Below are 64,656 nucleotides of genomic sequence, written 5' to 3' on the forward strand. Positions count from 1 at the left end.
AGACTTAGGAAGTGTTTCCCCATAGGAAACAATGGGAATGCGTTAGGAGCGGAACGCTGCTTTTTTGCAGGTGTTAGGTTTTTTTTCAGCTCAAACTGCCCCATTGTTTCCTATGGGGGAATCGTGCACGAGCACGTTTTTGAAGCTGGCCGCGTCTGTAAGCACCGCTGGTATTGAGAGTTGCAGTGGCGGTAAATTATGCTCTACGCTCCCTTTTTGGAGCCTAACGCAGCCTTTCTGTAAACTCTAAATACCAGCGGTATTTAAAAGGTGCGGGGGAAAAAAAGCCAGCGTTAGCTACGCGGGTCGTTACCGACAAAACTCTAAATCTAGCTGTGTGTTTTTTCTCTGTGTTCTGAGAGAGAATGTGTCTGAAATCAAGCTGTAGTAAGTTAGAGGGCAATTGAAGCAGTTGAGTGTAAAAGTCTGTGTTTTTTCTCTGTGTTCTGAATTTATTGCTTTATAGTGCACAGTCACATCTCACTCACATCCCCTTGACAGCACATTTTTCTCCCAGCAACTAATAGAATCATCTACATTCACGTATACTCACACATACCAAATATGACCATCATGTTTTATATTTTTACATTCTCCTATTCAGGTTATTCACCAGTTCTTTATTCTATTAGCAAAGTTTCAATCATTCACATTAAGACTTTATTTTAGAAAAGTGAGGCTAATACAATTCCTTAGCTTATTTATTTACAATGACATTTAATATTATCATTTGTCTCATTGCTTTCACCTTATTAAAGGTACAGTCAAGTCCAAAATAAACTTTCATGATTCAAATAGGGCATGTAATTTTAAACAACTTTCCAATATACTTTTATCACCAATGTTGCTTTGTTCTCTTGGTATTCTTAATTGAAACTAAACCTAGGTAGGCTCATATGCTAATTTCTTAGACCTTGAAGGCCGCCTCTAATCTGAATGCATTTTGAAAGTTTTTTTTATCACTAAAGGGCATTAGTTCATGTGTGTCATATAGATAAAAGTGAGCTCACACATGGGAAGTTATCTAGGAGTCAGCACTGATTGGCTAAAATGCAAGTCTATGAAAAGAACTGAAATAAGGGGGCAGTTTGCAGAGGCATAGATACAAGGTAATTTCAGAGGTAAAATGTGTATTATTATAACTATTGGTTTTGCAAATCTGGGGAATGGGTAATATCATTTTAAGCAACAAAAATTCTGGTGTTGATTTTCCGTTTTAATCCTCATTTTTGTTATAAATTAGAAAATAATAAAGATTTGCAATCTGTTTTGCTCCCAACAGGGGCACCTTGAATTAACTAAGCATTTCAGAATAACGATTCCGATAATGACCCAATCAGAATTAGGTATAATATAGTAACAAATTTCTATAGGCCCAATGCAGAGGTGGGGACTGTTATATTAATATCTTTTGATTCACAGGCAATATAGATCCTATACAAACTACAATTCCCATCATCATATTGGGCCCAACAGTCATTTGACATATTACACACGAGAGTGGACCAATCATAGCCCTTTTGAGCTGGGAGTCCAACCGGCGGTCACGTGATTACAAAACTAAACCACACAGGTGGATCTCAGGAACTAACATTCGAATGGATTAAGAATTAATTATGTAATGTTTAGTTTTGGGGGTTGTGTGTTATATATATCTGTTTTTTTACCAGCATTGTTTAGATGGAATGGCTTTGGGTCACTATGCTATTAACCACAGCTGCATGAGTTACCATGACAATGGTTCCTTATATGGTAGGCTGACCATACGTCCCGTTTTGAAAGGGACAGTACCATTATTTTATGTTTCTTCCCCTGTCCCGTCGTTTCTTTAATTTTGTCCCGTTTTGAGGGTTATCAGACCTTGCGGCTAGCGCAAGTGTCATTTTTTAGCACACACATCACTTACTAAAATCATCGTGATCATTGAAAGCAAGTGACAGCAGGTCAGTACTCAGTTGTGAGCTGTCAGACTGAGCTGAGGAGATAGACTGGTCATGAAAGGGAAGTTAGAAATACTAGCTAGTGCCTAGTAAAGACAGGAGTCGGACTAGATCTGTCATCATCTGATGTGATGATCATCTGCCTCTGCCATTATCCGAATTAGCGGCTGACCATCACCAGAGAGATAATTCTTGCCATCTTCTTGTGTCACAGTGTGAACATACAAACATAGTGATCAAGTAGATCAACTGTCCAAGTTCTGCAAAAATTGTGCATGGCCAAGGTAAGACCAGTGTCTGTGCCTGTCAATCAATTTAATTGTCATTAATTATGCTTACTAAATTGCTTACTATTTCAACCTTTCACACTCTTTTCTTACTGCTTACAATTGACTCTTATGTAAACTGCAAAATAAAACAAAATAAAAAAAAGTAATTTTTCATGTTGTTTAGAACTAAACTATGATGGTAATTTATTTATTTTTTATTTTGCAGTTTACTTATTACGCTGCTGCAGTGCTGGTTCTACAGACTTTATAAGTAACGGTTATCATTATCAAGTAACTATTTCCACATTTTTCTCAGTTCTTCCACCATGTAACAATGATTTTGGGCAACTCAGCTAAGGATAATTGTTGGCTCAATAGTTTATATTCATGTCATAAAAGTTAACTTTTGTTAAAATCTTACTTTTTTCCTATGAATAAAGAATATTAACCCCATCCAATTTTTGACATCTCAATGTCCCGTTTTTGTCTAAAGGAAATATGGTCAGCCTATTATATGGTCAATAATTAGAGAGACACTGCATTGTTTTAGTATGCCTGATGAAACGGACCTGCATGTCTGAGAAACGCATTGCATGTCTGCATGTCTGAGAAATGCATTGCATGTCTTACTAACATGACAGAATAAAAGGTTTTAATTTTTATTTAGTGCAGCTTCCTCTCTAAAACCTCAGATTGATTCAGACTCATAGGGAATATTTTAAACCCTTACAACTAAGTGGATCCCAGACTGTCTACCAAGCACAAGAGGCCAGTCAACCCTGCACTGAGAGGGATCCTGATTGCCTGTGAAGCCCAGGTGGCCAGTCAGCTGGAGACTGTTGAGATCCAGCTTCCTCTATTAGCACTTATCCATAGTGCTTTATTCATTATGAGTACCATTTTGGGAATTTTTATTCTGATCAATATGTGTTGAAACTTTCTTCACCATGAGGCACCTTTCTTCTTTCATTTCCAGAGAGCCCTTTGTCAGACCAACCAGCATGAGGAGGAGCTAACTTGTGGTGTTTATATTTATACAGCATATAGTCTGTTGGACTTTTAAGACTTTTTGTTCACAACATTTTTTTTTTATAATTTTGAAAAAAATTTTATTTCATTTTATATATTGTGATTTGTTTTATGTCCTGTAATGGGTCAAGTATATGGCATGCCTAGTCGAATAGCACCTTAGATTTGTTTTTAAACCATATTTTATGGTTTACTGCGTCCCAAAAGACACATGAGATCAAGACATCCCCAATAGCTTTGATAGGCTTTAGGAGAAAATTGAAACCATTCATCACTCTGATGCAGCTATTTTTGCGGACATTAAAAAATAAATCTTAGATCTGAGTACTAGAGTGAAGTATTTAGAAGAGACAATCTTGTGGAAGATGTTCAAATAACAAAAAGCAGGTTTCTCAACAACAACAAATTGTGTCTGAACTGATGGACATGCTGGAAGATATGGAAAATAGAAGCCGCCATTGTAATATCCGACTCAAAGGTATTCCTGAAACCATTAAAGCTGACAACCTGCTTTCTTATTTACAACAACTCTTTACTACAATCATGGGAGAAAATTTAATAAGACAAACTACTTTTAAGTTTCAAAGGAACATGATTCAATTCTACCAGGACTTAAGTACTAGAACTCTGCAAACCTGCAGTGTACCTCTAACATCATTACTTTGTAAACAACAAATCCAATACAGATGGGTATTCCCCTTTGTTCTGCATATTAATAAAGACAATACAATCAACACTATAAGAGAAAAACACAAGATTCCAGATGCCTGTAGAGCACTTGGTATGGACACTCCAGATCTATCAACATTCACACAGACATAAGAGCCCTCAGGATCTCGCTTGATAAAGCTAAAATCACAGAAATCAAGATAGGCTTAAGTATCAAATAAAAGACAAAAGAACATATGAGAAACTCATTCTCAAGGAGATTCTTTTTGAATACTCATGGTGGCCCATTTATCAAGCTCCGGGTGGAGCTTGTAGGCCAGAAACAACTGTTATGAAGGTGCAGTCTAAAGACCGCTGCTCCATAACCCTGTCCGCCTGCTCTGAGCAGGCGGACAGACATCACCGAAAATCAAGCCGATCAAATACGATTGGCTCTATATTAAGATTATTTGATCTTGATCTCTAATACCAGCTCCAACAGATGGATGCATACTACCCTGCTTCTAAACATTAAGTTATATATGTATGTATTGAGGCACTGCAAGATTCCCTTTAAAATATAATGTTCTCTTAGGTTCTTTATTTCCCTTAAATAGTTACTGTTGGGTTAATGATTTACTCTTTTACAGGCAATTAAAATGTTAGTACTTGGAAGGGGATGTTGGGATACCGTTACGATTCGACTCTCTTATCCTAATAAGATATCACTTCCCCATAGGTACCACAGTTAATAGCATCATGGGAATTGACATTTCCATTCTGAAGATTACCCAAATAAAGTTAATTATATTTAAGGTGCTTAAGATTTTTCTTATTTCATTTTTTTCTTATTCTTATGAATATGTTGATTATCTGTTTCAGTCTATTTCTTTCTTTACTTATTTTTTACTTCTAATGATGCCTACCCCATTGGACGATAGACATATCTAGGTGATCATTATGTGGCTGGATTCCTAAAGGTAATCTTTCAATAATCAGGAATTCAGGAGCAGAGTTGGTTCTTGTATTTGTATTGCAAACACTGTAGATGGTTATGTACCCCTCATTTTATTAGGCCAAGACAATGACTGCTCCTAATATTATTTTACTGTCCCACAATGTGAGGGGCCTAAACTCTGATGTAAAATGGAGGAAGGCCATGAATCAATACAACAAACTATGGGCTAAAATAATATGCTTACAGGAAACACAGTTTGAGAAAAATCATATCCCTGAATACTGGTCTAGGCAATTCCCCACTCACTTTCATGCCACTACAGACAAAGAAAAGATGGTTACAGAAACAATTCCAGCAAGGGAGCTGGATAGGATACTACTCAGAATAGCACTCTACCCTCATATGTATGGGCTTAGTATATATAGGTTTTAAAATATATAAACTTTAGTAGTTTTATTTAAAATGGGTAACACAATAAAAACAGTTGCACCAAGTTAACCCCTTAATGACCAGACCATTTTTCAATTTTCTTACCCTTAATGACAAAGGCTATTTTTACATTTCTGCTGTGTTTGTGTTTAGCTGTAATTTTCCTCTTATTCATTTACTTTACCCACACATATTATATACAGTTTTTCTCGCCATTAAATGGAATTTCTAAAGATACCATTATTTTCATCATATCTTATAATTTCCTATAAAAAAATTATAAAATATGAGGAAAAAATGGAAAAAAAACACACTTTTTCTAACTTTGACCCCCAAAATCTGTTACACATCTACAATCACCAAAAAACACCCATGCTAAATAGTTTCTAAATTTTGTCCTGAGTTTAGAAATACCCAATGTTTACATGTTGTTTACTTTTTTTGCAAATTATAGGGCAATAAATACAAGTAGCACTTTGCTATTTCCAAACCACTTTTTTTCAAAATTAGTGCTAGTTACATTGGAACCCTGATATCTGTCAGGAAAACCTGAATAACCCTTGACATGTATATATTTTTTTTTAGAAGACATCCCAAAGTATTGATCTAGGTCCATTTTGGTATATTTCATGCCACCATTTAACCGCCAAATGCGATCAAATAAAAAAAAAAGTTAACATTTTCACAAATTTTGTCACAAACTTTAGGTTTCCCACTGAAATTATTTACAAACAGCTTCTGCAATTAAGGCACAAATGGTTGTAAATGCTTCTTTGAGATCCCCTTTGTTCAGAAATAGCAGACTTATATGGCTTTGGGGTTGCTTTTTGGTAATTAGAAGGCCGCTAAATGGCGCTGTGCACCACACGTGTTTTATGCCCAGCAGTGAAGGGGTTAATTAGGGAGCTTGTAGGGTTAATTTTAGCTTTAGTGTAGTGTAGTAGACAACCCGAAGTATTGATCTAGGCCCATTTTGATATATTTCATGCCACCATTTCACCGCCAAAAGCGAGCAAATTATAAAAAAAAATTCATTTTTCACAATTTTAGGCTTCTCACTGAAAGTATTTACAAACAGCTTGTGCTATTATGGCACAAATTGTTGTAAAGGCTTCTTTGGGATCCCCTTTGTTCAGAAATAGCAGACTTATATGGCTTTGACATTGCTTTTTGGTAATTAGAAGGCCGCTAAATGCTGCTGCGCACCACACGTAAATTATGCCCAGCAGTGAAGGGGTTAATTAGGTAGGTTGTAGGGAGCTTGCAGGGTTAATTTTAGCTTTAGGGTAGAGATCAGCCTCCCACCTGACACATCCCACCCCCTGATCCCTCCCAAACAGCTCTCTTCCCTCCCCCACCCCACAATTGTCCCCGCCATCTTAAGTACTGGCAGAAAGTCTGCCAGTACTAAATAAAAGGAGTTTTTTTTTTTTTTATAAAAAAATTAAATATTTTAGCTGTGATGGACTCCTGCCTTAGCCCCAACCTCCATGATCCCCCCCCCCCAGCTCTCTAACCCTCTCCCCTATCTAATTGCCGCCATCTTGGGTACTGGCAGCTGTCTGCCAGTACCCAATTTGCCCCAAAAACAAAAGTATTTTTTCCTCTTTTGCAATTTTTTATGTTTTTTGTAGTGTAGCAGCCCCCCACAATACCCCTATCCCCCTCCCAGATCCTTTTATATTACGTTTTTTTTAAAATCTTTTTTCCCCCCCTCTTCCCTCCTCATTGGTGTCAGTGGCCAGCTAATGCGCGCGCACGCGCACACACACACGCGCACGCGCGCCCCCCGCACGCTCCCGGCACCCGGCGTGCACATTGCACTTCTAGGAACCGGATGCCGGGTAGCGATGGGCCGCCCACCCGCCTCCCTGTTACGCTCCCACCCACCAACGAACCGGCACCATCGCTAATGGTGCAGAGAGGGCCACAGAGTGGCTCTCTCTGCATCGGAGTCTTCTAAAAAGGTATTGCAGGATGCCTCAATATGGAGGCATCACTGCAATACCCTCAGAGCTGCTGGAAGCGATTGCGATCGCTTCCAGCACTCTGTTAGACAACTGACGTACCAGGTACGTCTATTGTCATTAACTGGTTGTTTTTGCATGACGTACCTGGTACGTCAGTTGTCATTAAGGGGTTAAAGAGGATTCCAAACAATTGTGATACATATAGTAGAGAATTACAAATACATATTTCAACTTATTGTTGTTGATAATAAGGGGATTAGTGGCAAATCTTAACAGTAAAGGTATATATATTATCTGTTGTGGACTGTGATCCCTGAAAAGGAGAAACAAATCTACCATTTAGCATACTCATGAATGTATTCCCTAATTGTGATGACACCATATATTTACTTGTAATAACAATCGATTCCCAGAAGAGCACCTACTCAAAAGGTCCGCTTATATATTAGTACCACTATACATTGTACAATAAAATATTGCACCAATTGGTATTGGGGCTAAATGTAGTTCCTTATAGATTATTAATAATTTACATTAGTGTTTAGTGAAATTGAGGGTAGTTAGTGTGCCCCTGCATCACGCTGAAATGCTATTCTCCACAGATTAAGGATGTATATTGGCCGTTATGTATACAGCCTATTATTGAGTCTGAAATGAAGCGTGCATATATAAAAATGTCAACATAGACGTTACCGTATATTCAAAATATTGAGATACTATGTAACCATAAACAGGCAGCTAACTATGTATAAATTGCCACCAAAAAACAATTAAGTTGCATACCATATGCACGGATCGTGAAATTCTAAACAACTTCCACATGAGCATACTACTCTTAGTATATATGGCCACTATTGTTTATCTAATAAGATGTCACCTGAAATATTGTTATGTCTGAGTACAATATCATGTGCATTTGTTCGTAATTTGCATCTATATACAAGTTGCTTATGAATAGTTTGTGTGTGCCCTTAAGTCACGCTTCAGAGATTTCCTCCTCAGGTTAAAGATACGTATTGGCCGTGATATATACAGATCTATGTGCAGTCTGAGATAAAGCTTATGTTTCTAACCGGTAACACAAGTGTTGCCAATTATCTAACATATCAAGTTATTGTATAAACATAATGCTAACCATTAATATTGTGTCAATTCACATTAATTATGAGGAAGTTACATGTGCCTAAATATTGGATTGTGAACAACCTCCACAAACTTGTAGTACTTGGGAAAGAAGTTAACAATAAAGCTCGCCACGGAGCACTTTGATGAACTATGTGTTAATACATGGATCTCCTAGATCAGCTAAATTAAATACGCCCTCATGCACCCCTATGAGTTATATCACTGGGAATAGATCATACAAAATTGTATTGCTGTGTGCTCTGGGACACAATTTAATCCTACTGTGTGTCACAAGTTAAATAAGTTACATATGCCGGTATGAATTAAACCTCAGCATTGAACCTTTGTTTACCCAGATGCAGGAATGCACCGTATTAGGTAGATTGTACTCAGGAACTGCTGTGTGTCAACTCCTATGCGGTATAATCTTCTTAGAATTCTCACATATACTAATATTGGATAATCAGAACAACAGATCTCCTAAGGAGATACCACTTTCCCCATAATAGTATGTTATATGAAATACCACTTAGACAGGTGCAACATTTAAAAACTACAGGACACCCAATAGTCCTGGCATTCCTCCCTTTTGTACATCTAAATAAAGTGTTTTCTCAAAATAATAAGAATGATGCCATTGCCCATTTTCTAAAGAAAAGATGGTTGTCTATATTGTTTCATTCATCTTTGAACTTCCTACCATCAGAAAAGTTAATAAATAAGGAGGACATATTAATGGGGGGGCAGAGTGAGCAGCCGACCATGATGGCCGCATTGCATTGAGGCTCCGTATACAGACCGGGTGTCTTAATTACCTACAACACTAATGTATATTTAAAACAATCATTGGAAGTGAAGAGCTTAGCCTACAGATCCTATACTCAAGTTGAAGCAACTCTCTGTGTATGCTGGGTGGCTGCGCCGACACCGTAACAGGGTGACAGGATTGAGGCCTACAACGGCTGTGTCGCATATGAAATAATAAGGGCGACCAAGCAGTTACCTCTGCACCTGGATGCGAGAGGTAACTGTCACAAGCTGAGACCAACATCGGCTACCAAACACGACTACTACGGCAGCACGTCTTCCTCCCTGCTATAACGGCTAACCGGTAAGGCATAATTAACACAGACACACTGCACTAAATACTCGCCTGTTTGCAAATAATTTTTAATATAAAGGTGAACTTCCTTTGGCAACATTAACTTTAAAGAAGGCTATATATGAGAAGTAACGCTCACATTACCAACTCAAGCAAAAACAAGTAGTTAATGAACTTCACAACTCACTCGGCTATGATGCCCATTTGAAATAAAATGGCGCCTTTTTAACATCTGAAGAGATCTTACAGTGACGGCTCTTGCTCATATTGGGAGACAGAAATAGGTGAACGAACAAGATAAGCTTCATCATTATAACCATTGTGCTACAAATACCTTACAAAGGGCTAATAAGCATAGAGTGTTCAATACAATTGCTCACTGAACTGTTATTTCTGTAACGATACAACTCATAGGCAGTCACCTAAATAACCTGAGAGCTATATATGTACTTCTCATATTCTACTGCATAGGAGGTGATCTATACTATTCACTTAGAGCCTGGCTTATATTGCAAATGTCCTCATAGAGCTACTGGTACAAACTACTGCACCTAGTCCCCAGCCTACATAAGCACGTACCCCCATCCCCTTTCCCATTACATAGACTTGTGACGGGTCATACCCCATTTGCCCTTTTCCAAGATCGTCCTGTGCAGGTAAAATCCCCTGGAGGTAACAGTGCCTGTGGATTGAAGATAAGCAGTCCTTACAGGGAAAATACATCTAACTGCAAATATGTCGCAAAGAAGGAATCCACGGCAGGACAAATTATAAAAACCATCACAGACCAGCCACGGTGCTGTACATGCTTTCTTTAAACAAGCAGACCAATCAACTAACAAAAAGGACGTTGATCCTCTGCAGAATCATACTGAAGATGGTCAAGAAGACACATCAGTCAATAACCAACTGCCTGTCTCCTACAGCACAAGAGCACAATGAAGATACCCCAATTACATACAAAGCTATGGAAGCCTTGATTGAACAGGTTAAATCCTGTATTAAGGACGAATGTGCTGACTTGAAGAAGGAGATCAATGACCTGGGCCATAGAGTTGACTCTTTAGAGGAGCATGAATACGTAGTATCGCAAAAGATTGTGAGCCTTGTATACAATCAATCACAACAAAATCAACATATAGTTAAGTTAGAAGACAAGATAGATGATCTAGAAAATCGTTCTAGAAGAAGTAATCCCTTCTTTCGAGGTGCTCCGGAAACAGTCTTGAATAACGAAATCCAGGACTGCCTACAAGCCTTGTTTGCCGAGATACTAGGAGCTAACACAGCAGACAATAATACTATTCCACTTGACAGAGCGCACCAAGCTTTACGGCCAAAGCCACCAGATGACTCTCCACCAAGAGACATTGTAGTTAATTTCCAAAACTATAGGCAAAAAGAGGAGATTTATAACATAACCAGGAAGAGACAAGCAATAAGTTTTCAAGGACATAAAATTCAAATATACCAGGATCTTTCCCTAAGAACATTACAAAAAAGGAGAGACTACCAAATTCTAGATTCTCATTTGCGTTCTCTACATATCCCCTATAGATGGGGTTTCCCTACATCAGTGATAGCAATGAGAAACAGCAAAAAAATAGAGTGCACTTCTCTGTCTGACAAAGACAAATTTTGTAACCTGATGAATATTCCACAACCTGGTAAAGGACAATCCCATCCATCTCACAAGCAGCAGAATTTACAAGACAGCCCTAAACTCCAAAGACGTCCTGGACCTGACATATCATCCAAGCAAAATAAACGCAGACCAGTGCCTCAGTCCAATAACGAAAATATGGACATGGGATCTCCTGGATGAGTAACTATGACTAATCACCTTATTTCTCTTTTAGGTGCCCAGTAATTACAGGCTATCTGCTTGTAGTCCTGGGTCTTGTATCTTTTCTAATACACCTATGTGAAAGGTGGAACGTAGACATTCAAAATGAAGAAACTAATTCTTCTATACGCTAAAAGACTCAGGTTTACCCTCAACTTATTGAGTGTATAGTTTGTCAGTTTAAGTTCTAATGCTTTCAGATTGTTGATGTTAAATGTATTTTTGTATAGTTATTTTTAGGCTTTGAATTTAAATGCTGACTTTTCAAGGTAAAAGTGGTTAAATGGTTGCCGTAAGTATTTAAATAGCTATATTACCTAAAACTCTACACAAACACACTCTTAGTCTTAGTCATATAATTTGTAATAGTATGAATCAAAGCTTTCACAATTGGTCACTTTGCATTACCTGTTTTCACTCAGTTACCTAGTGAAGTGGCACGACAAAGTGATCATATACCCATTCGTAGTATAGGCTGTTTATCAGGCCCTTATTTACTGCCCAGCTGACCAACACTGAGTCCCAACAAAAATTCACATAATAGGTATATACGAGGATGCTAATGTGATTCCTGTGATAAGATAGGTTTTACTTAATATGAGGTGTTTGATTTCTGTAAGCCCTAGGTCGTATGCCTTGTATTTAGCTATACTTTAAGAATTAGAGGTCTTTCTATAGCAGGGAAATGTCACTGTTATATTAACGCACTTGTATGTAGAAAATGTACAACTCCACTATTAGCATTTTATTGGCTCCACGGGTCTGAAAATACAACAAAGACAAAGATAGTTATGCAGACCTTCTGAAGACAATAGTAATGTCTCATGAATTAATATACTATATATTACTACTAAGAGACAAGATATCTTCACTAAATAGATAAATAACATACCTAAATTTTGAATAATTTTGACGACCGGTTTGTAAAAAAGCTCCCAAGTTCTCCATTAATACGAAGTCCGGACTTGTGTGGTCTTCATACTGTCACGACCTCTGGACTTGGTAAGATTTGAGCAGAACTTTTCCCCTTTATCATTATTATCCACTCCAAATTGCTTCTTATATTATTTATTCCCCAATACCTGATTATCCTAATATCCTAACCAGATTGCCCTAACTCATCCCAGTATTCTAGCCAAATTACTCTAGCTCTCTTATATAACTACAACAAAAACTCTTGTCCGCAATGACCCAGTCATCTTATAAAAAAGCAGGTACACTCTCAGCGGAAAAGCGCTCGATAGCTTATCACGACTTTTATAAAAGGAAAATAGACATTGTCATGACCCAGGAAACCCATTTTAAAAAGAATAATGAACCTGTACTCTCCATGAGATACTTTGATAAGCATTACTGTAGCTCGGGCCCCATAGGAAAAATGGAGTAAGCATCTCCTTTGGGCACAACACACCCTTTGAACTCCTACAAAAATATACAGATAAAGAAGGTAGGATCATAATTCTAGTTGGATTATGTTATGGCACTCCAGTTACCCTAGCCAACATTTATGCTCCCAATAAACCCACTCCCCATTTTTTTAAGTCCCTGGTCAACACAATGTTAGACATTGCTAAAGGTCCGATTGTACTAGGGGGAGATTTCAATTTCCCTATGAACCCAGCACTAGACACATCCACTGGGAAATCATATCTGCGTAACAACATCCTGAAGAATAATTGCAAAGCCCTCCAATCTATTAACTTGTTTGATACTTGGAGAATAGTACATACAAACAAGAGAGATTATACCTTCTTCTCCCATCCGCAACATTCATATTCCAGGTTAGACATCCTTTGTAATCAGACACTCCTATCAAATCTTATACACTCAAAGATATCTCACACCTCCTGGTCTGACCATAGTATGATGTCCACTATATTCAGATGGTCTAGCAAAACCCACAACACATTTAATTGGAGACTCAACGACTCCATACTTACAAGTCAAGAAACAGTAGATGAAATTAAAAAATTCTCAGAGGAATACATTTCCCTAAATAAACCTGAGGACACTTTGTACGCGAATAATTGGGAGGCATACAAATGTTATATTTGTGGGGTATTAATAAAACATATTGCTAAACAACGTAAACTCCAAGCAACCAAATTCTCCTCTTTAACAAATGACCTAGTTGCTCAAGAGGCCATTCACAAAGCAGACCCAACATCTGTCCCAAAACTTTCTAAATTAACTGAAGCAAGAGAGAGTCTTAACAAATTTCTCATACAAAAAGCACATATGTGAGCCTTGACTACTAAATCTAAATTTTTTTGTAGAAAGTAATAAGGCAGGCCGTCTTTTAGCCGGATCACTTAAAAAGCAAAAGTACTCTACATTTATTAGATCTCTCAGACAAACCTCTGGAGAAGTTACATCCACAAATGAGGGGATAACGAATTCATTTGTCTCCTATTATACAAACTTATATAATATAAAGAACACTACAGTGCCAGATAAGATGGGAAACTTAGAAGCATATTTAGCAATAGTAGAAACCCCCTATATCACTGAGTAAGACAGGCAAGTGTTTAGACTCTTCTATCACCCTACATGACATAAAATCTGTAATAAAATCACTACCAAATGGCAAGTCCCCAGGCCCAGATGGCCTCACATCAAAATTCTACCAGCTCCTATAGGAGCAGATAAACCCACATCTGCATTTGCTTTTTACAGACATTGATCGGGGTAATACCCTTCCTAGTTCTCTATTAGAGGCATTAATTATGGTTGTCCCAAAACCAGTTAAAGCAAAAGACCTCGTAGGTAATATAGACCCATATTGCTTATAAACATAGATATGAAAATATATGCCAAAATCCTCGCAAATCGTATGAACACAGTCCTACATAAAGTTATTCACCCTGACCAAGTAGGCTTTATTAGAGGTCAAGAGGCAAAATATAACACTGTAAGATTACTACACACTTTTAAGTATGCCTATGAAAATCACACTCCTTTAATCTTACTTTCCACCGATGCGGAGAAAGCTTTTGACAGGGTGGATTGGCAGTTTATGTGCAACATCCTGTCAAAATTCGGCTTCTCTAAAACATTTATCATCAGAGTACAAGCCCTATACCATAAACCCAGTGCAAAAGTTAAAATAAATAATGCTATATCCCAGTCTTTTTCCATTTCCAATGGCACGCGTCAAGGCTGCCCGCTTTCGCCGTTATTATTTGCCCTTACAGTAGAAATATTAGTGCTACAAATTAGAAATAACCCAAATATACAAGGCTTAGAATATGGTGACATCACTCAGAAATGCCTTTTGTTCGCAGATGATGTGATTCTTACTTTATAATCACCAACAACTACTTTACCCGCTTTAATCAAGACACTGGAGAGCTATAAACAAGTCTCCAATTTCTCTATCAACATGGAGAAATCTGGGTTGATGCTGATTAACCTGACATCTCAGGAAATAGGAAATGTAGCGCAACACACGAAATTCAACATCACAGACAAGATTAAATACTTAGTTCTGACAATTCCAAAAGTTCTTCGTTAGCTATTTTATGATAATTTTATCGCTCTCCAATTAAGCATTAAAAACTTGTTGGAGTTTTGGCACAGGCAGGGACATTTATCATGGCTAGGTAGGATAAACACGGTGAAAATGATAATACCTAAATACTTATACCTTTTCCAAGCACTACTGATGGCCCTACCCAAATCCTACCTTATGACACAACAAAAGTTGATACATTCCTTCATATGGTCCTATAAGCACCCTAGAATCGCTCAGTACACTTTATATCTCAGTAAAGAAGATGGAGGTGTTAATGTCCCTAATATAGTGAATTACTACAGAGCAGCACATTTAGCAAGAATAGTTTCTTGGAACCATTCACCCCCTTCGAATCTATGGATACAAATAGAGAGCCATTTATCCCAGGTTAAGCATATGAGAGATATACCTTGGCTCCCCAAGGATTCCAGGCCTCATATGTTACAGCAGAATGACTATGTCAGGGCCACTCTTGAGACATGGGACTATGTGATTTCTCACGTGAAAAGAGTGTCCACTACAATATCCCCCTTAACCCCATTACTTCGCAATCACTTGTTTATGAAACATAGTCTTTTTACCCATACCAATGCAAATAAGCTCTTACAAAACCTTCCAATATACTTAATCACTGACCCTTCTGGAGTCAAAGACAGAATTTTGCTTAATGATGAGCTAGGGTCTCCATTCCACAGTTGGTACGCATATCTACAAATCAGGCATGTCATCAATAATAGCCCACATTATAAAGGATTATTAAGACCACTAGATCCCTTTGAACAGCTTTGTGTTAACCCGAATATTAAAAAAGCACATCTTTCTATGATATATAAAATCCTTAGAAGTTCTTTTCCAGAAAAGCGTCCCACATACTTGACGAAGTGGACCGGTGAGTTATTGGGAGATCTAGGTGTTGAGGACTGGAAAAGCTGTTTCCGCCTCACTCACTCCTCCTCCACCTCCCTGATTATGTCCAAGCTGAACTATAAAATAATAGCCTGATGGTATTTAACACCACAATGCCTACGAGTTATGTATCCGACAGCTTCCTCCAGCTGCTGGAGAAGATGCGGAGAAGTGGGTACCATGACCCATATATGGTGGTCCTGCCCGAGTCTTGTTGAATTTTGGCAACAGATAGAACTAAATATTAACAGCATTTTGGGTATAGATATTTCCCTCACCCCACACATTATTCTCCTTAACCACATTCCATGTCTTTCTTGTATCTATCGTAAGAAACTGCTTATCCTAATGCTGACATGTGCTAAGAGGCTGATCCCCAGACTGTGGAAGACGCAAAAGATACCCACACTAGTTCAATGGGTATCAGAAGTAGATCATATCATATAACTTGAGAGAATGCACTATTGTTATCTAGGTAAACAAGGTATTATAACTAATATACTATTCTTATGGGAACAAAGGATCTATAATAACGTTTGAGAATTTAATAGTGTAATAAGTTTGATTAATCTAGAATTATGTTTTTCACTTATTGCAGTCTATAAATTAGTTCTGCACTATCTCATAGAGCTAGAAGTATATGCTATACACTCTAATACTCCAACTTTGGCGGGATAACCCCACCCCCCCCCCCATGTACCATAATCTGGTTTCCCTATCCCTACCTCCCCACCCAACCTAACCTATGATGTTTATTTCTCTGTATTTACAACTATTGGTACATTACTGTGTATTATTATTCTTGTTTATTCTTGATTGTCCCCAGAAAACTAAGGTCATTGATTTCATAATGTCTTTTATTTGCAACATGTCTCTCTGATGTATTAAGAAGTTGTTGTTATGATGTAAAAACAATGTACCTAATAAAAAATACTTAAACACAAAATAAAAGGACATATTAATGAAGTTAAAATGATCTTTTTTAATATTTATGCACCAAATGATAAACAAGAGAATTTCTTCCACAAAATGTCACACCTTCTTACTAGACTTACTTTCTTTTGGCTGGAGATTTTAATGTTTCACTTAAATTATGTGTCCCTTGTCCACAAAATACTTTCACACGCACTCAAATTAAATATAACAGGACAATCAAATTAATAATAGGCTCTTTTGAGGGGCATGACATCTTATATTCATGGTTAGCACTACATGGGTACACGACTGACCACACTTTTTATTCAGGGGCCCATAAAAAACTATTTTTTTAAACTGGATTATGTATTTCTGAGACAGAATATGTTGGCTAACTTTGGAATCTTCTTCCATCTATCCCTGTGTATGGTTCAACCACTCCATTATCTTGGCTAGGTTGTCGTGGCATCTCCCTCCAAAATCAATTAGTAATTGGACCTATGATCTGACAACACTAGTATTTCCCTTACATAGAGATACCATATTTAAACACAAGCTGGAATACTGGCAAATTAATGGTAATTCTACAAACAACCCTATCCACACCTGGGCGGCCCATAAATCATATATGAGAGGGCTCTTAATAAAACTAAAATCCCAAATCATATGCAAAATAAAACGCTACTTTCAACATTACAACTCAAGATAGCGCAACTAGAAAAACAACATAGCTTATCTAAATCTCCCTCAAAATATAAAACATTGGCAGAAAAACATCAAACGTTAGATCAGCTATAAAATGAACCGTTAGATCAGCTATAATATGAACAGTTGGTTTAGGCTAGTCAGAGATTGAAAACAAAATACTTTATTTATGCATACAAGTCTGATAGGTTCTTAGCTTCTAAACGTAGGGACAGGATGAAAGACAAATCTATATCTTCTTTATGTAAGCCAAATATAAAAGTGACATCACGCCCAGGTGAAATTGTAGAACTATTCGTTAATTACTATAGCACCTTATATGCTGGGAACAAGGTTGCCAAATCTACATAAACTAATGCACTTCTGACTAAATATTTAGAGGAAGCTAAATTACCAAACATTAATCAGCAAAAGCTAGATAATCTGAAAGTGGATATTATTTCTTCTGAGGTTCAGATTGTAATTAAAGATCTGAATCCAGGAAAGGCAGTGGTCCTGATGAATTTCCTGGGGATTATTACAAAGTGTTTAAATCCAAACTGATACCCCATTTGTTCAAATTCTGTAATCACATTCTTCAGGGCTACGACTTACCCCCAGAGCTTTAAGATAATTGTTCTTCCTAAAACTGGTAAAAGACAAAACCCTGTGCAAAAATTATCCAATTTTCTTAATAAACCAGGATTTAAATTTTTTCACACAAATGTTAGCTAATCGGCTGAAACGTATTCTCCCTTAACCGATTCACCCGGATCAAGCTGGTTTAATTAAAAATAGGGAAGCCCCTGATAACATTAAAAGAATTATCTCTCTAATGTACCAGTTACATGAAACTAAAACACTTTCTCTGATACTGTCCTTGGACGCATAGAAGGCATTTGAAAGAGTGGACTGGGATTATATGTATTCATTTTTTGAAAGGATGGGGTTTAAATTATTTTTTTTATAACTGCTATAAAAAGTATATATTTGCGTCCTTTACCATGTGTAAGGACAATAGGACATCAATCTGTGCCCGCTGCCCCCCCTCTTGTTTGTGATATGCATAGAACGTCTGGCCATACATATTGGGAATTCCCCAGATATCACAGCAGTTAAGGTCAATTAGGAAGAATATAAGATTACAGTGTTTGCAGACAATATGCTTCTTTCCCTGACCAAACCTCTGATAGCTCTTCCAAATGTATACAATACACTTAAAACATTTACACTGTCTGGCTATACAGTTAATTTCGAAAAATGTGAAGTGATGCACCTTTTAATAGCAGATCACACTATAAAAAAGATAAAATTACATTTTTAATTTAATTTGGTTAAAAATCATTTAAAGTATTTAGGGATTAGCTTAACTAAGCACTTTTCAGACCTCTACAGGGCAAATTATTCACTGTTCTATAAAACAATCAAACAGTATCTTATTAAATAGAGTGAACAGAAGTTTTCTTAGTATGGATGCCTGTCAGCTATTAAAATGACAATTTTACCCAGGATGCTATACGTATTCCGAACTCTGACATAAGAATAATGTTTATAATCATCTACTGAACTTAGTGATGAACAAATGGTAGAATAGCAGCCTGTATAGGATAGCTGACATACTGGAAAATAGTAATCTCCGGAATTATAAACAATTATGGGATAAACTTCACCTGCTAAAATTACACTAGTATTTAAATTTACAATTATCCTCTGGTTTACGCGATTATCTGTTTGCGCCCCGGGTGGGGGGTCCCACCACCATGGAAATTTTATGAAGCTCCAGAACAATACCTAGGAAGGCTATTACTCAACTATATCAAACTCTTCAGATGGCCAAGCAAAGTAATAAACCTAATTTCCAGGCTAGATAAAGAATTTAATAATTCAAATAATGTATTATATAAATCAGGTAGGGGGCTGCTAAAAACAGCTTTCAGGTGGTATCTTACACCCACTAACTATTATATCTCACGCTACACTCCTGAATAGTCTGGCACACCTAGTTATGCAGTAGGCCTTTCTACATGAACATCTGAAGGATTTTAACAAACATATTAACCAATTCATTAAGATTTTGTGCACACCTATACAAATATGTTTAGCTCACCATTGGAAGGAAAGGGCTCCTACCTGGGAAGAAATACGCATTTTTACAAGACACACAAGAAACTTTCCAAAAGATATGGTTTTATTGGATCATGTTTGATTCTTTATAACATTACAGTGACTGCAGGCATTATTCAACATACATGATTAAAATATAACTGCTCAAACTGTTATATAATTTTCTTTTTATTCATGCGAGAGTCCGGACATCTGATGGGATGACTTATATTCAAAGGCATTGTTTTCCTTTTTTACTTTTCCTTTACTTATCTCTTTTTTCTCTTCTTTGTTAAGATATTCTATTAATTTTATTTTCCATTTATTGATTTAATATCTGTAATGTCAGTTTTCAAGCCGGTAAGACATAGAGGCTGTTTAAAACTATGCTGACTGAGAAAGAAAAAAAAACATACACATTATACCAAATGTATTATTTGAAGCGTTATCCTCTTTGCTGTAATGTATGTCAATGAAAATACTCAAATAGTAGAAAATTGTTAGCAAGAATTGACAAACTATGATTCTTAAATCTAATTAATATGCAGTATGTGTTATTTTGTAATTCTTAATGTAGAAATCTAATAAAAATCTAATAAAAAAAAGTTAAATCAAAAGTATTTATGACCTAGCAGCAGCCAGATAACGTTCCCAGTCAGGGAACCTGTTTATCTGCGTATGGGATGAATGGACATCGGCAGCCCTTATTTATGATTGCACAAACTACTTGTCAATCACCAAGATGAACGAGTATTAGGGAATTTAACTCTGTCACTTCTGAGATTTTGAGGAGGTTAGGTAACAATGGTCTTACATGGCTGCTTCTTAATTTGCAGTATGCAGTCTTGCATTAGAATGCCTGCACTGAAAGGTCTACTAAACTGCATCAACAGCTTGATAAATTCTACATCATTGGTGATGAGTATTTAAAATGAAAAGGAGGGTGAAGTATATTACATTAAGGACATTAGGATGTAGTGGTCTTACATGGCTGCTTCTTAAATCGCAGTGTGCAGTCTTGCATGACTCACTTTATATATCATCACCCTGAGAAATCTAAAACAATCAGGCTGCTTACACCATTTGAAAATGTATGTTACTCACAATAGAGAGGAGTATTGCATTACTTTAGATTCATCACTCCCTCCTATGTCAGTTTGTGTCAAGAGAAACATCAGATTCCTGTATCAAAAAAATATTGGTTAAAAGTCCACCAAATGATTATGTCTTCTTCCTCAATGAGTGTAATGGAAACAAATATGCAAATCATTTGTAGATGGTACTTAACTCCCAATAGATTAGTTAAAATATACCTACAAGCACCTAATTTATATTGTAGCGGTTGTGGACATAAGGGTACTTTATTACATAAATGTTGGCAATGTCTTCAGATAATTCCTTTATGGACAAAAATGTTTGGGGAAAAAGAGAAAGTAATCTCCATTAAAGAACCTTTAGAACCTTTATTTAGTTTACTTAACAAACCCCCAAGATCACATGCAGGCTGCATATCAAACTACCATAAATATTATGTTAAATTGTGCTAAACAACTAATACCTACATTTGTGAAGAAAGTAGCAATACCATCCTTAGTGGACTGGAAAAATGTTGTCACATCGATACTCTCCTTAAAAACATACCACTATCAATTGACTCATTGACTGGATGATTATTGTTCCATTATTTTTATGTGATCTATATATATATTGTTCTTTATGAAGACTATGGGCTAAATTTATTAATGTGTGGAAGGATAGGTTCCCAATTAGGGAATCTGTCCATCTATGATAACTGATAGACGACAGCTTCACACCACCCACATGTATCATAGCACAATGAGCAGGGGCTGTCAGCCACCCTTATCAGACTAGTCTGAATGCTGGCATATAGTTTAGAAAACCGCTATCTGATGACTACTGCTTCTTATGCTCATGCAAGCCTGCACTGAAGGTGCTCCCAAGCTGCATCTGCAGTTTGACAAATAGAGTTCTATTTGTCTCTATAATATCTTATTTCTAATATTGCTGGCTACTTGTGCAGACTTATATTTTTATATATATATATATATATATATATATATATATATATATATATATATATATATATATATATATATACAGGGGAAATAGAGTGTGCTTAACAAAATGATTACTGAATACTAGTATTCAAATCTATTCGTATGTTGAATCTTTACCCAATGTATTCAAGTAAAGCCATGTGAGACTGAACTAGTTTTTTGCATTGATACCCATTTATCGTATTTTTTTTCTTAATATGTATCTTGAAGACCCATAAGAGTGTAATACTAAAACGTTTTAATAAAATGTATTTAATAACCTTAATAAAAAAATATTTGGGCTATAAACTAGTTATATGAGTTCAGTCAATTAGGTAGAATCAGTACTGGATTGAAATACTTAAATATAGAGGTTTGGACAGAGTATATGTGGAATTAGGGAGGGGGCTATCAAATGCACCCATAGGTTGCAGACCCTGTTCTCTTTTTTTTTTTTTCAAACTAGCAATGCCTCTGGATGCACAGAAATTTTAAAAAAAATAAATAAAATAAAGATTCTGAGAAACTCTCCAGAAAAAAAAAGTTTTCTTGTGGATTGCAATGCTGCAACTGAATTATCCCATGCAAGGTCAGTATTAACATGCCAAAAATGTATTTGAAAACATTCTGATAAATTGTTTACTGTGTGGTTTTCAAGTGGCTTTGCATGGGTTCTGATCTGAAACCCCCATAAAAAGCCATGCCAGGCTATGATTTCTGTCCTTGTATTTTCTCCCTATTATTTTTTTAAATATAAATATCTTCTTGACTCTCACATATATTTCATCTTAACACCTCCCTTGCCATTAATACACCTTGTTTTTTGTTCCTTCCTTTCTCATTCCTTGTTACTCTTGCCGTTGGCAATGGTGTCATTTCACCATGGGTATTTTTTATCACTGCATTGAAAGTCAACAACCTCACAGTTTTGCACAAAAGTGATATTTAGCTCTCATGTTTATTGGAATTAAGTACAAGTATGTTAATACCACACAGATGAGGTTCAATCATTATCATAAGTAAAATCATTCTACATGATAGAGAATTTAATGTATTTGTCCTTAGATGCAAGCAATCATAAAAGTACTAAAACCGATGCTAATGCTGGCATTTAATTTAGAGATCAATGTATTTGCACAGTAGGGGAATATAAACATAACATTTTATTGAAATGTATATCAACTAAACAATTAGAAATATTTTACTGTACTTGGTAAGAAAATATTTTTTTTCATGAAATTTGTTAAATTTTGTAATCAGATTTTTAGACTATACACCTTGATTTTGAATCTAGAACACCTTAGTAATTTCTTGTAAAAAGAGATATGGAATATTTATGGAGGTAAAATAAAATTTTCACTTTAGGTTTTTAGTAGACTCCCGGTCACATGCAGATACATTTAAATAAAGTCATTATTGAAGTTCATTGGTTAGAGAGTAGAATACTCTAAAGGGAGTTCTATCAAATCAAGCTTGTTCAAGCATGTTTGTAAGAATATGATGAGGAGGTGTCTCTTATTTAGAGTATTCTTTGGTAAATATGCAGAACACTCCAAGGCACTGTGCTGTTTGGAAATATTAGGTGAGTAGGAAAAAAATTAAAAAAATTGCTTCAGAGTATAGGAATGTACTGTTGTTCATGGGAGATCATATGAAAAACATATAGCCAAAGCAAACACTTCTACATCTCGCTTGACATATAACATGATTAATTATTTACATACATTCTCTTATATTTTATTTTGTAATTTATTACATACATATGTATTGGCAAGAAGTCCTCATGCATACTACTTGGAACGATTCTATTGAGCATTTTCTTTACAGAATGAAATAAAGACTAAAGTACCAGTACACAAACAATTTAGAAATAAGGTTTTGGCATTTAATAATGTGGTAATGAGCATACATTTTTATTGTAAGCTTAAATATATAAGGACTCCGTTTTTAAATGTCCTTGATGATATGTTTTGTCTTATGTTAAACACTAATACCTAATAAAGCTTAATTTCTAGATGTCTTGGGTTTTATCTACTCATCATTAACATTAGTATGCATGTAAACCAGTAGTGGGGGCCTGTGCATATGATGGCTTGGTTGACTTTCAGCAATTCCTCTATAGCCTATGGCTTTATAGTAGTTGAAAGCAAATCATAAGAAAATTTCACACATTTGAGGACATCACAGCCACATTCTTCGATAAAAGTATAAGAGTGGTTAACAGTGGTGCCATTTTGACATGTCAGTTTACAATCCTTCATACTGGTCTTCCGAGGTTGACAACAGCTACATTTATTTTCCATCATGAGAGTCATAGAATATCTGTAAAGTATCTCAGTGTTAATAACAATAACAACAATGAGGTGCAAAGCTTAAACATTAGGCATGGCTTTTAACTTCATTTAACAATTGCATTTTTATTGTATATCGCTGAAAGTTAATAATGCATTGACTCCAACATTTAAACAGTTTACAAGCAATTTTGTACTTTATTAAAGAAGAATAAATTGTCCGTGTTGCTTAATAAACTTTTAATTAAACTACACATATTAACAGATACATATATACTGTATGTATATATTCATATACATATATATTTACAAACTGCTGCCATTGCTGCGCTATTTACCCCCAGCACTGTGCGAGTTCTCATGCCATGTCTCACCGCATGAGAACGAAGCTCCCTTTTGAGCCCATGGAAGCACCCTCTCATGAGTGCATTGCTTCCCAGCAATGCGAACGCGAGCTCGCAATCACACTGCTTTCAACTTGCAATACCAGCACACATTATCGTGTTCTGGTATTACTAAGTGTAGCGTTAATATCGCTTTTAAGAAAGCGATATTTAGCGCTCTACTTTTAATCTGGCCCTTGTGTTTAATGTCCTGTTAAATCCTTTGCAGGCAGAAGGTAGAAGTATAGTAACTTGCATCCTCTCCAGTAGCTGAGGCGTTAAAGGAACAGTAAAGTCATAATTAAATCTTCATGATTCAGGTAAAGCATGCAATATATAAAAATACACTTTCCAATTTATTTATATTATCAAATGTGCTTCATTCTTTTGTATCCTTTGTTGAAAATCATACCATATCCTTTACTGTATCATTGTATACTATAAATGGCCAAGTGTGTTTGTCCGAAGCTGTCATGCGCAGTAGAGATAGGACAAACACACCTGGCCTTACAGTCCCTACCTGATCTGCCGTGCGAGCAGAAGTGGGTGTGGCCGGGCGTGGGCCTGACCGAGCGTCAAGGGGGCGTGACCGAGCCTGAAGGTCCGTGAAGGGGCGGGTCTGGGTGGGCCGTGAAGGGGCGGGGCCGGGCGGGCCCGTGAAAGGCTGTGCAGACTGAGAGCTCAAAACAGCTCAAAAGAGGGGAGAGAGGGGTAGGGAAAACATAAGAAAGGTGAGAGACAGATCAAGAGGGGAGATAAAGAGAGCACAAGAGAGAGAGAGACAGCAAAAGAGAGGAGGAGAGAGAGATCAAAAGAGGGGAGAAAGAGAGAGGGGGAAAGAGAGAGAGAGAGGGGGGGGGGAAGAGAGAGAGAGAGAGGGGGGGGGAAAGAGAGAGAGAGCGGGAGAAAGAGAGAGAGAGGGGGAGAGAGAGGGGGAGGATAGAGAGAGAGAGAGAGGGGAGAGAGAGAGAGAGGAAGAGAGAGAGGGGGGAGAGAGAGAGAAGGGGGGAGAGAGAGGGGGAGACAGAGGGGGAGAGAGAGAGAGGGGAGAGGGGAGAGAGAGAGAGAGAGAAGGGGAGAGAGAGAGAGGGGAAGAGAGAGAGGGGAGAGAGAGAGAGAGAGAAGGGGAGAGAGAGGGGGGGGGAGAGAAAGGGGAAGAGAGAGAGAGGGGAGAGAGAGAGGGGAGAAAGAGAGGGAGAGACAGGGGGAGAGAGAGAGAGAGAGAGAGAACGCAAAAGAGAGGGGGAGAGAGAGCACAAAAGAGAGGGGGAGAGAGAGAGCGCAAAAGAGGGGGGAGAGAGAGAGCGCAAAAGAGGGGGGGAGAGAGAGAGCGCAAAAGAGAGGGGGAGAGAGAGAGCGCAAAAGAGGGGGGGAGAGAGAGAGCACAAAAGAGGGGGTAGAGAATGCAAAAGAGAGGGGGGAGAGAGCGCAAAAGAGAGGGGGAGAGAGAGAGAGCTCAAAAGAGAGGGGGAGAGAGAGAGCTCAAAAGAGAGGGGGGAAGAGAGTGCGAAAGAGAGGGGGGAGAGAGAGCAAGGGGTGGGACCGCTGAACCCTGCAAAAAATGGCCCGTGTGAACGGGCTTTAGGACTAGTATATTAAAAAATGGTATGCCCTTTTACTGGTAGATTTGACTTACCCACTCGTGGAGTCACAGTAACCTGTACAGTACGCTACTTCCACTTCTGTTTCAGTTACACAGTTATCAAATGTGATATTCTCATTTGTTAGGAATTTTGTACAAACATCTGTAAGAAAACACAGTATAAATTGTTTAATCTTAAGTAACTATTATTTATACCTAGAGGAACATGGAAGTGGTTTATATACTTATGAATCGGATCCAGTAACATTAGTATGAGGGTCAGTATAACTGAACTTATTTCTTAATTAATGCACAATCTTACCCTATAATCAGTGAGTCTTTCTGACTTGCTTTATATATTATAAAATAAATTAAGGTCTGCATCGGAGGAAGTCACTCACAGGGTCTTTCCTAACAAACATATAGTATTTATTTTGACGTTTCGGGTATCACCCGTTTTCAAAAAACAGCATAACAGTAAACAGTATACTACTCACCCGCTTTAATACCCCTGCACGGCAAACATTAGAGCGGTGCTCACCTCGGCACCCAGAAGTTGCCCGCCATCACGTGAAGCTACGTCACGCGAGTAGTCATAGCGTCACGTGATGGCGGACAACTTCTGGGAGCCGGGGTGAGCGCCGCACTAATGTTTGCCATGCAGGGGTATTAAAGGGGGGGAGTATACTGTTTACTATTATGCTGTTTTTTGAAAACGGGGTGATACCCAAAACGTCAAAATAAATACTATATGTTTGTTTTGAAAGACCCTGTGAGTGACTTCCTTCGATGCTGACTTTACTTATTTCTGAAGTGCACCCAGAGCGAGGAGAGCTTATGAAGCCCTATGTAGCTGGAGTGCCGCTACACCTTCTACAATAAAATAAATTAATATAACAATATAAATGTGAGACAACTCATTTGAACTATAATAAATATGGAATTGGTCGCAATTGTTCGGAAATTTGGTCACAATAAATAGTTTCCAATTTGGGCAAATTTGTGACTTTTTTTTTTTTTTTAAATCACAATTCCAAATAGATTCGGCTGATAAAAGGCCCTAGCCAGGAATGAGTTTTCAACATTTCTGGTGTTTTGGAAATGTGTAAAATCAACCTTTTTTCTTCTGATACCATCCTGGTAAGTGTTAAATAATCTGAATGCCATTTGTATATGGTACGTTATTTGTGTATAGAATATCGTAATTATTTCTCTTAAGAAGATGATTTTCGGGACTTCTGGGTTTTTGTTTCAAATCTGTGTAAAAAACTAGGTGGAACAGTAATTACAATGCCACTATTTCTGATAGATGTTATGATAAAAAAAAATACAATCATGAAAATGCAAGTGTGAAAGAAAAACAAACCCTTTAAGAAAGCAATTGATAAAAAAACAATTTTATTTCTCATTTGCTGTATGAGATATCATGTACAAGCCTATTATATATATATATATATATATATATATATAGACTCTATCTGAGGAAGGGGTGAATGCCCCGAAACGTCACTGCCGAATAAATAATTTGTTGTGTTTAAATCCAGTGAGTGCTTATCCTTATCCAGATATATATATATATATATATATACACAGTATATATACACATACATATGAAACCCTAAAAGAGTGCACACAATCTCAGTCTACATGTCCTGTTAATTTAGTTAATTTAACAATTAATTAAATTAATTAATTAATTTAAAAATTAATTTAATAAGGTAAACAGTCAGAGATCATTCAGAGCTAGTACCTGGAGAAATATATTTTAATAATGTTGACAGCATCACTACTAAATCATCTTTATTAGACATATTTTAAGAAGATTAATAATTCATGGAACATTCAAGGAAAGGTCTTATATATTTATATTCAAAATACCCCTGGGCTACTCATTGAATCATTGAAATGAGCTGGAATCACAAGGGAATGATGGAACCCTAACCACAGATTTTCTTCCTAATGATGATTCGGGACTATCACTCAGTGAAGGGTAAGCAACCACGGAGAACAACCCTGTCACTACTCCTGCTGATAGCTCTTTCAAGCAACAAATTATAAATGGTGACCCGTGTTTTGCGCAGCTTGCCTCCTTTCATCAGGATACAGGTATCTCTGAGTGTTATATCTTTAATGACACCTCATCTACAATCCTGAAATCGGTCCATCAGCAGTATGACATATTATGGGATGTTGCTGTGGCGGTATACTTTGCTGCCCCGGGACACCTTTACTCTTATCTCCTGAAACTGTGTTTTGAAGTAGTCATGTTTAAGGCCCTCTCGCGGCAGCTAACGTGAACATATTCCTCATCAGGAGGGGTATAGGTTAAAGCTTTCATGGACTCTTTTTATTAGACAGATGTCTTATCAATCTGGGGGACATTTTTGTTTATCTCTTGATTTATAAAGTTAATAATTACCATGTTTGGCATTAGAATTACTGAATATTCTCTTTTAGAAGCTTTATTATTTAGCTTAATGGGATACTGAGCTACCCATGCTGATTTTTATTAGTAAAGAACAGGCTGCTGATATATTTACATTAAATAGCAGCATACCACTAGATCCTAGATGCTTCCTAATATGGCTGGCCTACTTGTCCTTGGGTATAGGGCCCGTACCTCAGTGGCAAGGTTTAATTATATAGGATAGTGGAACACATGTTCTTTTTCATTATGGTACTGGTGTAACAGCATTTCAGTTCAAAGCCTGTACAGGCTCTACTATATTATATTGTTGCAGAGGCTCAGTCTTCCTGTCCACTTTGGGATAATTGTAGGCATAGGCTTGAGATGACTACAATTGGTGCTTATTCATATAATCTTTCCCAATGGTTAAGTGCCATACCAGAGCCTAGCAAACATTATTCTTTAGAATTTTATTTCATACATTATTTATAGGCTAATCATACTATATGAAGTGGTTTTGCAGTTTCTTAGTATGTAATAGGCCTAGCTAACATTACTACCTAATAAACAAATGTTATCCTCATATTATCTCAGCTTATTACCTGTGTTTAATAATATAATCTTACAATCAATATCTATAATTTAAATATTTATAAAAACCTCAAGGGGTATCTTCCTCCTTATATGTGTGCATCTATGATATGAGTGAACTCCCAGATATTATGGGCATATACAAGTTATATGACAAAAAATCTCAAACCTCTCTCAAACCATATACCCTGCTCCCTGTCATGATAATATACTTCATTTCACTAGTCTCACAAAAGGCTGCTCTCTTTATATTTAAAGCTTGTTTCAACTCTATAGGTAGTAAAGCATAAGTAATATGACCCCACTAAGACAATATTAATATTGAAAGTATTTTATCATCATGCTGTCCTGATAAATAATTACCCCACCAACTTATATTAGTGGATTTACTCGGATATAGAAAGCACGGTTTCTCTCGTACCAACCGCAGTTAATCTAACATTTCTATATAGATCACATATACAATAGATTTATGGAAATCTGGTATATATACTAATTGACATGTCTATAACTCTTGGCCCCACACCCATGTGGTTATAGATCTGCCACAAAACATGTGGCTACTGCTTACATGTTTCCCTCACTCACTGGTTCTGGAAATCCTTTGGGAAAAGATGAGGGCTTTGAGCATGTATGCATGACACCCACTATTTTAAAATTATATCTGGGGAGAAGGCATAAGAGATGTGACCTAGGTGGCTGAAGATAAAGTTGTTTTGCTTGAGAGGCACAGATCTGGTTGTCTACAGAAGTGTTAGGTGATCAAAAGGAAGGCAATGCACAATTAAAAACTAGGTATATGTAATCTTGGTAGATATTTGGACATTTTTGGGTAGGATTTGGACAATACAACATTTCTTTGAAAGTTAAAAATAAATAGATTAAGGATGGACAGCAACAGCAGTACCAAGCTTCTAATTTTGGATGATAGTTTAATTTGTAGAATGACATTTCACGGCTAATATCCAAGAGTGGGTTGCTAGTGTAGAGTCAGCAATAAAAGAGGAGTGCCAGCAATCCATCAAGGGAAAGCAATAGAGTTGGTCATGGGCACGGACTGTAATTGACTGGGTGATCTCAATACATTTTATGAGTATGGCTGGTCATCTCCAGTTTGTGAAATCTGCATTTTTATAGGGAAGTGAAAGAGATGGGACAGAGCTATGTAGTAACTTATGAAATATGCAGTGACTGGGAGTTGTGAATGTATGTACTTAATACACCACTTTATCTGGTACAAATCTATTTATAATTCACTTACCTTTAAGCTGGCAAGTAGGACAACACCCATCCTCGTCGGTAATTATTGTACCCTGCAAGACAACAATTGGTAGCGATAATTATAAGAAGAAGCATTTAGTTATGTAAAATGTATTTTGTTCTGAAAAACAGACTTTAACATTAAACCAATACAGTTGTATCACTTATGTACTTCCTATTTAGGCTTATTGAATGATATGTAAAATAAGGAACTGGATCTATCAGCCAATGAGCAGGAAGCATTTAGCAGGAAGTACATCACTGCTTTTAGCTTACTGCTCGTTCATATTAAAGGGACAGTTTACTGGAATTTTGTTTCCCCCTAAATGTGTTTCCACTGACATGTAATACCAACTGCAGGGTATAAAACATATAAACTTGCTTCTTTAGATTTATTTTTAAATTAAATAGCTGTTTTTGTTCTTTGAAATCCCAATCCATTAAAATGGGCTTATTTTGAGGGAAATCAGATCTCCTTATTATATCACTTTCTGTACACACAAATGCTTTTTTTATATTATATCTGTCTGTATACCAATACTTAGTCCCTGATGATCAAAACATTGTGGTAATGGTGATATTTTAAAAATGGATCCGTTGGGCGATCAAGATTGCTGGAGAATATTTAAATACGGCCGAAATCAGTGTTTGAAAGTGAGTCTCGCTGAGAGGCATTTTACTCTACGGGGCCGAATTATCTAGCTCTGAAAGGAGCTTGATGCCCCAGTTTCCACGCGAGTCTTCAGGCTCGCCGGAAATAGCAGTTATGAAGCAGTGGTCTTAAGACCGTTGCTCCATAACTGGTCCACTGCCTCTGAGGCTGTGGTCTGCAATCCTCCCGATCGTATACGATCGTGCTGATTGACACCCCCTGCTAGCTGCTGATTGGCCGCAAATCTGCAGGGGGCAGCATTGCACAAGCAGTTCTGGTGAACTGCTTGTGCAATGTTAAATGCCGGCAGCATATGCTGTGGGCATTCCACTTTGTCTGTCGGACATGATACGCTACAGTGTATCGTGTCGGACATGATACGCTACAGTGTATTGTGTCGGACAGAGATTAATAAATTGGCCCCTACATCATGTGAGTGGCAATGCTTTTCTGATACTTGTTAATATTTTAAAAGCATTATTGCTAACTATATTAAAGGTATAATGTAAATGATCCCTTTACACAGTATGGCAAAACAATGTATCAACTGAAACTTAACCCTTTTTGTTAAAATACAATAGGGAAACTATGACATCAATAATACACCTATAGAAGCTGTGGAATTTTGGTTAAATTATACATGTTTATAGGGTTAGATAACAAGTGAAGCGCTAAATTATCATGCTAACGCAACCGTGTTAATTTGCCCTGTGAGCACGATAAATAGAGGGCAAAATGTTTTTTTATTAAAAAAAATCTAGCATTTTTTGTTTAATAGAACAAAACTGCACAAGGCAATTTTTGGGCTTTAAAGTTATTGGGAGTGGGGTGTTAAAAAAAAAAATAGCACAGAACAGTGCCTTTACATTGCGGTCTATGGGAACTGTGTGTTCTCATAGACCGCAATGTAAATATATATGCATGTGCTTATATATTTAAGTGTTAATATGTGTACATAGATTATATTAACACATAAATATATATGTACTGTATATATTCATATACTTATATATTTAAAAATGCTGACCTTTGCTGTTCAAGGTTCTGATGCTGTCTCTGACGGCATCAGAACAAGGCTCCTATAGGAGCCTATGGAAGTGCGCTCTCGTGAGCGCAATGCTTCCCAGCAATGTGAAAACAAGCTTGCATTCCCATTGCGATTTACTTGTCCGCTGGTATTACAAAGTGGAGCGGTAATATAGCTTGCATACAAGCAATATTTAGCACTCCACTTGTAATCTAGCCCATACTGTCGGCTAGATTACGAGTTGTGTGTTATGAGTGAAAAAGCAGCATTATGGCTCTTTTTCACTACCGCTGCTATTATGAGTCTTTTTTGTTTTTTCGTCACGCAACGTAACTACAGCAGCTTTCAAAAAGTCCTTTTTCAATGGGACTCACATAGCGCTGGTATTACGAGTTTGCCTGTACGGCCAAAAAGTGACAGCTACAGCCTATACCGCCAAGATCCATAACGTAAACTGAAAGTCAGTAGTTATGGCTTTTATGTTACAGAGCCGTAACATAAAACTCATAACTAAAGTGCTAAAAAGTACACTAACACCCATAAACTACATATTAACCCCTAAACTGAGGCCCTCCCGCATCGCAAATACTAAAATAAAAATATTAACCCCTAATCTTCCGCTCCGGACATCGCCGCCACTATAATAAACATATTAACCCCTAAACCGCCATACTCCCGCATCACAAACACTAGTTAAATATTATTAACCCCTAATCTGCTGTACCTAACATCGCCGCAACCTACATTACTGTTATTAACCCCTAATCTGCCGCCCCCAACATCGCCACCACTATACTACAGTTATTAACCCCTAAACCTAACCCTAAGTCTAACCCTAATGTAACCCTAACCCTAATACCCACTAACTTTAATATAAGTAAAATAAATCTAAATAAAAATTACAATTAATACCTAAATAATACCTATTTAAAACTAAATACGTACCTCTAAAATAAACCTAAGCTATCTACAATATAACTAAAAGTTACATTGTAGCTAGCTTAGGTGATATTTTTATTTTACAGCTAAGTTTGTATTTATTTTAACTAGGTAGACTAGTTAGTATATAGTTATTAACTATTTACTAGCTACCTAGTTAAAATAAATACAAAGTTACCTGTAAAATAAAACCTAACCTGAGTTACACTAACACCTAACACACTATAATTAAATAAATTACATTAATTAAATACAATTCTAAATTTCTAATAATTTCTAAATTACAAAAAAAAATAAACACTAAATTACACAAAATAAAAAAGAAATGATCAACTATTTAAACTATTTACACCTAATCTAATACCTCTATCAAAATAAAGTTGTCCTCCAGGCGGGCAGAAGTCTTCATCCAGGCGGCATTTTCTATCTTCATCCTTCCGGCGTGGAGCGGCTCCATCTGCAAGACATCCGGCATGGAGCATCCTCTTCTTTCCACGGCGACTACAGAATGAAGGTTCCTTTAAGGGACGTCATCCAAGATGGCGTCCCTTGAATTCCGATTGGCTGATAGAATTCTTTCAGCCAATCGGAACCTTCATTCTGTAGTCCCCATGGAAAGAAGAGGATGCTCCGCAACAGATGTCTTGAAGATGGTTTTGCTCCGCGCAGGAAGGATGAAGATAGAAGATGCTGTCTGGATGAAGACTTTTGCCCGCCTGGAGGACAACTTTGGCCCGCTTGGATGAAGACTTCTGCCGGCTTCGATGAGGACTTCTGCTGCTTAGATGAGGACTTCTCCCGGCTTCATTGAGGATGGATGTCCGGTCTTCAAAAACTGTAAGTGGATGTTTGGGGGTTAGTGTTAGGATTTGTTAAGGGTTTATTGGGTGGGTTTTATTTTTAGATTAGTGTCTTTGGGCAACGTAAAAGAGCTTAATGCCCTTTTAAGGGCAATGCCCATCCAAAATCCATTTTCAGGGCAATGGGGAGATTAGGTTTTTTAGATAGGATTTTATTTGGGGGTTTGTTGTGTGAGTGATGGGTTTTACTGTTGGGGGAGTTGTTTGTATGTTTTTTTACAGGTAAAAGAGCTGATTTATTTGGGGCAATGCCCCGCAAAAAGCCCTTTTAAGGGTTATTGGCATTTTAGTTTAGGCTAGCGTTTTTTTATTTTGGGGGGGCATTTTTATTTTGATAGGGCTATTACTATTTACTAACTAGTCTACCTATTTAATATAAATACAAACTTAGCTGTAAAATAAAAATAACACCTAAGCTAGCTACAATGCCACTATTAGTTATATTATAGCTAGCTTAGGTTTATTTTACAGGTAAGTATTTCGTTTTAAATAGGTATTATTTAGGTATTAATTGTAATTTTTATTTAGATTTATTTTAATTATATTAAAGTTAGTGGGTGTTAGGGTTAGGGTTACATTAGGGTAAGGGTTAGACTTAGGGTTAGGTTTAGGGGTTAATAACTGTAGTATAGTGGCGGCGACAATGGGGGTGGCAGATTAGGGGTTAATAACAGTAATGTAGGTTGCGGCAATGTCAGGGGCAGCAGATTAGGGGTATAAAAGTGTAGGTGGCGGCAATGTCAGGGTGGCAGATTAGGGTTAATAACTGTAATGTAGGTGGAGACGAGGTCAGGGGCAGCAGATTAGGGGTGTTTAGACTCAGGGTTTCTGTTAGGGTGTTAGGTTTAAACTTAACTTTTTCTTTCCCCATAGGAATCAATATGGCTGCGTTATGGAGCATTATGCTCCATTATTGCAGGTGTTAGGCTTTTTTTTAGCCGGCTCTCCCCATTGATTTCTATGGGGAAATCGTGCACAAGCACGTAAAAACAGCTCACTGCAACTCACCACAGCGCTGGTATTTGGGTGCGGTATGGAGTTCCAAGGAGCTCAACGCTGCAATATGGCCTGCTAACGCCGGGTTTTTGCAAACCTGTAATACCAGCGCTGCTAAAGATGAGCGGTGGAAATAACTTGCACGTTAGTAGCGAGCCAGCCATAACGCAAAACTCGTAATCTGGCTGTGTATTATTTATATGTATTTTATTCTATAATGCTTTAATATGTATTTTAATTATTGTGATTTTAAAAATCGTGTGTTTTTTGCTTTTGGCGGGTTTTTTTTTTTTTTTTCTTTTTTTTTAGTTAGATTTTGTGTTTGTGATATTAATATTTCATAGAAGACAGTAGCCACTACTTTCTAGTTGGATTTATTTATTGGCTATATAATTTTTCACTGTGCAGAATGTGTTTTAGTTATAATACTGCTACCACACTGTAACTAGCATGTCGTTAATATAGAACTCGTTTCTCACAATGCAAGCGCAATATTATAAGTATAACATGCTCAGAACAGTGAGAACTTATATCAGCAATATATAAATACAACTAGAAGGTAACAGTTACTGTGTTCTATAAAAAATATTAATCACAAACACAAACTCTTCCTAAAAGAAGGAAAACAAAAAACTCACCCAAAGCAATATCCACAAGGTCAGATTAAAAATGGAGCACTAAATATTGCTTGCATGTATGAAAATGTGCGCTGCTATTACAAGCTAATCGCAATGCGAATGCTATTAAGGTAGAATATACCAATATATACTAATATTAAAGGGCCATGATACCCAAATGTTGAAAGACTTGAAAGTGATTCAGCATAGCTGTAAAAAGATGTCTAGAAAATATCACCTGAACATCTCTATGTAAAAAAGAAAGATATTTTACCTCAAAAGTTCCTCAGTAGCCACAACCCATTGTAAAGGACTTCTAAGCAGCAAATCAGTATGTCTGTCCAGGGACAGCGGAAGGAGCGAGCATTCGTGCACACTCATCTTATTTCCCTATTCAGTGTAAGGAAGTTTACAATGAAATCTCATGAGAGTTAAGTGAAATCTCATGAGATCACAGTAAAAGAGTCCATGACCTCAGCACTGTTGATGCTGATTGGCTGCTGTTCATTTCTTCTTTTTTTTCTTTTTTTTACCTGCAGCTGGGCAGCAGCTGAGTATAACTTTTTACACAGAACTTACTCTGCTGAGCTGAGGAAGCTGTGAGGTAAAATAACTTCCTTTTTTACATATAGATGCTCAGGTATTATTTTCCTGTCAGTTTTTTACAGTTATACTGCACTAGTTTCAAGTGATTTAGCATATGAGTATTATGTCCCTTTAAATAATTTCAATGTTTGGTGCCCAAATTGTCATTCAGTCAATTTAAATTTCATTATGGAATTAATTTGTGCTTTGGATACCTTAAGTAACATTTATAAAGAGCAGACAATGTTATATTATTACAAATTATGCCCCCACCCGGTAACTTCATCATGCAACCGGGCTCGCAAAATGTTCTGTGGAGAACACTAATAAGCCCCACTGGTTCTTTCCAGTAGTAGTTTGGAACTCTTCCACCTTCCTTTCTCTCTCCACCTAGCTTTTCTTTACTTTTCTGCTTTCATACTATTCGCTCCCTCTTACTGCCCTCTCTGTAACCAAATATAGACTCACTTGAGTCTTTCTGACATGAACACACAATACATAATCTGGAAACATATGTAATGAAATGTGTACTATGTTCTCAAACGGTGCAAATAAGTTAGATAATATTGGTATCCTTTTCATAATAGATCATATTATTGCCAACAAAATATACCAGGAGAATGCTTGTCCCACTTTAGGGCAAGATTACAAATGGCTATTTTGGGCTCCCAGTCGTGTGTTAACTTGGTTAGACGGAGGTTTTTTGCGTGCATCGGGTTTCACTTATATTATGAGTTGAAAGTAAAAGTAAAAAGCCTCCGTCTAGCGAAGTCACAACGGAATTAACATATTCCCCCATAGACTTTAATGGAGCACGGAAACTGAATAAACCTAACACCTACACTTGCACACTAACCCACATCGCAATAACTCACCTACTCTAATAATCCCTAAACTGCCACACCCCCACCGCAAATTACCCTGCTACAATATTAACCTTCTAATCGCCACATAGCCAACGCAAAGCAGTCCGCTACACTATTAACCCCCTAACCACCACATAGCCCACTGCAAAATAGCCCGAAACACTATTAACCCTTAAACTGTCACCCCCAGATTGCAATCTACCCGCTACACTATAAATCTCTAAACCAACACATAGCCCACTGTAATTAACTCACTAGACTATTTACCCCATAAACCGCCACAAAGCCCACCACAATTAACTCCCTACACTATAAATCCCATTACACACCATATAGCCCACTGCAATTAACGTCCTACACTATTAACCCCCTAAACCACCACATATCAGGTTGTAAAAGAGAGAGAATAGAAAGCTTCTGTTAATTGTGTTTTTCAAATACAATTAAAGGGACATGAAGCCCCAAATTTTTCTTTCTAGATTCAGATAGAAAATACAATTAAATACAATTATTATTTTTAATGTAATTCTATTATCACATTTGCTTTGTTGTTTTGCTATTCTTTGTTGAAGAGATATCTAGATAGGTAGTGCTGCCATCTAGTGCTCTTTCTAATGTATAACATTGTTGCAAAACTGCTGCCATATAGTGCTGCAGACACGGGCACGCTCCTGAGCTTACATTCCTGCTTTTCAACAAAGGATAACAAGAAAACAAAGTACATTTGATAATAAAAATGTATGTTCTATCTGAATTGTGGAAGAAAATATATTGGGTTTTCTATCCCTTTAAATCATACCAAGGTACATAACTAATTAAATCATACCAATGTACATAACTAATTAAATCATACCAATGTATATAACTAATTAAATCATACCAATGTATATAACTAATTAAATCATACCAATGTATATAACTAATTAAATCATACCAATGTATATAACTAATTAAATCATACCAATGTACATAACTAATTAAATCATACCAATGTACATAACTAATTAAATCATACCAATGTATATAACTAATTAAATCATACCAATGTACATAACTAATTAAATCATACCAATGTACATAACTAATTAAATCATACCAATGTATATAACTAATTAAATCATACCAATGTATATAACTAATTAAATCATACCAAGGTATATAACTAATTAAATCATACCAATGTACATAACTAATTAAATCATACCAATGTATATAACTAATTAAATCATACCAAGGTATATAACTAATTTATTTTAAAAGATTCCATTACTGAATAAATGTTGTTGATAAATAATAACATACCTCTTGACACTTTGAAAGGTCTAAGGGTGCACATACAATGTTTTTCTCCTTCAAAACAAAGTTGTCATCGCAGACATATGTGGTGCAGGGTTTTCCTGGAGGTGTAAATGTTTGTCCAGGCTAAAAGAAATAAGCAATGGTTTGTATAATTCCACATAACAAAAAGTATAATTATTTTAGCAAAAAATCAATCAAATAAATTAACAAAAAAAATAATTAAGTAAATAAAAAACAAAAGCGATGTTAAGATGATATCTTTAATGGCTGGTTAGCTATCACCAATCTATTGTGTCTGTTATTTTTATTATTATAATTATTATTATTTTATTTTTTATAAATAAAAAAAAAAGGAATTATTATACTTTCATAGAGGTGTATTTGTTACACACACACACACACACACACACATATATATATATAAATATATACAAACACACACACACACACACACATATATATATAAATATATACAAACACACACACACACACACACACATATATATATAAATATATACAAACAAACACACACACACACATACACACACATATATATATATATATATAAATATATACAAACAAACACACACACACACACACACACATATATATATATATATATAAATATATACAAACAAACACACACACGCACATATATATATATATATATATATATATATATAATATGTAGAATATCAAAATAGACCAGCACATTTCAACATTGTATTTCTTTTGTTTATGAAGACCCTGAGAGTGGCGGACAGACATACATTTTTCTGCACTGTATAGAAATTGAATAATGGAGAGTCCAGTGCTGACAAACAAATGGATTAATACATTAAAAATTTCTAAAAAAAATCCCAATTTTCCTTCTGTTTAAAGTTTTAGTCTAAAACATCTTGAAATATTTATTTGAGAACTAATTAAATATACTGTACATTCTACAAGTTCTTTTTAAATAAGCAATAATGAAAGGGATTTAAAGGTAAGGCATATGTCAATGCATCTCAAGTGGTCCAACATAGGTTGCTTGACCATTTTTTATTTTCCTATTTTTTTAGTGATTACCTCTATGTATTGGTATTGAAAACCCACCAGTTTTTATTTTTATTTTACTTGGTTTAACCACAGCAGCCATCTTTGTGTCATGCATATGACAAATTTTGGTTACACAGATGTTTACGGAAACCTCAATATCTCAGCATAGGATGGTCCTAGCACCTTGTAACAAAACTGATTTCTAAATCACATTAGACATGTGTGTTTAGTTTCATTCCGATTCAAATCAATTCAAATTTCTGAATTACCCTAGCAATGAAACTAAACTATATTCCGAGTGCATTTGTAACGAATAAATCCAAATTAGCTCAGATTTATTAGTTACATTTGAAAGGCCATGGACTAATCACAATTCAGTATAAAAATGAAATTTAGTGAGACTTAATGAGAAAGAACAGTGAAATAATTCTCAGCTAGATTACGAGTTTTTGTCGGTAAGGCTTGCAGTGCTAACGAACATTTTTTTCTCACCGCTCACTTAAGACAACGCTGGTATTACAGGTTTTTACAAACTTGGCGTTAGAAGAAAAGTGAGCATAGAGCAAAATTTTGCTCCACATCTCACCTCAATACCAGCGCTGCTTAAAGTAGCGGTGAGCTGCCAAAATGTGCTCGGAGCGGGTCCATCTTCAAGCCAGCCGATGTGGAGCATCCTCTTCCAACGACATCCAACTGAAGAATAAAGGTACCTTTAAGTGATGTCATCCAAGATGGCGTCCCTTGAATTCCGATTGGCTGACAGAATTCTCTCAGCCAATCGGAATTAAGGTAGAAAAAAATCCTATTGGCTGATACTGATTGGAACAGCCAATAGAATGTGAGCTCAATCCTATTGGCTGATTGAATCAGCCAATAAGATTTTTTCTACCTTAATTCTGATTGGCTGATAGAATTCTATTAGCCAATCGGAATTCAAGGGACGCCATCTTGGATGACATCACTTAAAGGTACCTTCATTCTTCAGTTGGATGTCGTTGGAAGAGGATGCTCTGCGTCGGCTGTCTTGATGATGGACCCGCTTCACTCCGAATGGATGAAGATAGAAGATGCCATCTGGATGAAGACTTCTGCCCATCTGGAGGTCCTCTTCTGCCCGGATTGGATGAAGACTTCTGGCCGTTTGGAGGATCACCGGTTGGGTGAAGACGTCTCAAGGTAGGGTGATCTTCAAGGGGTTAGTGTTAGGTTTTATTAAGGGGGGATTGGGTGGGTTTTAGAGTAGGGTTGGGTGTGTGGGTGGTGGGTTTTAATGTTGGGGGGGATTGTATTTTTTTTTTACAGGTAAAAGAGCTGATTACCTTGGGGCAATGCCCTGCAAAAGGCCCTTTTAAGGGCTATTTGTAATTTAGTGTAGGGTAGGGATTTTTATTATTTTGGGGGGCTTTTTTATTTTATTAGGGGGATTAGATTAGGTGTAATTAGTTTAAAATTCTTGTAATTGTTTTATTTTCTGTAATTTAGTGTTTGTTTTTTTGTACTTTATTTAATTTAATTGTAATTAATTGTAGTTAGTTTAGGTAATTAATTTAATTATAGTGTAGTGTTAGGTGTAATTTTAACTTAGGTTAGGGTTTATTTTACAGGTAAATTTGTATTTATTTTAGCTAGGTAGTTATTAAATAGTTAATAACTATTTAATAACTATTGTTCCTAGTAAAAATAAATACAAAGTTGCCTGTAAAATAAAAATAAACCCTGAGATAGCTACAATGTAACTATTAGTTATTTTGTAGGTAGCTTAGGGTTTATTTTATATAGTAGGTAAGTATTTAGTTTTAAATAGGAATAATTTATTTAATTGTAGTAATTTTATTTAGTATAATTTAAATAATATTTAAGTTAGGGGGGTTTAGGTTTAGGGATAGACTTAGGTTTAGGGGTTAATACATTTAATATAGTGGCAGCGACGTTGGGGGCGGCAGATTAGGGGTTAATAAATGTAGGTAGTTTTGGCGATGTTATGGACGGCAGATTAGGGGTTAATAAAATGTAACTAGTGTTTGCGAGGCGGGAGTGTGGCAGTTTAGGGGTTAATATATTTATTTAAGTGGCGGCGATGTCCGGTCAGCAGATTAGGGGTTAAAAACTTTATTTAAGTGTTTGCGATGTAGGGGGGCCTTGGTTTAGGGGTTAATAGGTAGCTTATGGGTGTTAGTGTACTTTTTAGCACTTTAGTTAAGAGTTTAATGTTATGGCGTTAGCCCATAAAACTCTTAACTACTGACTTTTAAATGCGGTAACAGTCTTGACAGGAGAGGGTGTACCACTCACTTTTTCCAAGACTCGTAATACCGGCATTAGGCAAATCCCATTGAAAAGATAGGATACGCAATTGACATAAGGGGATTTGCGGTATGCTCGAGTCGTGGAATAAATGTGAGCAGTACACCTGTACCTGCCAGACTCGTAATACCAGCGGGCGTTAAAAAGCAGTGTTGGGACCTCTCAACGCTGCTTTTTAAGGCTACCGCAAGACTCGTAATCTAGGCATCTGTTTGTATAACTTGGAACCATCTGAATCAGCATAACACATACTGAACTTCTGAATTTACAAATCGAATCTGAAATGAATAAATGTGAATACATCCAAATTTATTCGAATCTGAATGAATACAAAACGAATACATTTGAATGTATCCAAATTCGAATCGATCCGAAATGAAATTTGAAAAAAATCAGAATTAGTCCGAAACGAACCAAAACAAATTTTTCCACTGTGCACGTCTAAATCACATTACAAACATACATGTACATATATAAACATTTTGCACATTCTTGATCCTTAGACTTAGATCTTAAGTCCTAATTGCTGAACCTGAAACTTTTACAGATATCAATCCTTTATGGCAGCACATTCTGCTGTAAATATGTTGATTTTGAGATTTCTCTGTTTACAGAGCTAGGGCTAGTAGAAATCTAGCATTTTTAGAAATTACAATATTAAATATGTTTATGATTGACATACAATAGTTTATGCTTGTCAATGAGCTCTAAAATTGTACTATATTTGATATTGGCAACAGTGAAGCATGATCTATCATGTTGGTGCTGGCACAAACATAACATTAAGGCAGGAAGTCTGGCCTCTGCATGTCTGGACATGCCCAAACCTGCCCAAAAGTGTATGGACACAGCTTGTCAGTGTTTTGGCTGTATTTATGTGGATTAAATGCTAGGAGCTGGAGTGTGTTAGTTTCAAGTGATGCAGGAATATATTGTATCCAACAAACAGTGTCATAAACAGAGCTATTTGTTTCTCCTGTAAAAAAGCAGTAATTGACTTCAGCTCAGAAGAAAATGAGTAACTGTGTTCAAGGGTAGGATGTGATGTTACATCAGTTTGTAAGTATAATGAAAACAAATTTCTATTCAAATATAATCACCTATTTGGTAACAGTTGTTGCAATCTCTTGGAATATCACAACAAACCTATTACATAAGGACTACAAGAAATTTGATTAGAGCACATATCAAAAGAAAAGAACTATCCTCTAAAACTTGTCCCTGGTAGGTCACTGTGTCCAATCTGTTTGTGATTGAAAAAGAAACACATATGGAGCAGAGAGAGAACGATGTATTACCCGAATATTCTCTTCAGAAGGTTGACTCAGTTTGAACTGCTCTTGGAGTATTTCCTGCATCTGAGATTAGGAAGATACGTGCAGATAAAAAACAAAGTGCTTTGTGAGCTAAAATATGAAGGATTTCTTAAACTTTACAAAGGAATTTGTAAGAATTGTTTGAGACGATTCCAGAGTATAACAGTCTCAAAACTCTGTCAACAGAAAAATATGACAGTAATTGATGCCTTAAAGAAAAGTGTCAAGTAGCAAATAAAGAAGACAAAGTTAAAATTCTCAGTCTATTACCAAGCTCATGGTCCCGGAACAAAATAAGGAAGGAATTCAATGTCTGAGAATGATTCGTGAAACTAAGCAGAAAACTAGTGAAGGTACAGGGAATCTTTCACGAGATTATCCATTGTATATATATATTAAAAAAACAAGAAGATTTTTATTTAACTATGAGAAAGACTTTGGTATAAAAGCCAAATGGAACATATTTGCAATGTCCCGTGACACAAATGCATATGTGATAGGGTTGGAGGAACAACTAAGTGGGACACAACAAAGGAAAACAAAGAGTCAAATCCACACCCCTGATAATATGTTGCTCTTTTACAATAGGAAGATAAAGGGGGGTTACGTACATCTATGTCAAAAGCAAGAAAGTAACTGAATTTTTTGAACTGAAACTCAAGGACAGGTTTGATAAGTATGAGAGAACTCCAGGTACAATTTTTTTATTGTTTTGAGGCAGTATCACAGAGTACATCTGCATTGCAAAAGTTGGAAGATCATGCAGTGATGAAATGTGTCCCCCGCCTGATTATGTGGAATAATGACTGTGTCGCTTGTCTTTATGATGACCAGTGGTGGTTAGACTTGATTGAGGACATCAGGAACTCTGTGATGTTTTTGTAAAACATAGACCAAGAAAATCATTTAGACAACTGTAGACAAAGCATGAGTTCCCATGAACAATGTTCTCAGAAAACTGAGACCTGTCGAGTTGACTGCCACCGTAATGTTCCCACAATAATTAAACATGTAGCTTGAATTTGTGGTGTGTCAATCATAAACATAATTAGTGTAAAATACAGTTCATTTGTATTATTTGTTATGCTTATATTACATCTTGTTATTTTCTCAAAATGCATGAATTCTCCAGAATTCTACTAGCTCTAGCTCTGTAACCAGAATAATCTCAATCTCAAACTTTGTACAGGAGAATGCTATCACAGAGGACTTATATATGTAAACATTTTAGGCTCCTATCTAGATAATAAATCTGAAAGTGAGGGGAATTGTTTTTTTTTTAAAAAAAATGTATACTTTATAGACCCATACAAAAATAAAAAATAAGGGAAGTCTCAAACCTGAAACATTCTGCATGCAGTATACTAAAATTACCTAGATACTTCCTAAAACATTTTACAACTGAGACCTTTCCCATTAGAAATTGTTCCTACAGGGAGTGCAGAATTATTAGGCAAGTTGTATTTTTGAGGATTAATTTTATTATTGAACAACAACCATGTTCTCAATGAACCCAAAAAACTCATTAATATCAAAGCTGAATAGTTTTGGAAGTAGTTTTTAGTTTGTTTTTAGTTATAGCTATTTTAGGGGGATATCTGTGTGTGCAGGTGACTATTACTGTGCATAATTATTAGGCAACTTAACAAAAACAAATATATACCCATTTCAATTATTTATTTTTACCAGTGAAACCAATATAACATCTCAACATTCACAAATATACATTTCTGACATTCAAAAACAAAACAAAAACAAATCAGTGACCAATATAGCCACCTTTCTTTGCAAGGACACTCAAAAGCCTGCCATCCATGGATTCTGTCAGTGTTTTGATCTGTTCACCATCAACATTGCGTGCAGCAGCAACCACAGCCTCCCAGACACTGTTCAGAGAGGTGTACTGTTTTCCCTCCTTGTAAATCTCACATTTGATAATGGACCACAGGTTCTCAATGGGGTTCAGGTCAGGTGAACAAGGAGGCCATGTCATTAGATTTTCTTCTTTTATACCCTTTCTTGCCAGCCACGCTGTGGAGTACTTGGACGCGTGTGATGGAGCATTGTCATGCATGAAAATCATGTTTTTCTTGAAGGATGCAGACTTCTTCCTGTACCACTGCTTGAAGAAGGTGTCTTCCAGAAACTGGCAGTAGGACTGGGAGTTGATCTTGACTCCATCCTCAACCCGAAAAGGCCCCACAAGCTCATCTTTGATGATACCAGCCCAAACCAGTAATCCACCTCCACCTTGCTGGCGTCTGAGTCGGACTGGAGCTCTCTAATCCAGCCACGGGCCCATCCATCTGGCCCATCAAGACTCACTCTCATTTCATCAGTCCATAAAACCTTAGAAAAATCAGTCTTGAGATATTTCGTTGCCCAGTCTTGACGTTTCAGCTTGTGTGTCTTGTTCAGTGGTGGTCGTCTTTCAGCCTTTCTTACCTTGGCCATGTCTCTGAGTATTGCACACCTTGTGCTTTTGGGCACTCCAGTGATGTTGCAGCTCTGAAATATGGCCAAACTGGTGGCAAGTGACATCTTGGCAGCTGCACGCTTGACTTTTCTCAGTTCATGGGCAGTTATTTTGCGCCTTGGTTTCTCCACACGCTTCTTGCGACCCTGTTGACTATTTTGAATGAAACGCTTGATTGTTCGATGATCACGCTTCAGAAGCTTTGCAATTTTAAGAGTGCTGCATCCCTCTGCAAGATATCTCACTATTTTTGACTTTTCTGAGCCTGTCAAGTCCTTATTTTGACCCATTTTGCCAAAGGAAAGGAAGTTGCCTAATAATTATGCACACCTGATATAGGTTGTTGATGTCATTAGACCACACCCCTTCTCATTACAGAGATGCACATCACCTAATATGCTTAATTGGTAGTAGGCTTTCGAGCCTATACAGCTTGGAGTAAGACAACATGCATAAAGAGGATGATGTGGTCAAAATACTCATTTGCCTAATAATTCTGCACTCCCTGTATAGGTGGACGTTTCAGTGATTTTCCTGATTACATTAGGACTTAAGATCTAAGTCTAAAGATCAAGATTTTGTAAAATCTTTATATATGAACACATTCCTTGTAATGTAATCTATAGATCAGTTTTTGTTCCAAGAAGCTAGGACCATCCTGAGCTGAGATATTGAGGTTTTCGTAAAAATCTGTCTAACCAAAATGTTTTGTTCGCCATGACACAAAGATGGATTTCGTAGTTAAAACAAGTAAAATAAAAATAAAAAACTGGTAGTTCTGCAATACCAATACATTGAGGTAATCATTAAAAAAATAGGAAAATGGTCAAGCAACAAACCCGACAATTATTGGACCACTTGAGATGGATTGACTCGTATATATAGAAAGTAAAGTCATACCTGCAAATTATATGTTGTATCATCCACCGTAAACACACATGCATTTCTTGTGCATTTGCCACAGCATGATCCAGTAATCTCTTCATATACAGATCCCTAGTTGTGAAAACAGAAGCAGAGATTATACAATTTCCTGCTTATGACTGTCAACATGGAAGCAGAGTTTACTAAAAATGCTTCCTATTCAGAACTGCAACTGCAACATAATACAAACTGAAGAAAACATAAATTATATAAATTATGTATACATACAGTACATACTGTATGTATATATATATATATATATATATATATATATACACACAGTATGTACATATACATGCATACACACATACAAACATACATACATACATACATACATACAGTATATACATACATACATACATACATACATACATACAGTATATACATACATACATACATACATACAGGTAGAAAACCCTTTATCCAAACTGCATGGTACTGGAAAATGTTTGGATTTCGGTATAGTTTGGATTTTGAAATATTTGCATCTTTTTGTAAACAACAATATTTTATGTCATTTAGGTAATATTTACAATGTCATAATACAGCTAATGCATGTAACTAAAATCTAGTTGTATATATTTTTTAATACTTTTGTTTACAATGTACCCACACAACACAGTGCTTTAATCAGAAAGGTAATATTTGTTGTTTTAAATAAATATAGACTATTATTTGCATTTTAGAGCACAAAAAACAAAACAAAAAAAGGCAGAGAAGATTGTGCCTTACAGGCAGGGACAAATAGTAATTTTTTTATCATTTTATTTTCAGAATACGTTTGGATTTTGGAATTCTGGATTTGGGAATTTCTACCTGTATATATCACAAAGCATAATATCCTTTTGTGTCTATTTATATAAAACAAATAATCAAATTTTCTGTAATAATAGTTATATAGAGGAATTTTAGGAATCCCATTTATTCATCATACTAAAAAGACATCACAGACCTAAATTGAAACTATCTTTATTTAAAAAGCAGGAATGTAAAGCTTAAGAGCCGGACCATTTTTGGTTGAGAGCCTGGGCTACGCTTGCTTATTGGTTTGATAAATATAGGCAACAATAAGCAAGCGCTATCCAGGGTGCTGAACATAAAATGGGCTGGCTCCTAAGCTTTAAATTTGTTTTTTAAATAAAGATAGCAAGAGAATAAAGAAAAATTGATAGTAGGAGTAAATAAGAAAGTTGCTTAAAATTCCATGCTCTAGCTGAATCATTAAAGAAAAAATTAAAGTTAAGTATCCCTTTAAAGGGCCATTATACACTCATTTTTTTCTTTGCATAAATGTTTTGTAGATGATCTATTTATAAAGCCCATAAAGTTTTTTGTTTTTTTTTTAAAAATGTATAATTTTGCTTATTTTTAAATAACTGCTCTGATTTTCAGACTCCTAACCAAGCCCCAAAGTTTTATTTGAATACCGTCAGCTACCTTCTCCAGCTTACTCCTGTTTGTGTAAAGGATCTTTTCATATGCAAAAGAAGGGGGAGGGGGGAGTGTCTTATTTCCCACTTACATACAGTGGGCTTTCCAACTGCCTTTTCAACAAAGCTAAACTGAAAGCTTCTAAGTACGTTTTTAAACCATTTTATACTGGATTTTTATATCAGTATCTGTGCATCTTATTCTTTATAGTAGTGTCTATTACATGCAGTTATATGAAAATGAGTGTATACTGTCCCTTTAATATTAGAATGTGAAACATTGCTTTTTCCATTCACTCTTAAAGCCTATATAAAGAAGTCATGTTTCTAAAAATTTACAGGAGCACGGTAGCTGAGTTGTAAATTTGCTGTGAAGGCCAAAGGACACACTAAACTAAAAGCTGTGTAAGCAATTAAACACCCGGGCTGCACTAAAAAGCATGAACTTAGCACCATTGACAACTAGGGGTGCGCTGTGTGTATCCCTATGTTTGAGTTAGATCAAGGAAAGTGTGATAAGTTTAGTGTACAGGATTTGTAGACTTCTTCTACTAATAGTACCCTCTGTTTTTCCTGTGCTAATGGAATTGCTTTTAGTGACCTGGTTGTCAGAACTGATCCTACAGGTGTTTTGGTTCCAAGACCTATGGGGAGATGTTAAATGGCCTCTGCTAATTGTGATCTGTGCTTGGTAATTCTCTATGGAAGTCCTGGCATTCCTGTTTCTGGCTTCAACCCCTGATCCTGGTGTGTTTCCTGCTTTATTGTCTTTGTCTCATCAATGCCTGTGCTTTGAGCTGTTGACTGATCAGCTCTTCTGACTATTGTTCTGCCTCACCTTTTTGCTGTGACATTTGATTCCTGTCTGCCTTCCTGGTATTGAACCATGGCCTGACTACTGACAACTCTTCTGATCATACCCTTACTACTGCTTCCTGCTGTTGTCCTTTTATGGCTAATCAGGCTTGGACCTTAAACACATCTCCTGCAGAATTGGTTCCAGCAAACAACCAACCTTTTTACCTTATAAACGGGTGTGGTAGACATCTTATCAATACACCCAACCACTTGAAATTCTAATTTTTATCTTAATCAAACATCTCTTACTCTACATTTAAAGCCATATTAATAAGATTTTTTTTAATGAATGCTGAGATTAAGTTTTAACACATATGAAAAAAGTATCAAGTTGTAGTGAAGTCACTTTACCAATAAAATAATATCCGATCGCATAATGACATTTGCCTTCTCAAAAAAATTTCTAAATGTTTCAATACTTATTAATGGTTATACATGATTTAAAAGCATAAGCTCTGGCAATATAGGAATAGTGGTTACACTTCTTGTCCATTATCTCTGAGTAGGAAAAATAAATAATGGAAGGTATCTCTACTCCCCATATCAGCACATGTAAGAGTTATACAAAATTCATGACAAAGAACTTACAGGTTCACAGGTACGGTTAAAGCAGATTTGGCTAATGGTGATTACATCAAATGTATTCTTCAAATTATCACATTGATAATAGACACAGGGATCATCAGATGAATTCCATTTTTCTCCAGGCTAGAGACATATAAAATAACAATCAATTTTATTTAAGGGACATTAAAATAAATGTATTAGAAATAGCGTATTACTGTGATTCTATACTACTGCCAGTATTGTGGATGTAAACATTAAGATGTGTGCAATTAAGGAATACAAAAAGTAATTATTTAAAACATGTTTAATTATTTGTTTGCAATATATTACCATTATATAATTAGCCAGTTTATCTTGTAATTTAATTTAGTTTTTTGTTTTTTCACATCTGAATTTTTCAAGATTACGCTATGTAGTGCCTCTTTGTTCCTTCTGTTTTCTCAACTTAGTAATAAAGAAATTTAAATGAGTTTGTAAAAATGTATTTACAGGTCATGAAAGTAAAAAATAAACGTTCATGATTTAAACAGAGCATGCATTTGTAATATATTTTAACATGTTAATATTTACTGTATTCTCTTTGCAGTATTTGTTAAAAAGCAACACTACTGGAAGATAGCTGGTGATTAGTGTCAGTTTCTGGCAAGATATGTTCATCTAGTTCCCAGTAGTGCCTTCCTACGCTAGAGCTGAATTTAACCCTTTTACATGGATTAAATACAGCGTTATATCTAATCAACAGTGCAATAATAAAACCCTACCCTATACCTTTGGTATCATTTTTTGAAAAGCAAACCTAGGTAAGTTCAACAGCATCAATGCACTACTAGGGGCAAGGAGGTGATTGGTGGCTACACATATGCCTGTTGTTATTGGCTCACCATAAGTGTTCAGCTTACTATGAGTAGTGCATTGCAGCTCTGGAGCTGTTTTTAACTATGAGTTTAACCACATTTTATTTTTCTATATGTTATGCCTCTTTAAAGAAATTTAAAAGGTGATATCGTTTTCTAATGCTGATTTTTTTCTTTATTTCTTACCTCAAGAAAAATGGTTGTTCCATTATCCAATGTTTTAATGCAAGACACTTGTTCACATGTACCACAGCATTCTCCTTCAATTGTCAGTTTTTTATAACCCTATAATAAGGAAAGTTGTATACAATTACATTACAGGGACAATCTTTTATGATTCAGATAGGTCATACAATTTTAAACAGCTTTCCAATTTATTTTACCTTCAAATTTGCTTTGTTCCCTTGGTAGTCTTTGTTGAAAGCTAAACCTAGGTAGGCTCATAGGCTAGTTTCTAAGCCCTTGAAGGTCACCTCTTATTTCAGTTCATTTTGACAGTCACACAGCTATACAGTACTAGTTTAAGTGTGCCATATAGATACCATTGTACTCACTCCCATGGACTTATTTATGAGTCACAGTAGCAGATCTACTCAACAGGGCCCTAGTGAAAAGTTTTTTTGGGAACCCCAAAGATAACTCAACATTCTGTTGTGTAGATAGATTAGATAGACGGATAGAGAGACAGAGAATTGACTGAGAATCTCTGTCAAACCCCTCCCACCTTGTGAGGTCATTCACCTTTAAACACAGCATGTAACAATTTCCCTGGTGCTTGATTAAACAAGCTAGGGATTGCACCTAAAGCTTTACTGGTTCTAAACCAACTTCTAGCTACTGATATATTATTTCCTAACTTCTGAACCTTTGTGAGTTCTCTGCACATCTAAAAGAGCAACTACATTTTTCCCTTCTAGACAGTGAGTCTGGTTTTCCATTTTGTTTTCCTGGTCTGTGGGTACTAATGAAATATAAATGTTTAAAGTGGAGACTCCACCTGACCTGTCTAGCTATTAGTTTTTTATTTTTCTGAGGTATTTCAAGTTTTTGTGATTGGAATAAACTAGAATCAAAATCAGTAGCAAATACCTCCGTGTTTCGAAAGCTGCTTTAAAGGCAAGTATTTTTTTTTTCTCCTACAGGGTAATTATGTTCAGCGGATGTTAGAGTTCTGGAATAGAAGGCTACTGGGAACAGCGGTTAATCTGGAACTTTTCATTGGGAAAGTATGACACCAAGACCATATCCCAATCATCAACTTCCAGGATATACTGTAAAGTGAGATTTGGGAACTTGATGATGGGTGCTATAGTAAAGAGAGTCTCAAGTTGGTCAAGGGCTGTTTGGGCACCTTCATTCCAGGTGAATGGTAGTTTGCAGCTTGTTAATGGTGTGAGACTTGAACTCCAATAGAAGTTTGCAAATCTGAGAATCATTTAAGTGCTTTTCAATTGGTTGGAATAGGCAATTCAGTTATGGCTGTGATTTTAGACTGATCCATTTGGATACCTTCAGGTGATATAGAGAGTACCTAACAAACATGTTTTCAATGTTCTGTAATATTTGGTAAATATAATAACATGTCATCTAGATAGATCACAACACAAGTATCCAATAAAGCATCCAATCTCAGAAAATGATGTTGATAAAAAATGGCGGGTGCAGTACACAACCCGGATGGCATTACCTGATACTCATAGAGGCCATAACGTGTCCTGAATGCTGTCTTCTACTAACCCCTATCACGGATACGGATTCAATTATACACCCATTTTAGGTTGAGTTTTGTGAATACCTTTGCATCGTTCAGTCTTTCAGTGAGCTGAAGAATTAGAGGGAGAGGGTACATTTATTTAATTCATGGTAATCTATGACAAGCCATAAACTCTGGTCTTTGTTTCAAACAAAACAAAAAAATCCTGCTCTGAGAATGTGGAGATTCTGATGAACCCCTTTCTCACATTTTTCTGAATGTATTCTTTTAAATGGTTGAGTTCTTGCACAGATAGGGGGGTAGATTTGGCCTTAGGTAATGGATACTCCAGGTAGGGCATCTATGGGGCAATCATATGGTCTGTGAGGTGGTAAATTCTCAGCTTATTATAAATGTCACAGAAAATCCTGATAAGCTGTTGGTAGGGAGGCTTTAATTGAGACGATTATTGGATGAGGATAGCCGTTTTTTAGGCAATATGTGTAGATTAAGTCCACAGTAATATAATTCCAAGATATGGAAGGTTGATGTAACCGGAGTCAGGGAATGCCAAGGATTATAGGGTAAAGTGGAGATGAAATGACATTAAAGGAAGCAAATTTAGTATGCCCTACAGGGGAACTGATTTGTAAGGGGATTGTATGATGTGTAATTGGAAAATCTGATAAAGGGTTTCTATTAATGACTCAGACCGAGACAGGAGTTTCTTTTAGCATGTATGGTATTTTGATGACATTTACTATAGAAGAGTCAAAAAACAACCCGCAGGTCCCTGAATCCACAATCGTGTCAGCGTGTATTCTTCTTTGGTCCAACTGTTGTTATAAGGGGGTAATACAGTAAGGTGATGGTTTAGAAGTGGCTGTGCGTATTTGTTCTGCAGGACAAGAATAGACCATTTGGTTTCCCATAAGTTACGGCATGTTGCCAGGTCATGCACTTTGGCGGTGCTTCTTCTCTCAGCTGGAAAAGGCCCTTTGACTATGCCAATCTCCATTGGCTCACTTATGGTTGGTGACTTAGGGCATGTAGATGCAGAGTGGACTGTTCATTTGGGGTTAAGGTCCAAGCACAAACAATCAGCTCTTCTTTTCCTTAGTCTCCAATCAATGTTAATGAAGAGTTTTATTAACCCATTAAAGGTAGTGGGGATTTAAGCTCTGGATAGCTCATCCTTTATGGCATCAGATAATCCTAAATGTAACTGGTTTCTCAAGCTGATGTTTTTCCACTCATGCCCAACATTTAAATTCTGATATGTAGTCCTCCACAGGTCTCCTACACTGTTTTAGGGAATGTATGGTGGCTTCAGCGGTGATCTTTTTATTGGGGTCATCATATAGAGTTGACACTAAGCATGGGGTTCACCTCTTAAATAGAATATGTCTGTACACACTTTAATGCGATCAGAGGTGAATGTCTTTGGTTTCAGGACAAAGGACAGTAAACAAGAATTCTTAAAGCATTCTTAAAGTCACGTTATAGGTAGTGATCTCCACTGAATTTATCTGGTGAATTAACAGTGGGTTTTTGTGTATTGTTAAGAGGAGTTTTATTACTTAAAGTTGATAAAGGGATATGAAACTTTTCTTTAATAATTCAGACAGAGCGTGCAATTTTAAGCAAATTTCTAGTCTGGTTTACTCCTATTATCAATTTAATTTTAAATGTAGCCACCAATCAGCAAGTGCTACCCAGGTGATGAAACAAAAATCGGTCGGCTCCTAAGCTTACATTCCTGCTTTTTTCAAATAAAGATACCAAGAGAACTGATAATAGGAGTAAATTAAAAAGTTGCTTATAAATTGCATGTGCTATCTGAATCATGAAAGAAAAAAAAATGGTTTCATATCCATTCCCTTTAAGTACGATTGGGTTAGGACGTAGGATACTCCTTTTGGGAATTGATATGTAATGACTTAGTATGTCAGTTAGTCACAACAGGAGTTCAAGTAGATGTGAGTATACTTGTGAATTACAAATGCTGAGGTTAGGAGGTAGATACGATGATTCTGTGCAGAAAATATTCTCATGAATACATTCCCAGACATGTATTAGAGTGCATAATGTCCCCTTTATATATGCAGCTCAGTTGTATTGAAGGGTGCAATATCCCTTTAATTAAGTAGTGCACTTATGCTGGAGTGTAAGACGTTCCTTTAGTTAGGTAGCAAAGTTACATATAGTGTACAACATCCATTTAATTAGGATATACAGCTATGCTGGTATGTACAATGTTCCTTTAACTAGGCAGCACAGCTGCAGAGAGTTTAAAATGTCCCTTTAATTGAACAGCTCAGTTGCAGAAAGTGTACAATGGGCCTTTCAGTAGGATATGCAGCTATGCTTGTATGTACAATGTTCCTTTAAATATGCAGCACAGTTAATTTTCTCCTTGTGACCCTGGTAAATCTGACAAAGTATGGCTCTTTAATGATGTCCCTTTAGATAAGATGTACACTTTTATACCGAAGCGTTCACTCACCCCTTAGATTCGGCTCACCCCAAAGATGATGCAAGCTTAGATGCTGGGATTCCCAGATGCTGCAGTCCATGCTGCTTTGATTCAGAGGCCTGTGAGTTCTCTATGGAAGAGGGTCTTTGTTGATACTACAGTGGCCTCTGACATAGATATTCTTTTCTGGTAGCAAGTGCAGAAAGATTGCTGCGTGAGCTGCAGCATGGTGAAGGAAAGTTTCCAGCCAAGGTCAGAAGTTGCTCTTTTAGGTGTGCAGACAAGTTAGGCAACAATATACCAGTAGCTAGAAGTCGGCAAAGAACCAGTAAAGCTTTAGGTACAGTCACTAGCTTGTTTATCAAGCACTGGTGAAATTGTTACATGTTGTTTTAAAGTTGAACAACCTCCTCAAGGTGGGAGAGGTTTGACATTGAATTATGTAATAAATTCATGACAACATGCCTATGAACATTCTGGCTTCTATGGATCCCCAGCACTTGGGCACTTATGCCACTGCACCTGCTACACCAATGGTAGTTCCACCCTTGATAAGTCAGCACTGATTGGCTAAAATGCAAGTTTGACAAAATAACTGAAATAAGGGGGCAGTCTGCAGAAGGTAAGATTATAAATAATGATGAGTGGAGCACCGGCTACTTAGCAGAATACTTTATTCCAATTCCATGGTTAAAAGTTCGGAAACACACCAAGTGAAAACAAACATAGGAGTCAGCAAGCCCAGCTGATGCGTTTCGGCTTCATGCCGTTGTCAAAAGCTGTTAATGCACAGGAAAATACCCCACATTTTAAAAATATAAAAAGACTCCTATTGGTTTATGCAAACAAGTACATTTTAACTCTTTCATAGCCCATATGGGATTATATTGCATTTCAATTACAGACCATTTATATACAAACTATTGCACTCATGTTACATATTTGCAATCATGTCAATGAATTTATATACTACAAGTATGAAAAGAAAGGAAGGGACAAGAGGAGAGAAAATGTCCCTGGGTTAGACAGAACTGCTAATAAGCAAATAATAATGTCACACTTATATGTGGTTAAAATACAATACAGTGCAGTACTTCTGTAAATTTACGTTGGCATTCATGCCCATCAGGTCCAGATGGAATGAATAGAGAAAGACTAGATCAATATAATTATCACAGTTACGTTTAAGTACATTCTAGACTGTTGTATGCTAGTCTATAAAATGTCATCCAATTATGTTTTATACTATTCTGTTAAATTCCATGCTGAGCAGATTAGCGCTTAATGTTTAACTTGTATTATCATGAGGGGCTAGTTCAATTATACCTCCTGCATAGATAGATATGTCTCATCACCATGTTTATCTGAATAAATACATTATCTCATATTGCCATGGCATATAGTATCAAAAGTATATGTAATTGGGCTACATGGATATACTATATACCAACCAAGGTGTATTAAACCCATAACCGGTAAGACGTAAGCGAATGGCAATGCGACTTGAGGGTCATTATCTTCACATTTTTTATACATAAAGGTAAGATAGTACACATAGCAATCTGGTTTGACTGTATGACCTTAGGACTCATAAACTCCCTCAATACATACTGATAAACTGTGTTCAATTGCTAGGTAAATACTTTTTTCTAAAGTAGAGAAAGGGTCCCAAGTTTCTCAATATACAGATTTATATTACCATCATAAGGATTGTTTTTTAAGATGGAAGTTGGAAAAAACCTGAAACTTATCAATGGAATGTTACCTTCATGAGGTTTGTATTTTAAGATGGAAGTTGGGAAATTAACTGAAACATATCAAGAGAAGGGATAATTTTAAGAGAACCTTATTAGGGTTATTAACATATCTGAAGATGGGTTTCTGATAGAGAGAGACTACTGCCAAAAATGAATCAAGTCATAATCTGAGTTTAGCCCTTGTGGGTATCTAGTTTTTAATGTAAATATCCAGTAGACTTCTTGTTTGGCCGAAGGTTAGATACAAGGCAATTACAGAGGTAAGACATGTATTAATGTAATAGTGTTGGTTACGCAAAGATGGGAAATGGGTAATAAAGGGATTATCTATCATTTTAAACAATAACAACTCTGGAGTAGACAGTCCCTTTAAGTATTTCCAATTTTATGGGATACTAATATGGCAGCAGAACACAATAGCACTCACCGGTAAGCACAACTCACAAATGATGGATGCACATTGCACTTTATTTAGCATACTAATGTCGTCTTTGTCACCAGTGCATGTACAATATTCACAAGGGTTGTCAGTCTTTGGAATTACTTGACCTGGCTGTAAAAGAAAAATAATGTTACATTATAGAAGCATTGCCAAGGTACACTCAATGGTATAGATGAATTAAAGGAAAAAGAAGTCAGATTTGAAGCAATAATTATTTACCAATTTTGTATCTCTCCGCTACTTGTTTGCAAAAATATTTTCATATAATGTCATAAAATATGAGATGCCTAGAGCTTATAAGTATTGTATATTGAATAGAGGAATTCAATTAGCTTATTTGAAAAAGAGGTAACACACCACTAGGATTGTATTTTTTCCTTGTGACCCTGGTAAATCCAAGACAAAGTATGGCTCTTTAGAAACAGGAAGAGGGATGAAGATGCCCTATAGTTTATTGGTGACAACATTTAAATTAGCAATAGAAAGGACAAGCTGTAACAAAGAACATCTGTTTTGGTATATTTTGTTTAATAGGACAAGATATAGCTATATATGGTAAAGAAAAAGATGCCACTAAGCGTAACAGGGTTTTAGAGGTATAGTCTAGTGAAAATCAAACTTTCATTATTCTGTCATATTTCAACTTTACCTTTAAATCTAATCCTCCGCCCACAGTCTGCTGGTTCTATTTAAGTTAACCTGCTCTCCAATGCAATGCTTGAATAATGCAAGCAGTTAGTAGTCCTACTTCTAATTCATTTTTCAAGTCTACTTTCTTATATACTCTGCGCTATCCAATTCCGGATATATCAACTCTCAATCTATCTCTCATCCTGACCCAGACCATTACGCAGGCAGCCAGTCACAGCAAGTACCATCAGATGATTGGACATCGTGATTACTATCGGACTCCATTTCCTCCTTCTCTGAACTGGCAAAGTCATATACCGCATCAACCCCGGACACTTCTCCTATCTCATCTCATCTGAACCTTTGCAAGATATGCATCACCACCACAAGTATTCTCAACTCCAGCTGTATTTCTTCTCACACAATTTGTGTTAATGCTGACAAATATCTAACTAACAAATCCTGCCTGTATATCTGCTCGCACAATCTGCCCACACATCACTGATAAAGCTAATAAGTCTCTAAAAAATAAAAACGGCATAAACTACCATTTATTTATCAAACTTATACTATATACTAAGGAGATTCAGAGTCATCCCTCATTCTATAAGATATCTGATCGCCCAGCTCATTTAGTTTTCAAGTAAGGCTTTTTCAAGTACTGTATCTCCCAGTGTTTTTTACTACTATTGAAGTGCTGAATTCCACCTATACTATTTTGCTACTAAGTAATATTCTACAGTTCATTTAACTATATTGGGCTGTATCTACTAAATAGTTACATTTTTCACCATATTAAAACACTATTACCTATCACTCGGTTAACATAATAGACACCTTACTACTAACTAAGTCCTGAAACTTAGTTAAGGCATTGCAGTTTATTAAAGCCTAAAAAGTATATAGGAAGTGAATTCAATAGATCCTAATGAACTAGCTACTCAAATAGCTACGATTAATCAAAAGTAGATTTGTTTTGCCCAAGGTTTGACCAAAGTACAAGCTGAAAATCATACCTTGAAAAGTTTTATCAAGGACGTTCTCTCCGCTAAATCCTCTGAGACCCCATATTACCCTTCTACCCCTTTCTCTGGTAATCGGGATGAATTTAGAGAATTTAAAAATGCTTGTTTATTGTTGTACTCTCGTAAACCCATAACATATAATTCTGAGAGAATAAAGGTCTGTACCACAATGTCCTATTTAACAGGAAAACGCAGAGCAATTAGGGTGTGCCTTTAAATTTGGCCCTTCTACACTATATGTCATTAATTCCTCCAAAATGATATCCATAAATAAGAAGCGGGGAGTCTTTCTCTATGGGGTTATTGCTACTTGGTGGACACATTCCTGGCATTATTAAAGGGACATAAAACCCAAAATGTTTCCTTCATTATTCACCTACAGCTAGATTACAAGTTATGCGCGCTATAGGGAAATTAACGAACACAACAAAAGTTGCATTATTTAACCCTCTATAGCGCTGCCATTACAAGTTTTCAAACAGCCGACTTGTGCGTGTGATATAGTTGTGATGAGCTCCATACTGCACTCAATCCAAGCGCTGTTTTGACGTGCTCATGCACGCTTTCCCCAGAGACATCAGCCGCCCCCTATATTGCCACCACTATACTAAAGTTATTAACCCCTATTCCCCTGCACCCCAACATTGCCCACTCTATAATAAATCTATTAACCCCTATTCCGCCGCGCCCTGACATCGCCGCCACTGTAATAAAGTTATTAATCCCTAAACCCCTGGCCTCCCACATCACTACCACTAAATAATCCTATTAACCCCTAAACCGCCAGCCCCCCACATCACAAAAACCTAAATTGAACTATTAACCCCCTAAACATAATCCTAACCCTATTGTAACCCTAAAACCCAGTAACTTTAACATAATTAAAATAGAGCTAAATTAAAATTATAATTATTAACTAAATAATACCTATTTAAAACTAAATACATACTTACCTGTGAAATAAAACATAAGCTAGCTACAATATAACTAATAGTTATATTGCAGCTAGCTTAGGTTTTATTTTTATTTCACAGGTGATTTTGTATTTATTTTAACTAGGTAGACTAGTTAGTAAATAGTAAATAGTAAATAGTTAAAATAAATACAAACTTAACTGTGAAATAAAACCTAAGCTGCCTTACACTAAAACCTACCATTACAAAAAATAGCAAACACTAACATTACAAAAAATAAAAAAATACCATTACAAAAAATAACAAACAAACGGCCAGATTACGAGTTTTGCGTTAGAGGCTATGCAGAATTAAGGTAGAAAAAATCCTATTGGCTGATGCAATCAGCCAATAGGATTGAAGTTCAATCCTATTGGCTGATCAAATCAGCCAATAGGATTAAACTTGCATTCTATTGGCTGTTCCAAACAGCCAATAGAATGCGAGCTCAATCCTATTGGCTGATCCAATCAGTCAATAGGATTGAATTTCAATCCTATTGGCTGATTGCAACAGCCAATAGGAATTTTACTACCTTAATTCCGATTGGCTGATAGAATTCTATCAGACAACTGGAATCTAAGGGACGCCATCTTGGATGACATCATTTAAAGGAACCGTCATTCAGTAAGAAGACTCCGGATGAAGAGGATGCTCCGCGTCGGATGTCTTGAAGATGGAACCGCTCCGCGTCGGATAGATGAAGATAAAAGATGCCGTCTGGATGAAGACTTCTCCCCGTCTGGAGGACCAATTCGCCAGGCTTGAATGAAGACTTCTCCCGGCTTTGTTGAGGACTTCGGCCCGGTTGGATGAAGACTTCTGCCGCTTCCTTGAGGATGGATGTCCGGTCTTCAGAACTGTAAGTCGATCTTCAGGGGGTTAGTGTTAGGTTTTTTAAAGGGTGTATTGGGTGGGTTTATTTTTTAGGTTAGGGATTTGGGGTGCAATAGAGCTAAAGGCCCTTTTAAGGGCAATGCCCATCCAAATGCTCTTTTCAGGGCATTGGGGAGCTTAGGTTTTTTTAGTTAGTATTTTATTTGGGGGGTTAGTTGTGTGGGTGGTGGGTTTTACTGTTGGGGGGGTTGTTTGTACTTTTTTTTACAGGTAAAAGAGCTAATTACTTTGGAACAATGCCCCGCAAAAAGCCCTTTTAAGGGCTATTGATAGTTTATTTTAGGCTAGGTTTTATTTTTTATTTTTTTTGGGGGGGGCTTTTTTATTTTAATAGGGCTATTATATTAGGTGTAATTAGTTTAAAGATATGTAATTTGTTTTTTATTTTCTGTAATTTAGTTGTTTTTTTGTAATTTAGCTAATTTAATTTATTTAATTGTTTTTAATTTAGTTAATTTATTAAATTGTAGTGTAGTGTTAGGTGTTATTGTAACTTAGGTTAGGTTTTATTTTACAGGTATATTTGTATTTATTTTAGCTAGGTAGTTAGTAAATAGTTAATAACTATTTAGTAACTATCCTACCTAGTTAAAATAAATACAAACTTGCCTGTAAAATAAAAATAAACCCTAAGCTAGATACAATGTAACTATTAGTTATATTGTAGCTAGCTTAGGGTTTATTTTACAGGTAAGTATTTAGTTTTAAATAGGAATAATTTAGTTAATGATAGTAATTTTATTTAGATTTATTGTAATTATATTTAAGTTAGGGGTGTTAGGGTTAGACTAGGGGGGGCTCGGTTTAGGGGTTAATAGGTAGTTTATGGGTGTTAGTTTACTTTTTAGCACTTTAGTTATGAGTTTTATGCTACAGCGTTGTACTATAAAACTCTTAACTACTGACTTTAGAATGCGTTAGGGATCTTGGAGGTAGAGGGTGTACCGCTCACTTTTTGGCCTCCCAGGACAGACTCGTAATATTAGCGCTATGGAAGTCCCATATAAAAAAAACTTTACGAAGTTTACGTAAGTCGGTTTGCAGTAAGGCCAAAGAAGTGTGCAGTGCCCCTAAACCTGCAAGACTCGTAATAACAGCGGTAGTGAAAAAGCAGCGTTAGGACCTGTTAACGCTGCTTTTTCAGCCTAACGCACGACTCGAAATCTAGCCGATAATTATCGAAAACAACAAAAATTATTCCTATTCTATTACCCTTTTAAAAAAAAGAAACACCCCAAAATAAAAAAGCCTAATCTAGAATAAACTACCAAGGGCCCTTAAACGGGGCTTTGTAGGGCATTGCCCCAAAGTTAACAGCTCTTTTGCTACAAAACAAACACCGCCTAACTTTATACAACCACCCACCCCCCAAACCCACAAAATAAAAATAAAGTAAAACCTATTCTACCAATTGCCCTGAAAAGGGCATTTGTATGGGCATTGCCATTAAAAGGGCATTTAGCTTGTTTATGAAATGCCCAAGCCCTAATCTAAAAATAAAAACTCACCCCAAAATGAAAAAATTACATTACACAAAATAACAAACAAATTATCAAAAATAATAAAAATTATTACTATTCTAATACCAATTTTAAAAAAACACCCCACAATAAAAAACCTAATTATAATAATCTACCAATAGCCCTTTAAAGGGCCTTTTGTAGGGCATTGCTCTAAATTAAACAGCTCTTTTACCTGAGAAAAAAAAAAAATAGAAAGACCCACTAACATTAAAAAACCCCACCCACCCAAACCCACAAAATAAAAAAAAAATATCTAAAAAACCTAGGCTACCCATTGTCCTGCAAAGGGCATTTGTATGGGCGTTGCCCTTAAAAGGGCATTAAGCTTGTTTACGAATAGCCCAAACCCTAAACTAAAACAAAAAAACACCCAAAAACCCTTAAAAAAAAATCACTAACCCCTGAAGATCCACTTACAGTTTTTGAAGTCCCACTTGAACGATCTTCATCCAGGCAGTGAAGTCCACATCCAGGTGGCGAGAAGTCTTCATCCAGATGGCCTCTTCTATCTACATCCAGGCGGCAAAGTCCTCATCCAGGCATGAAGATAGAAGAGGCCACCTGGATGAGGACTTCACCGCCTGGATGAAGATCTGTTCAAGCAGGACTTCAAAAACTGTAAGTGGATCTTTGGGGGTTAGTGATAGGTTTTAAGGGTTTTTGTGTGTGTTTTTTTAGGGCAATGCCCATCCAAATGCCCTTTTCAGGGCAATGGGTAGCTTAGGTTTTTGTTAGAGTTAGGTTTTTTTATTTTGGGGGGTTGGTTGGGTAAAGGGTTTTACTGTTGGGGGTCTTTGTATTATTTTTTTCAGGTAAAAGAGCTGTTTAAAGGGACACTCGGGTCAAATTAAATTTTCATGATGCAGATAGAGCATGTCATTTTAAACAACTTTTCAATTTACTTCCATTAAAACAAATGTGCACAGTCTTTTATATTTACACCTTTTGAGTCACCAGCTCCTACTGAGCATGTGCCAGAATTCACAGACTATACGTATATGCATTTGTGATTGGCTGATTGCTGTCACATGATACAGAAGGAGTGGAAATAGACATTACTTTGAAATTTGTTATAAAAAAATCTACTACTCGTTTGAAATTCAAAGTAAATGCTATTGTATTGTCTTGTTATCTTGCATTTGTTGATTATACACATCTACTGTGTTTACTAGTCCTTTAACTTAGGGGAATGCCCTATAAAAGGCCCTTTTAAGGGTTATTCGTAGTTTATTGTAGGCTAGGGTTTTTTTATTTTGGGGGGGCATTTTTATTTTGATAGGGCTATTAGATTAGGTGTAATTCTTTTTTATTTTTGATCATTTCGTTTGTTATTTTTCGTAATTTGGTGTTTGTTATTTTTTTGTAATTTAGACTTTTTTATTGTTTGTAATTAGATAGTTTTTAATTTTTAGAGTAGTGTTAGGATTTTTTTTATGTGTAATATAGTTTATTTAATTGGTAGTTAGTTTACTTTTAGTTTAATAATTATACTAGTTTTAATGTTAGTTTAAACTTAGTTTTTTTTTTATTTGACAGGCAAGTTTCAATTTAATTTAAGATAGGGAAATTGTAATTTTAATATAAAGTTGGGGGGCGATAGGTTTAGGGGTTACTAGTTTAAATTAGTTTATTGCGATGTGGGGGGGCTTTTGGTTTCGGGGTTAATAGTTTAATTTAGTATATTTTGTTGTGGAGGGCTAGCGGTTTAGGGGTTAATAGGTTTATTATAGTGGCGGCGGTGTGGGGTTAATAACTTTAGTATAGTCAATGTGGGAGGATGGCAGTTAGGGGTTAATAATATTTAAATAATGTTTGCGATGTGGGAGGGTGGCGTTTTAGGGGTTAATAACTTTAGTATAGTGGCGGCGATGTCGGGAACGGCATATTAGGGGTTAATAAGTTTATTATAGTGTTTGCAATGCGGGAGGGCCTCGGTTTAGGGGTTTATAATAGTTTTTGGGTGTTAGTGAACTTTGTAGCAGTTTAGTTATGAGTTTTATTTAACAGTTTTGTAGCATAAAACTCATAACTACTGCTTTTTAGCCTCACCGCAAAACTTGTAATGGCTGCGCTATTGAAGTCCCATAAAAAACATCATTTTTACGAGTGTGGGACTGACGTTGCATTACAGGCTAAAAGGCTTGCAATACAGCTATACCGACAAGACTTGTAATGGCTGCGGTGCTGTTTTATTGCTGAAATTACCATTTTTTGAGCGTTAAAACATAAACGCACAACTTGTAATCTAGGTGTGTGAGAATACTAATTTAAATAACCTTCTAATTTACTTCTATTATCTAATTTTCTTCATTCACTTGGTATCCTTTTTTGAAGGAGCTGTAATGCCCTAATAGGAGCTAGCTTCGTGAATTGGGTGAGCCAATAACACAAGACATATATGTGCAGCCACCAATCAGCAGCTCCTGAACCTAACTAGAAATCCTTTAAATAAAAAAAAACAAAATAAATTAGGTAATAGAAGTTCTTTAAAATTGTATGCTCTATCTGAATCATGAAAGAAAAAAAAATAGGGTTTCATGTCCCTTTAATTCTCAAAAGTTAAATATTGAAATTTAAATATAAGCTAAAGTTGTATTCTTTCTAATGTTGATATGCATTAAGACATGCTTTTAATCTGCTTAACTTAATTTAGCTATCTTTTAAATGGTGCAATTTTCACCATTTAATTTAGCCAATAACAACATTTTTCAAATGTGGTGAATTATGCAATTAGGGAAGACAAGTCTTTTTAAACAATTACACATGTAACATAATTTTAATATATCCTGATGTTACAAAATTTTTTATGTAAAAATATATTAAGGAAATATGCAAATAGCCATCTACTTTAGAGCCTGATTCTCTAAAAATTGATAGCATGGAGTGAAATAATTTTACTGAGTTTAAAATATGTAGACCTCACTCAATTGTCTAGAAAAGTGGGGTTGAATATAGAAGTTCCAACTAGTGGTTTTCTGACTCCCATAGAAAGTAAAAAAACTATTTGAAAAGTAGAATCTCACAGGGGTGAATCATTGTATGAAGGAACAGTCAACATTGATAACAAAATATCTTTTGAAGCAAATACAAATCAAAATATTGTGCTCCTTGTGTTAAGCAGCAGTTGTTACTTTGGAGCCTTAAAGGCGGAGAAAAATCACCCTGAATACGTTTGGTTTTGGGGTGATTGACAAGCCCTGCTCTCACACAATTGGTTGAAAGAGGTAGCCATTTGCCACGAAGGTGGGTGGACAGGTTCCCAAGTCGGAAATCATGTTAGTCTACCGAATAGTACATGGGGTACATTGTGAAAAATATAAAGTATGATTTCAAATCTGATTTCTACTTAAAATATGATTTTTAATTTGTATTTTGAAATTAGGATTTTTTTTTCATGACATTACTTGTTACATTGTCTTATCAGTACACATTTTAAACTGTTATTTTATTGATCACTAAATTTTAATGTATGCATCTCTTCTTCATATAAATAAATGTAGGGAATATCCTATAGCAAGATGCATTGATCTAACTATATTTGCTTTTAAAGAATCCTGTGAAGGACTTCGTAGAACTGATTCATCTTTTTTTAGATAACACCTGAGCTTTAGAGAATTTGGCCCTTGAATCTACATATTTCTGG

The 64,656-nt window shown here is 36.2% G+C and overlaps 1 protein-coding gene across 1 annotated transcript; it reads right to left on the reverse strand.

Annotated features, from left to right (window-relative positions):
- Positions 1 to 23,461: 23,461 nt before the first annotated feature.
- LOC128636242 (mucin-5B-like) lies at positions 23,462 to 48,385 on the reverse strand. Its single transcript, XM_053689280.1, has 6 exons — positions 48,362 to 48,385; positions 45,885 to 45,980; positions 37,854 to 37,973; positions 30,011 to 30,062; positions 25,806 to 25,914; positions 23,462 to 23,817 (listed from the first exon to the last, which is right to left on the reverse strand). Exons 1-6 carry the CDS (start codon positions 48,383 to 48,385, stop codon positions 23,619 to 23,621), a joined length of 600 nt encoding a protein of 199 aa, XP_053545255.1. The 3' UTR covers positions 23,462 to 23,618.
- Between the last annotated feature and the right edge of the window lie 16,271 nt (positions 48,386 to 64,656).

This window comes from Bombina bombina, chromosome 7 (genome assembly GCF_027579735.1).
Source record: "Bombina bombina isolate aBomBom1 chromosome 7, aBomBom1.pri, whole genome shotgun sequence".
Classification (NCBI taxonomy): domain Eukaryota; kingdom Metazoa; phylum Chordata; class Amphibia; order Anura; family Bombinatoridae; genus Bombina; species Bombina bombina.

Excerpts from the sequence above, each read along its gene's own strand:
- LOC128636242 (XM_053689280.1), bottom strand. The coding sequence starts at position 48,385 with ATGTCTACCACACCCGTTTATAAG. Across the intron at positions 45,981-48,361 it reads CTACCACACCCGTTTATAAG|GGATCTGTATATGAAGAGAT; the intron begins GTAAAAAGGTTG and ends TTTCACAACTAG. Across the intron at positions 30,063-37,853 it reads ACCTTTCAAAGTGTCAAGAG|GGTACAATAATTACCGACGA; the intron begins GTATGTTATTAT and ends GTTGTCTTGCAG.